The 72,089-nt window shown below is 47.4% G+C and overlaps 1 long non-coding RNA gene across 1 annotated transcript; it reads left to right on the top strand.

Moving 5' to 3' along the window:
• Positions 1-35,271: 35,271 nt before the first annotated feature.
• On the top strand, positions 35,272-41,099 carry LOC146775979 (uncharacterized). The gene is made up of 2 exons (XR_014972018.1): positions 35,272-35,715; positions 40,426-41,099. It is a non-coding gene; the product is annotated as an uncharacterized LOC146775979 (long non-coding RNA).
• The last annotated feature ends 30,990 nt before the right edge of the window (positions 41,100-72,089 follow it).

The raw sequence follows: 72,089 nt of genomic DNA, 5'->3' as shown, positions 1-72,089 counted from the left end.
GATCTCTTGGAGGGGGCGCAGTGCGTGCAACCTCTGCTTCCGAATCTCTGGTGTAATGTAGCACCTCTTCATTCCATCAGAGTAGGTGCTGTCAGGGCAGAGTGCATGATTCTGTAACCTAGACTGGTGCCATTCGGTGGTCTAGAGGAACCCTTGCTCACCTCCGAGAGGCGAGAACCGCCACTGTGGAGGACTGGATCCCCGCAGCCTGGCTCCCCCACTAAAGCTTCCAGCAGAACTCGGGACCAGTCCATGCGTATCTGTAGGCCCCCAACACCAGAATCCCCGTGCAACCCCTAGAAAGGTGAGAGATGCCACAGATGTAGCAAGGGTTGCAAGCAGTTGCACCCACATGACATATCTGTGATGTTACATGTGCAGAAGGGAGAACGGCGTACTCCAATTAATAATATGGAGACTTAGCAGGAGATAAGTAGGTAATAAGGGTCCATGCACGAGCAATAACATGCTGAGTGAATTCTTTTTGAGAACAACGGATGCATATGCTTTAAGGAATCAAAGATTTAGCTTGAATGCATGGTGTCAGCAACATGTACAAATGGGCTCTCTCTGATGAGGGCACAAAGTGTGAAGCATCATGTTTCAATTATATTCCATGTCTTCTTGTCTTTAAAGCAACTTTTAATTATCACTGCTCGATCTGTTGTATCAAACATCTTCAGTAAGGTCTGGCTTTTTAGTCAAAAGTGCACAGAAAAGTTACACTACGTGTCCCCGAGTGCAACTTTATATTGGATAAGAAATGTCAGAAATGGCTGAAAATATAACACATTATAAGACCACTTTAGGAAAGCAGTTTACCTGTCTTGGTACAACTGAATGTTGCTCTAAAGCCATCAGCTCAGATCACACTCCCTGACCTTCACATGTGTGCACCCGGCTCCCGAACCCGCAATTGAAACCATCTAGTTAATCGAATTCAGCAATGCGGCTTTTGTTTGTACTTTTTTTTTTAACTTATTCTTTTTTTTTGTCAAAGGTGTTTTTATTTTTCAATAAGGGAAAAGCAAAAGCAAAAAGAAAATACGCGGCAATCCCGCCACAATTCCCTCGCAGGGGAGATACACAAGAGGAGGGGGGCCGCTATGACGAGCAACAGTCCTGGTGTCCGTCCCAGCTGGGCAACAATCTAAAGGAGATGAAGAGGGACCAAGGCCAGGTCGTCAGCCTAGAGGCTACACAGGCGTTTGAAGGCCACCCATCCAAAGCACGCAACAGCATGCAAATTATCGGGGTCGGACCAGCCAAACCCATAATCGAAGGCTCTCCCCTCCTGCCATTAAGGACTGGCACGACATGCAAACCAAACTAAAAGGAAAACCAACAGAACTTCCCCCCCTTCCCAACCACCCCCCCACCCCCTCCAGTGGTTGCAGCACACATTCACACTACAGCAGGCGTCTAATGAAAGTCACACTTGGAACAGATGGAGGGCTCGGATCGACGGCGGGCACACAGCAGCCGGGAGCCCCCGAGAAAGGAAGCGCACCAATGGCCCCCAACGGAAGACAAAGTTTTTGAAGTCCCCCAGAAATATATCCGCCATACGTTCCATGCTCAACAACTTCCATAATCTCGCATGCCACAATGAGATCGCTGGGGCCTCCCTCTTTTTCCAGGCCGCCGCCAAAGTGACTTTAGCCGCTCCTATACAGAGCCAAAAGATCTTCTTGTCCGCTCGCGTCTGATGTGCTAAAAGCGGGTCCCGAAGGCCCAACAGCACATGCTCCAGAGAATTCTTGATCGGATACCCCAGGATGTCCTTAATATGGGACATAATCTCTTCCCAATAGGGGTGGATAATCGGGCAGTCCCACCAAATATGGCGGAAGTCCCCCAACAAACCACAGCCCCGCCAACATCTATCTGATGAGCTAGGGAAAATAAGATGGAGCTTAGCAGGGGGGAGGTACCAATCCTTATAGTTTTAATATGCGCCTCCCGAAGGTCCATCGAGTGATTAAATCTAGCCAGGTCCCGCCACAGGTGGGACCACTCCTCATCCGTGATGTCACGCCCCACAAGGCCCTCCCAGTGACCCATATACCGTGGCCTAGGCGAGACAGCTGTGGCCAAGAGATGGCTATAGATGAAAGAGATAGCCCCACGCATAGTGGAAGTGCGGGAAAGAAAGGCTTCAAAGGGGATAGGTGGCCGAGTCGCCGCTGCCCGAACCGCCGGAGACAGGGCCCAGTGTAGCAGTTGGCCATGACGAAACCTCTCCGTCTCGGCGATCCCATAGTCTCGTCCACAATTCGGGAAGGTCAGCGGGGCAGTGCCGTGGAACAAATGTGTGAGGGCTAGGCATCCTCCCTCCCGCCAAGCGTCAAAGGGGCCCTCCCGAAGCGCAGGCGGAAAAGCCGGATTGAAATGGATGGGAGTGAAGGGCGATGGAAAAGTAGTCCATCGGTCGTCCCCTGAGGCCGTATCCCAGACCTTAAGGGTGGTGCCATTGGGGGTGCTCAGGTAAGCATTCTTGGGCCTGTCCCCCTTGGGTTTCCACACCAGGTCCCAGATCGTGCGACCCGCCACACTCCTATCCATGTGAAGCCAGTGCTTCTCCGAGAGTGGCTGGGTCCACTCCACCAAGACCCTCAGTTGCGCTGCTTTATAGTAGAGATGCACGTCAGGAAGGCCCACCCCCCCTCCGCCCGCGGTCGCCGAAGAGTGGTAAAGGAAAAACGAGCCCTGCCCCCCTGCCACACGAAGCAAAGCATGAGAGTCTTCACACGTCGAAAAAAGTCCCCGTCGAGAACAATAGGGAGAGCCTGAAAGAGATATAGGAGCTTCGGTAGGAGCGTTATCTTAATCGCATGGATCCTGCCCAGCCAGGAGATAAACAGCGGCTTCCAGCGCTGCAAGTCAGCCTGGATATTTGCCAGAAGTGGGGGGAAGTTAGCCGCGTACAGTTTGCCTACCGTGGGGGTCAAGCGGACCCCTAGATACAATAGGGAGGAGTGGGACCACGATAGGGGCGAGAGCGGTCGAAGCCGGTCCACCTCCGCCGAAGAGAGCGTGAGATTGAGGATATAAGATTTGCCATAGTTGACCCGAAATCCCGCCACCCCCTCAAATTGCGCCAGGGCCGTCTGTACATGGGGTAGAGAATGCGCCGGATCCGCAAGGGAGAGGAGGACATCGTCCGCGAACAAAGAAATCTTATGTTGCTCCCCTGTGAAAGGCAGTCCCCGAATATCCAGGTGTTCCCGGTTTGCTATTGCTAAAGGTTCGATACTCAAGGCAAACAACAAAGGGGAAAGAGGGCAGCCCTGCCGCGTACCCCGCGAGTGCGGGAAAAAGGGGGACATGTACCCATTAACCGCAACTCTAGATCTGGGGCTGCCATAGTTGGCTTTAAGCATGGTCACAAACCTGTCTGAGAATCCAAAAGCTTGAAGAGTGCGGAACATAAACTGCCAGTCCACCCGGTCAAACGCCTTCTCGGCATCCAGCCCAATCAACACCGCCGGGATGTGAAAGCGGTTAGCTTTCTCGATAAGATGGACCACCCTCCTGGTGTTATCATGAGTCTGCCGCCCTTTGATGAAACCTGATTGGTCAGGGTGAATCAGAACCGGCATCAAGTCCTGTAAGCGCGACGCCAGGATAGAAGAGTAGAGTTTAGCATCTAAATTGAGCAGAGCTATCGGCCTAAAGGACGAACAGACAGAGGGATCCTTGCCGGGTTTGGGGATCACCGAGATGACCGCCTCCGCCATGGAGGCTGAGGACATCCCCGAGTTAGCCATATCGTTAAACAGGCCGACCAGGAACTCACAGATATCTCCCGCGAAGGTCTGATAGAAAAGGGCCGTGAACCCGTCCGCACCAGGGGCCTTGCTGGGCTTCAGGGATTTAATGGCACCCAGTACTTCCTCCCTCGTGATGGGGGCAGAGAGTAGCTCATTCCACTCGGGAGATACGCGGGGGAGTGGAAGAGCGCGCAGATAGTCCTCCTGAGCCGTAGGGTCCAGGACGTCCCCGAGTATAATGTCACATAGAAGTTCCCGAAGAGTTCCGCATTAGTCGCGTCGTTGTGCTGCAGCAAGCCAGCGGCGTCCCGCACGCCCCCTACGTACTCCCTCTCCCGCTTACGGCACAGTTGACGGGCCAAGTGCCTCCCCACCTTATTCCCCTGGGAGTAAGAAAGGTGGCGGAGCTTCAGGAGAGTAAACTCAGCTCTGTTGTTATAGTGGGCCCGCAGCTTGCCCCTAAGAGCAGTAAGGGAGCGCAACGTCTGTCTGGACGGGTTAGCCTTGTGCGCCTGCTCCGATATTAAAAGCTCCCTCTCCAGCGCCTCCCGTTCCTCCTGCCGCTGCCGGTTAAGTGCTGCATTAAGGGCCAAGCAACTACCACGGACCGACGCCTTAAAGGCGTCCCAGGTAGTGAAAATCGAGGTATCCCGCACCGGGTTGAGCTGGAAGAATTCCCGAATCGCCTTCCGGAGGGCCGTGCAAGAAGACTCATCCCGTACCAGTGACGCCGGGAAGAACCATCGTCGCGGCACAGTCCCCTCCGGTGCCCACTGAAGACCCAGTGCCAGTAAGCTATGATCGGAGATGGAGAGGGGAAAAATTGTTGCTTCCCTCAGGGACCCCTGGAGTGACTGGCTATAAAAGACATGGTCAAGGCGGGAGTAAGAGTTGTGCACGTGGGAAAAGAAGGTATAATCACGGGAGGCGGGGTGCAAAGAGCGCCACCCGTCCAATAACCCGAGCTCCTCCAACCGCTGACGTGCCTCCTCCGAGAAGAGGCCGGCCTCGGCTCTCCGCTGGTGAGAACAGTCCAGATCCCTGTCCCAGACCATATTGAAATCGCCCATGATGAAGAATCCGCCCTCCACAAAATCCTCCACTGAGCGCAACAATTCCAGGAGGAACCTATTTTGCCCAGCGTTGGGAGCATATAATACTAGGAACGTGCACGTCCTACCGAGAAGCACTCCTTTAACAATGAGCCATCTGCCCTCCTTATCGCCACCCACCCCCAGAGGTTGAAACTGAAGGGTCGAGCGAAACATCAGGGCTACTCCCCTGTGTTTCGACGCCGCCGAAGACCGATAGATAAGAGGGAATTGCCTATGCTTGAGGCGTGACTCGTCACACCTGGACAGGTGCGTCTCCTGAAGCCCCACCACATCCAGGTGATGGTCCAGGATGTATTTCCAGACTTTTTGGCGCTTCTGGGGAGAGTTCAGCCCCTTCACATTCCAAGTACCTAAGGTAACAGGCATCCTATCTTGCTCCCCTCACTCTTCTCCATCAGACCTCCCCCCTTACTCCCCAGCACCAGCACCCAACGTCCAGCGCAGGCAAACTGCTCTCCCCAAACCCGGACCAGCAGCACCTCCTGGGACCTTTGCCCTCGAATCCCAGCCCAGGGAGCCTCAAGGACAATTCCGAGGGTCTCGTACATCTCAGCCAACTCACCAACCAGTCGCCGCACCGCGCCTTGCCTTAACAAACAGGTCGCGGACCCCAGCCACTTCCGCCTCTCATTCCCCTGTCTGGGGCCAGGTCGCGTACAATCACTCATCCCAGGACCCCTCTCCATCCCCCACTCAGCACACAACTCCTGCACAGCTCGCACCCACCCCCCCAACCGCCGCCACTGGACCCTCCCATCCCCCACCCAAACCACCTCCCCCCCCACCCACCCTGGGGACCCCACCAACCAGGATCTCACCAGAGAAAAACGGAAACAAAAAAGAAAAAGAACCCCCAACATCTCCAAACCAGGGACCACTGCGGGTATCCCCCAAGTCCCTGATGCGGAGCCACCGCTCTCACTTGTCCAATGAACAGGTCCCGGTGTCTCCTCACAAAGTACATCAATACCCCGTGGTACCTGAAAGGAGGATGGCCCTCCGGCGACAAGCAAGTAGAGGTCTCCCGAGGGTCTAGGCAGCCGAAGACGAGTCCTGCAAGGCAGCCTCAGTCACATTGGCCACCGAAGCAACCGCTGCACCCCGCTCCTGTACGCTGGTCTCAGGGTCCGGCCGGCCCGGGCCGGGAGGGCGCCCCACTCACTGCCAGGAGGAGGAGCGTCGCCGTCGCCGCGTCGGCGAGTCCCCCACCCCCACCGGGGGGGACCCGTCGTCCAAACCAAGGAGATCTTTAGCAGCCTGTAGAGAGCGGACCTGAACCAGCCGGTTGGGCCACCTGAAAATAAGTCGGAATGGATGACCCCACGAGTAGGAGATATGCTGGTCCCGCAAGAAGGACGTCACGGGGCGGAAGTCACGGCGCTTCTGCAATGTCGACGCCGCCAGGTCCTGAAACAGCTGGGGGCGGTGGTCCCGGTACACCAGCGACGAAAGCCCTCTCGCCTTCCGAAGTATACGCTCTTTAAGTTGGTAGTCGTGAACGCACACTAGAACATCGGGGGGGGGAGCCCCCGATCCTGTCGGCAGCCCCACGCGGTGTACCCTGTCCATCCGGATCTCGTGGAGGTCGTCCTCTCCTAGGATCTGCAAGAACAGGCCCTCCACATAACCCCTCAGGTCCCCAGCCTCTCCATCCCATGGCACCGCGCGAATGCGGATGTTGTTGCGTCGGGACCGGTTTTCTAAGTCCTCCGCATGGGCTTGGAGGTCCAATTTCTGTTCCGTGAGGCGCAGGACATCCTGCTGGAGCTGATGGACATCGCCGGCGAGTCCCAAATCATGCTCTTCCAGGGTTGCCACCCTCTCTCCAACACTGTCCACATCGCGACGCACCTCCCGCAGGTCAGAGGCCAGCTGGGAGCGAAGGCTGGTGATATCATCCTTGATGGCGTTGAACAGTTCCAGCATAAACGCCTTGGTGACAGGCGCATCATCGTCAGGAGGCTTGGCAGAGGTACTAGCACCCGGCAGCGTCGTAGGGGTGGTACCCCACTGCTGACCCTCCCGTCCGGTCTTGCCCCCTCAGGTTTTGCCAGACATCGCGCTCCGATCGGGGATATCCACACGTCGCCCGGCTTCCCGGTACCACCACAGGTGCTGCTTCACTGCGAGACTCTGCTAGCGAGGTTAGCCGCTCTCCGGACAGGCCCCCACACCCCAGTCCGTACTAAGCGTGGGAGGGGGAGTAGGCGCCGGCAGGCGCTGATAAGGCTAGAGAGTCCAGCGAAGGGCCGCTCAATCGGCTGTAAGGCGATTCTGCACTCTCTCCCGCTGCCACAGGCCACAGGTCACTCACCCCATCTGGGACAGGGCCCAGCAGCGCGGGTATCGGGGCAATGTGTCCTCACAGTGTTCGCCAGCGGGGGTCCTCAGGGTGACCGCCCCCACAATGGGCCCCCAACGCTGCGCCCCGGGCCCACACAAGAATCGCCTGTGTCCGGGGGGAAGCCCCTCGAGCTGTGGCTCCCCGAGCTGTCCCAGTGGCCAAAGCAGGCCCCGCACGCTCTGCAAGTCCTCTGGCTCCCTAGCACCAACGCGTGCGGAGCACTCCCAAAGCTCCCACGCCCCAGGCCCCCATAGGCGCCGTCAAACCAGGCCCCCAGTGGCCGCAGTACTTCTACTGCTCCAGCCGCTCACCACCTTCCGTGAGTCCAGAGGGTCCGGACCCCACCCAAAGCTTCACCAGGGCTGGCCGGCAGGCCCGATCCTCGGCGCTGCAGTGCTGCCACCTGGGGACCTCGCTCCAAATTGTCCACCTCTGAGGCCGCCAGCAGGACGAGGCTCCCGAACGCTGGGCACTCACATTCCGTCGCCACCTCCGGCAGTCGACTCCGCCCCCGACGGGAGGCCGGGCTCCGCGACTCCAGCCTCGAGTTTCAGGCGAGGTCCCGGCTCCTTCACCAGCCGCGTCACAGGCCTCAGCCCGAGCGGGACATCTAGCGCCACGGGTGGGGCCGGCAGCGATGCAAAACTCCGTCCGCTGACACAGGAGACCCAGCGCTACCCCCTGCAGGTCTCAGGGGTCCCCGGGAGGCTGCAATATCAATGCTATGCAGTACTGGCGCCGGAGGGACCGAGGAGAGCGTCCTACTCCGTCGCTATCTTGACTCCCCCCCTTTAAACTTATTTTTATTATAGTACTGCATTATTTGACACAACAATTTGTACCTCATGCAGTTTACAATTCTCCTGATCTGCCCAACGGGTTTCCATCAAGACTGCATTTCGACATATGTGATGTATCTGGGTTTACTCACCCAGACCATGGATGTGTGCATCGTCATACAATGTTATCAGAATATGAATTGCTGAAAACATAACTATTGCTACAAAGAAAAACAACAATTTGCAGCAGTGTCAAGTGACGGTATTTCTTTTCAAAGTATTTTTACCATATCTTTAGTGCATTTATTTGGAGCTGGAGTCTGTCCACAATTCAAAGTGAAAGGGTGTTAGGTCTTTGCAACCCCTCCAGCATGTACCCCCAGTTTTCAATAGCTTGTTCTGCATTCTCGTCTGTGCACACTGTTTTTAGATGGCGTTCTTCCGCCACACCCCACTCTCGCATGTCCGATAACCATTTGTCCAATCTTGGGGGGAGAGTTTAAGTCCAATCTGTTGCAATACGCTGCTTTGCTAAAACTAGGCCTAGCAGTGCGAATTTGTATCTTGTACGCATTCTTTTCTTTGGGGTCGGGCTTACCCCCAACAGGCAATGCTTAATGGATGCTTCTATATTAATGGCTGTGACAGTGCGCAATATCTGGATTACCTGGTGCTAATACTGCTGCAGACGAATACCCAAGCAGGTCATATGTAAGAAAGTTGCTGGGTCTATACTACATCGGGGACGGTTGGAGTGGCGTTCCATATTAAGACTGGCAAGTCTCTGAGGAGTCAAGTAAGTGCGTTGCATATAGTGAAATTGAATATGTTTAAATCTGGCATTACTGGGCATCTCCCGCACATGCACAAATACTTTTCTCCATTCTCCTTCTGTAAGGGGCACCGGAAGGTCCTCTCACAATCAGCCTATTATTAATGAATCAACCATGCGGTCTTCTTTGAGGGCCTTGTAGCAACGGGAGATTAGGCCTTTAGTGGATCCTGGGTTCAGCATCAATGCCAGTGTATGTGACTCTATTGGCTCCTCTGGGAAAGAAGGCCATATTTTGTGAACTGTGCAAGATATTTTGGTATATTGAAGAAACTGACACTCAGGGATTTGATACCATTCTCTTGCTTCATCAAATGTCAAAAATGTTCCATTTGCATATAAGCCTCCAGCCGACGTGCAATCTCCCTCGCGCCATTTGGATATATCCATGACAGATTTGATTTAAGAGAATCCCTGCAACCATTTTATAGGGGACGAGTTTGGGTATGGTGCTCTGCGAATAACCAGAGTGACCGCACGCTCCCAGAACGCCGCCACCCGCCTGATTATATATGGACATGTATTAGGAACCTGCATGCCCATCATTAGGTACCACGGGAGGTCTGAGCCTCTATGTTTGTCTGCTTGGAGCGCTTTTTCTATATTGTGCCCCTCCATACACCACTGTGCGGCGTACTGTAATAGTAAATGTCCCAATGCCCCCATCTGCATGTCCAGTTTAAGCACATCTAATTTCACCCTGCTCCAGCCGTCAGCCCATACTAGCGATACCAGTAATTTATTTAATGTGGTAAACGTAGAGGTCGGGATATTTCAGAATGTATTTTGTAAGGCAAATAGACACTGAGGTAGCATGACCATTCTGGCAAGTGCAACTCGTACCATAATAGAAATGGGGAGTCTGTTCGAAAGGCGGATTGACTCTTTCAGATTTGCAATAACTGCACCAATATTTCGTGCATTTTGGTCTCGGGGACTATGTGTCACCTGCATGCCAAGGTATCTGAAATGGTTTGTTTCCCAGCTGAACTCTACCTTAGGAAGGCCTTACATTTCTTCCCGTGCTAAGGCGGCTAATGGAAAGATGACGGGTCTTCCGGCGGTTAATAAGGAGCCCTGATACTTTTTCAAACAAGTAAAGTACGTCTAGCAGGGCCGGTATAGCTTCTTCTGGAGAACAGATATACAGAAGCGCTTTGTCTGCGTACAGTGAGATCACGTGTGTTCGCCCGTCAACAGTGATACCCCACCCCTCCATATTTCGCCGCAATCTAATGGCCAGAGCTTCCATAGCCAAAGTAAATAGCAACGGGGAGAGAGGACACCCCTGCTGTGTGCCAACTTTTCCTCACTTTTTTCCTCAACTTTTTTCCTCAACTTGTTTCTTTTTCTCGTTCACCCTCACATTGGTGGGAGACCATGTACAAGTAGACAACATATACCACAGTTACAAATAGTGATTTTGGTCACTGTCTGGCAGAAGTAAAATTTGGATTCTCTGCTGTGACACACAAAGTTGTGTGTCTTCTTTAAAAGTATATGGTGAAGGTTGATATTCGTTCATACAATAAGACGGAACAGGTCTATTGTTGAGGTGAAGTTAATGAGTGGGGGGCGACCTGTTCTTTTTTACCCCCTAAGCTCCCAATTGTGGACCCCACTTGAGTATGACAGGGGCGTGGTCTGATAGGAATTGTGTGAGTATGTGGGTCTGCACAGCGGCTGTTATGGCCTCTCCTAAGAGAAGGAATCAATCTAGTCTTCTAGAAACGTGCCGAGCTGGCATGTAACACATGTATTCCTGCAAGCTCAGGTGGGTCTCCCGCCAGATATCTACACATAGCAAGCGGCGTATCACTTCTTAAAGAGCTGAGGTAATGTTAGGTTTGGTGTGCATTTTTGAGGGGTGCCTGTCAAAATTGCCATCAATTACAAAATTAAAGAACCCCCCCCCCCATATAAGAGGAATTCCAGCATGTGGAATGAGCAGTTTTTCCAGTTCTAAGAAATAATCTCCATCGTCTGCGTTTGGGGCATATGTGTTTACCAGACAGACCTGAATCCTATCTAGTGTGCCAGGAATTACTATATATCTACCCTCAATATCCACTGTATAATTGTGCATCTGGAAACAAACTTGTGGGGCCACCCATCCTAATACCCCCCTTGCATATGTGGAATATGTAGAGGCATATAGCTGTCCTCTCCATTTCTTGTGCAGCTTTTCAAGTGTAGTAGGTGGGTTTCCTGCAGCATCACCAATTGTGTCCCTTGTCTGTGCAGGTAGGAGTGTACTCTGTACCGCTTTGTAAATGAATAGAGACCCCTCACATTCCAAGTTATCATCTAAAATTGTCCCATATCTCTGTGCATCTAGACAAGGCTCTTCCCTATTATTTCTTTGTTCCATCACTTGCACTGCTTTCCTATAACTAGTACATTTACCACAACATTCAATTTTCCCACCCCCTTGCGTAAACACTATATCAACAATTCATGCATTCCCAATCCTATTAACCCCTTCCAACCCTCCCCATTTCCCAGTCCACAGACAGCCTCAAATCCATTAAAACTAACATGACATCAGTGTCATTATGCATGTAGGTCATGCTCTTAACCAAATCTGTTGTGGACAGATCAAATCTCATTTACAACTATAACACTGATTCACACTCAATCCAAGTTACTTATACTTAATACACAAAGTCATCCAAAACTATATATGGAGCAAGAGTGTAATGAAATGTGCCAATCCACACCACTGAACCACTCAGCTATCTCATCCCAACTCTTGGCCTCCATACATTCAACAACTCGCTCACTTGTCTCCTATCTATCCATTCACTCCACACACTCACTCTCAACACGTTACTGAAGGCTCAATGAATAAAAAAGAAAGAAATATAAACTAAGTGAATTAAAGTGCAGCTGAGTGAGAAAAATAATAGAATGATAGATTAGATAGGATGAGAAGAGAAGAGGAGACAAGATAAGGTAAGATAAGATGGGAGTGTGTGCAGCTCCACCCGTTTATCAATTTAGTCCAGCCAATCACTCACATCCACCAACATATATCTCACATCACCGCTAATGCTCGTCTTTCACATTTGGACTAAGTGCATGGCTCATATTCAGTTATCCCACACATAGTAGCTTCCCACTCCTGGTACTTCAGTTTGTCCCGCTTTGGGTCAGTTCAATGTTCATCTAGTTGTGTATCCTCTATCGCGTCTCCCATGCTGCTGTCTGAGTTGGACGCTGTAACCACCTCCACCAAGGCTCTTGCAGCCTCCCGTTCAGTTTGTTGTAGGTGAGGATCCACACTGGATTCACTCTGGCCCTTTCTGCCCATGTCTTCGTGCTCCAAGTCCCGGGATCCATCTTGGCGAACCACCACTCGATGGGTCGAGCTCGATGACTTTCTGGACCTCCTCCCTCTCCTTCCCCTTGTAGACTGATCTGGCTTCACCCCGCACCTACAACCAGTCCCAGGCATCCTCAGGTGAAGTGAAAAAATGCACCCGCTCATTATGTATCACTTTTAGTTTCGCGGGGGACAGGAGTGCATACTGTAGGCCCATTGCCCTGAGATTTTGCTTTACCCCACCAAAGGATGCCCTTTGCCGCTGAACTAGGCGTGTTTAGTCTGGGAAAATACAAATTACATTGTTCTCATAAGTAGGGTCACCCTCCAGTCGCGCTGCTCTTAGTATATAGTCCCTGTCTCTGTAATTGAGCACTTTGGCAATAAGGGTCTTTAGAGGTGCGCGTTTTTTCTATAAGAGCTCGATGCGCTCTTTTGATCACAAAAATAGTAGACAGTTGTGCTGCGGGACACGTGTCTTTGATTCATCATACTAGAATCTGTTCAGGGGCATTACCTTTGGCGCCTTTTGGAAATCCCACAAACCTAAGGTGCCTCTCTGTGATGGTCCTTTGGCATCTTCCCCTCTTTGTTACAGGGTTGTCGTTTTGGAAACTAAAGTCTGCTAGTGTTGTTTTTATGTGAAGACTTCATTTTCCAGTTAAGTCACGTTTTGTTCTGTGCCCAGGGATCTCTCTGCAACCATACGGAGGTCGACTCATAGTAAGCCTATGTCCAGGGACATGGCATCAATTTTTGTCTGGACCGCTGTGCTGGAGGACTCAATGGCCGCAAGGATTTGGGCCCTGAGGGGCCTGGCTGTGTGTTTACATGCTCTGAGGTGGGGGCCTCCCTTGGAGGATCAGGTTTTGAGGGCCCTCCCTGTGCAATGAACTGGTCCATCTTTGTTTGCTGTACTCCTCTTTGTGGCCTGTCTTTGCCCATATTTATTGCAGCTGAGGACCCTGGAGGCGGAGAAGCGCGGACAACACCCAACCACAGCAGGGGCCAGCTTTGGTCGTCGGAGGGGTCTTCCCAAGTATGGTATAAGTATAGTGTGCCAATCCGGGCCCTAGCTCCAGTGCCACGCTGCCATTAATGTCCGTGTACAAGTAGAAAATAGAATAACTGTGGCTGAAGGAGGTATACTTATTATTAGTATTGCCCATTCTGGGGCTAAAGAAACACCAGACCCCAAGCTCCGGCAGAGCAGGTGCCGCAGATCCAGCAACAACACGCAAGAGAGCCCGGTGTCCCTTATATACAGTTCAGCAGAGTACCACAAGGCTCCATAATCCTTGAGATCCGCTAGGAGTTTAGGAGGATCATATGTTCCCTATTACATTTCCAGCCACTCTCAACTTTAAGACTATGGTTACCGTAGCGGATTAGTGTTCATTTGGCAGAACACCTATTAAATGGACGTCTCTGCAGGGGAGTGGGCTTTTACACGTTAGCCTTCCGGTGGTTGTATAACGTGGGATGGGGGTCGGTTCCCCATGTAGCATTGTGACCCATTTACAACGTGATGCATCTAGGGAGATGCGTCACGTTGTAAAGCCCTGTGTCACTTTATATGTGCGTCAGGTATAATGTATGCAGGGTGGGCGTTCCCATGCAAAAAAGTCTCGTAGAAGTGATGCAATGAAATCTCCAAGATTTCACTGCACCACTTCTAGGACGCCACTGACCAAAATGCCTGCTTGGAGCAGGCGTAAGGAGTGATGCAGCACAATGAGGATAGACCTCCCCATGCATTGCTGGAGTTGCATCGTGCTTGTGACACGACTCCAGCAATGCGTGACTTTTGCACCAACAGATGCATCAAAATTTCTGACACATCTGTCAATCCTTACGCCATGGTGCACTGTATTGTAAATACGGCGCATCCATGGTGGCGCAAGAGTTTCGAAGGGTGGCGCAGGGAAAGTGGCGCATCTCTACAGATGCGCCACTTTTTTGTAAATCTGCCCCAGGGTGTTCTCTCAACCCCAAGCTCAATCCCTACATTTCCACCTATGTCATGCCACCATGAAGACCTTTTCAACCTGAGGTTCAACCTGTTGCGTATGTTGCACAACATGAAGTGGGTGACCTCTGAACCCTAAGCTCAACCCCTACATTTACTCCAGTGTGTCAGAATAACATGAAGAGTCTATCTCCTCAAGCTGAAGCTGAACCTCTTCACAGCGCGGTGTGTTGCACAACTTGAAGCAGGCGTCCACAAAACCCCCAGCTCATCACTTTCATTTACACCAATTTGTCAGCTCAACATGAAAGGTGCACCCTCTCAAGCTCTTCACAGTGGGGTATCTCACACCAGGTAAAGCGGGTGTCCTCTCGACAGCACCCTCAACCCCTTCAGTCACAGCAGTCTATCAGCACAGCAAGAGTATCTGCTCACCCAGAACCCAAACCCTCTACAGCAGGAGAAATTGTACATACAGCATCATCAAGCCCCATCCTCCAACCATTTCAGGCCCCCTTCACTCGCACCAGGCAGCTTTGTACCATTCTCTACCTAAGGGAGAAGAAAACACACAAAAGGGAAAGTCACAGCACACACTATAAAGTGTGTTACCTACTGGTGCGACGTGTGGAATGGCTGAGCGTCCACTGACCCAGAGTGACTCACCTCTATACTATTGAATCGTTCCTTTAAAGTATTTTCAGGCTCTGCTGGGGTGTAGATGCTAATCAGTGGAGACTAAGAGGGCGGGACTAACCCGAGGATGGAATCAGTGGGCAGAGTCAGAGGTGTGACCAGAATGCACAAAACATATCAATTTTTAGTATTTGTTTAGCATTTCACTGCTCAGTTACAGCTTATTATGTTATTTAATTCAACCAATGGATACACATGCAACATTAATCTGACAATTTTAACTAATAAACTATTTGTAGCTCAAACGGATCAAAAGTTACTAAAAAATGTGACATTTGTTGCTGTGAAGTGGAGGGCTCTTTGCAAAAGTTGACTGATCACTTTTCTCACTGCTGCATTTGTATGTTACACTGGTACTAATGAGGCAAAATCTTTCCTGAGACTGCCCCACAAAACTGGCCAAGACAGAAAAATAAAATGATAATAACATTGTGTAATTATCATTTTAATTTTCCTTTTTTGCCTTGTTGAAAGGCAGTGGGGCGACGCTCCTCGTCCTTAGCAGAGGAGCCGCCACACAATACATTGAGACAATCAATTAGACATGTGTAAATCACTATTAGGAAAGGTTACATAAGACTAAGGGCTACATGGTTGGGAGTTCTCTTTCATGATCAGAATTGATTTCTTTCCAAATTAACACTTTTTGCAACATTAGGATAATCTAAGACTGGGGGAAAAAAAACAACGTTCTAATTTATACCTTGCAGTTTGCGTGCGACTCTAAGATGACAGTTAATAGCTCACTGTGCTATGTTAGGATTTTGACTTATAGACTGCAAGAAACAAAAGGATCTCTCTTACAAAAGCAGTAACCCACAGACCTATTTACAATATGTGCACTTTGTGATTGGCATGGTAGATGTTCTTTGCAGCAGGCACATCAACCCTCTGCGCTACCTTTCTATGAGCCAAAACTTCCACTAGACAAAACTTAGATCTTTCTCTAGGAAGAACATTAATCACTGGAGTTATTTTTACATTTTTATTGTTGCTGGCGCCCCCACCCAAAGTCAGCGCCCAGTGCAGTCACAATGGTCGCACTGCCCTAAAGCCGGCCCTTCTCAAGGGTCCTGTCACCTCAGTGACGGAGTCACAGTCACTCTAGGGTGTGCTGGTTCATAGGCCTTCCCGCAAGAATGGAGGTGAACTTCAGTATGGATTTGTGGTGGACAGGCCTTCAAGGTTATCCCATACTTGCCCCCACTAGGGTCCACCTCCTGGTGCTAATATACCAGGGCTTCTAAGGTGTTGCGGGGCATTCTAAGGTCTAGCATGGGAATGTGCTCCCTCAGGAGAGTGGTCTGGGGGACTGGTCTTGAAGGCTGAACCCAGTTCCCAAATGGGCAGCTCTGACCATAGTGCCACATACTCTCCCCCACTGAACACCATACTGCCCCACTAAGAGAAACTTGCACTGCCTTCAACTACCACCCAATTGTGCCCCGCTATAAACACTTGGATGCGACTCAATTCAAATTACGCATTAGACGAGAGTAAAATGCTGCGTATAACAAAAAGTAACAACATCCTGGAAATAGCAAAGACCCTCAGTGTAAGGTTTTGCCTGAAAAGCTAAGGACATAACTACAGGGCCCTGAAGGGACCCATTTCAATGTCCAGTCCAGTGCTTATATTGTGACAAAACGTAAGCACTATGGTTGAAAAACACCACATCCGTGAACACAAAGCCGCGGTACACATTTTGTTTTCCGATCCGCCCATCAATTAGGTGCTTCACTGGCAAACTCTGTGAAGTGGCGCAAATGTGATTGGGAGGAAAGAAAACAAATCTGGACATTTTGCAACCACTCTTTCTTGCGTTATTTAGTTATTTATTTTCCATATTTTGAACCTTGTATTCTCTAGGCTGCTCTTTGGAATAGAAAAATATAAGAAAAGAAGACATTTCCAGCACAAGTGTTTTTCTCATTTTTTGGATCCATTTCACAAGGGAACAAATAAAAGAAAGGAGAACAGAGAGGATGAAAACCGTTTCTTGAAGTCACGGTTTTCAGAAAGTGAGGAGGAGCAAGGCAGAAAGAGAGGGAATAAGAGGAGGAAAGAGAGGAGGGGGCAGCTGAAGGGACACTGTCCTGGTCTTTTCTGGGCAAAGAAGGAAAAGACAGAGTCCTTTTCCTTCTCTGCCCGTCTGGCCGTCACCTAACAGTCACAAACGCCGAGCCATATCTGTAGGCCTTGGCTATATGTTATGCATCGCGCTGTATATGTGGCGCGCGGCCTAACGGGTGCGCGGCAGGGACACAGAGACCACACGCCAGGATGGTGTCGGCGCGAATGCCGAGAGGGCACGCCCATTTATTATATATACGCGTACGCCACCGTCGTGGCGTACGCACAACACAAACCTAATGCGCGCTCTAGCGTGAAACGCTAGAGCGCTAACTGTAACATCCCTATCCAACTTAGATGACGAAACCAGGACTCGAGCACCAACAGTCACTCACTTACTTGGCAGGCAAAGTCTCTGAGACGGCTGCTTGGCAGGGGGTTTCCCCTGAGTCCGTACCTGGTGGTCGCTCGGGTATTAGATTCCGCGGGGAGACCACTATTTGCTCCGCTGACTCCGGAGTTAGGGCATTCGGCCCCGGGGGCTGACTCGTGCCTGACCTGGGGTTCCCTTGCCGGGACCAGGATGTTGTCCATCTCATCTTCTGTGGAATCACTGTAATGTTCGGTGGCTTCTGGGATCTGCTTGAACCATGAGATGTTGCGCGTAGCTGCCTCCGCTCCTCGTCTGTCTGTTATCATTGTCCCATGTCTTTGCTCCACTCTCCAGCTCCCGGGCTCATACCGAGGTTTGAATTTCCCGCCGGGTCTCCGGTTCGTATGAGGACATGATCTCCCGACTACCACGTGACCGGCTTACTTGTTGATTCCGGTGCGTCCTCCGTTGTAGGGCTTGCTCTTCCTCAAATGGTGGCGGGGCCCACCCTGGGGCCGTGGGGAGACTATTCTGACGACTTCCTTTGAGCATGAGGGTCCACGGGGCTTGTTTGGTGGAACAGTGAGGGGTGCTCCGATATTCGCCAAGGAACCGTTGGATCTCTCGCTCTGGGTCCTGGTGTTCAGTGCTCGCTATCCGCAGGACTTTATTTAATGTCCGCATAAAGCGTTCGACCTCTCCGTTGGCTTGAGGCCATTGCGGGGTGATCCGCCGGTGTCGGATGCCCTGGCGCATGAGGAATGCTCGGAAATCATGGCCCTGAAACGGAGGTCCATTGTTGCTTTTCAGTTCTGAGGGGCACCCAAACATACTGAACATCTTCTCGAGTGCGGGCTCCACGAATACGAATGCTGTGGATGGCAGTGCTTCTACCAGGGGATATTTGGAGAAGTTGTCTATGACTACTAGGGTCACTCGCCCATCAGGGAGACTCCCGAAGTCTACACTGACTTTGTCCCAGGGATATCTTCCCGGTTCTTCCGTCGCAATGGGAGCTGGCGGTTCGGCTCGTCATTTGGCACGCCGGGCAGGCCCTCACCACGGCATCCACTGCGTTATCCATCCCGGGGAACCACACCTTCTCTCTCATCCGGGCTTTCATCTTCTCGGTCCCCTGATGCCCTTTATGGGCGAGGAGTGTGGCGTGGTTGCGCAGTGTTGCCGGTATGACGATTCTGGCCCCTCTCAGAATGACTCCTTCTCTGGTGGTGCTTAGCTCGTTCCGCACCCTCCAGATTTGTTGCATGTCTCTCCTCTCATCCTCTGTCCACGTATTGGCTGATTGTAAGAAGTTTGTCCATGACCCCTTTTGAAGAGCTTCTCGTGTCCTTGTCATTACGGTGTCTTGTTCAGCTGCCCGCATGATTTCCTGAATTGTCAGCACTTGGGGGCATGTCAGTGCCGCTAGGAAGTCGAGGTGTGCTTCGGCGTCGTCCTCTTCCCTCCCTGCACGGTTGTGTTCCTCTTTGTCGGGGTATCTAGACAGGAAGTCGGCTGGGTTTTTGGCAACCGGGCGGTAAGTTATGTCCATGTGATATTGTTGTAGTCCGATGGCCCATCGCTCGATTCGTGGTGGGGGGTGCGGTGCTGTCCCTTTGAAAAGAGGCACTAGCGGCTGGTGGTCCGTCACGACGGTGAACGGGTGTCCACATATGGATAGGTGGAAGTGTCTGCAACCCCACTTTATGGCCAGTGCTTCCCTCTCAATCTGGGAGTATCTTTGCTCGGTGGCTGTGAGCGCTTTACTTGCATAGGCCAGTGTCGCCCATCGCCCTGGTTCTTGTTCCTGGGTGAGAACAGCTCCGAGCCCTACTGGGCTGGCATCAACTAGCAGCTCAGTCTTTTTGGCTGGGTCGAAGTAGACGAGCGTGGTTTGGTCGAGGAGCACAGTTTTGATGGCTTGAAAGGCTTGGTCCTCGCGCGATCCCCACTGCCACGGGACGTCGCTCTTTGTGAGGTGCCTGAGCGGTTTGGCAATCGTTGCCAAGTTCGGGATAAATCGCCCACAGTAGGTAGCCATCCCTAGGAAGCTGCGCACCTCAGAAACGGAGGCTGGTGCGGGGGCGTTCTTGATGGACTGGGATTTCCTTGGATCTACCTGAATGCCATCGTTTGTGAATGTATAGCCGAAAAATTCAATGCGCTGCTGGAAAAGTTGGCATTTATCCTTGTGGAGTGTGACCCCATACTCCTTGAGTCAGGTCAGCGTGGCTCGGACTCGCCTGTAGTGCTCGTCCACTGTTGTTGAATGGATCAGTATGTCATCACTGACATTCATGACTCCGGGCAGGCCTTGTAAGATGTCACGGATGGTGTTCTGGAATATCTCTGCCGCGGATGAGATACCAAAGTTGAGTCTCCGATATCTTCGCAAACCCAGATGCGTACTGAAGGTAGTGATGTACCTGCTCTCTTTTGCTAGTGTCAGCTGGTGATAGCCCGCATTTAAGTCCAATTTAGAAAACCACCGGGCCCCGTTGAGGTCAGCAATGATGTCGTCCATGGTGGGCGTAATGTGCCTCTCCCTCTTGATGGCTTTATTGGGCAGTCTCATGTCAATACACACCCGGATCTTGCCAGGTTGGCGGAGTTTTTCGGCGATTACCATGGGGGACACCCATGGGGTTGGACCAGTGACTGTCTCTATGACTCCTTGTTCTTCCAGGTTTTTGAGCTCCTCTTCCACTAGTGGACGTAGATGGAAGGGAATCCGCCTGTGTTTCAGCGCTGTGGGTGCAACAGAATGATCAATGTGGAGTTTGACTGGTGGGCGTTTGATGTTCCCAAGACCGTTGAACAGCTCTGGAAATTGGTCCAACAGGTTGGCCGTTTGGGTGTCCTGTACTTTCCGGAGAAACGCTAGTAGCCCCAGGTCTTCAGCGGCATGTCCGCTTAGGAGCGTGTTCACTTCTTGGTTGATGATAGGTATGTCGATAGTCACCTCCGCCTCTCCTGTGCTCACTGGCACTTTCATCTTCCCCACGAGGGGCAGGGGTACGTCACTCCCGTAGGCATAGATTCGGGCTTTCGATGTTTTGAGTTCCGGCTTTGGCCTGAGGCGGTTGTACTGCTGTATTCCCATGACGGTGACTGACGCGCCTGTATCGATTACCGCGTCCACTCTTGACCCTGCCACCATGATGTCACACCGAGGTTTTGGCCTCCTTGTGCTCTTGAGGGCTCTGGTGAATGAGACAAGGTAGGTTTCCCCTTCGTCATCTGACTCTGAGTCGTCTCTATGCAGAGCTTGTGTCTGCCTGTGTCCAGCATCGGCGTGGGATGACAGGAACAGCTGAGATAGCTGTCTCACCATAGTTCTTGCCGGCTTTTTCCCTCTATGGTCTCTTTTCGTGGAGCGCTTCCTGCAGACCGAGGCAAAGTGGTTCTGGATTCCACAGTGCGTGCACGCCTTTCCCTTCGCTGGGCAGGTCCTTCCTGGATGTTCCTCGTACCCACAGTATCCGCATTGTGCTTGCGGTGACCGCCTGACTGATTGTCGAGGTGCTTTCTCGTGCGTCCGCACTGCTTCTGCCCGTTCCACCTTTATGGGTATACCTGGCCTTGTGCTGTGAGTGAGAGCCTGTTCCATTTCTTCAGCACGTGCGTCGGACAGATCATGGGATCGTGCAAGTACCAGTATGTCGGCCAGTGGAATGTTCGGTTGTCGGAGGATGAGGCTCCGCAGTTTCTTGCTCCGAATGCCGCATATTAACTGCGCCCTGATCTCCTCCTTTGCTCTGTCACCGGCGAGATGTGTGTCCGCTAACACCCTCAGCCTGGCGTGGAAGGCATCCACCGATTCCCCCTCTTTCTGCCTTGCTTGTCGCAGTTTAAAATGCTCGAAATCTGGATTTGTCTGGGGGTCAAAATGTGCGTTGAGGGCTGCGACCGCTGCATCATAGTTGTCAGCATTCCCTGTGTTAGGAAGATGTTTGAAACACATGTAGACCTCTTCCCCCGCATAGTGAAGCAGGAGCGATCGTTTCACTGTGCCATCCGTTTCACGGGACCCAGCGAAGTAGTTGTTGAGGCGACCAATCCATGTCTGCCAGAGTGGGGCGGCTGTGGCGGGGTCAGCAGTCTCGCTGAACGGCGGCAGGACGCCGGTTGGCGGGTGAAACGGGACGGCAGGTGCCGGGCGGGCATCATCACCCATGGTGCTATGGGGGTGAGGTGGAGCTGTGAGTCAGGTAGTGATGGCCGAGGATCGTGAGCCGGGCCACGTGGGGCACATGCAGGCTTGGCAGGGAAGAGCAGGAAACCAAAGTCTATTGGCCACACCGGTTGAAGGCAGACACACGGTCACAGAAACGGGTATTTTCATCCGTTGAGTAGAGGCCTTGTGGTTGGTGCATACGTGGGCTCACCGTGGGGCAGGACAGCTCGCGAAGACTCCGTCGTGGGAGACGGCAGGCACCACTGGACTGGAGGCTGTGTTCGGGGCCGTTAGGTCGTTTTCGCGGGTCTGCCGCGATCGGGCCGACTCAGTGCAACAGCTGCAGCTTCACGCGGTGGGTCAGACCGCCATCGTCGCCATTGTTACGCATCGCGCTGTATATGTGGCGCGCGGCCTAACGGGTGCGCGGCAGGGACACAGAGACCACACGCCAGGATGGTGTCGGCGCGAATGCCGAGAGGGCACGCCCATTTATTATATATACGCGTACGCCACCGTCGTGGCGTACGCACAACACAAACCTAATGCGCGCTCTAGCGCGAAACGCTAGAGCGCTAACTGTAACAGCTATACATCATGCTGTCCTGGAATGCATGCTGAATATAAAGAAAAGTAGGGGAACGGTATCTTTGGACTTAAAGAAGTAGGGGCACGCCGTGCCCTGCCGATCCCGCCCACTGATGCTAATACGTTACTCCACACCTTATTTTTTTTCTGCATCTTTTTATATAGCACAAACTCGACCCGAAGGTATTGGAGCGCTCTACATGAGCACTGTATTTACATTACATATTCAGGCATGGGGAGATTATTTACATTACATATTCAGGCATGGGGAAATTAAGTGATTTGCCCAGAATCACAGGATGTGGACGCGACCTCGCGGCTCGAACCCTGGTTTCCTGCACCAAGGTCGGCAGCGCAGCCGACGGACCACATCCCCTCCTTATGTATTTAGGTCTCGTCTGAGCCAGCGCTTTAGCGCTGCTCTGGCGAGTCTTATAGTAAGCGAGTTTTGGAAGTGCAAACAGTGGCTTTTCAGGCCTCCAAATACAGTGCATGTGCGCCGGGCGCGCGCACCATTTGGCAGCCTAAAAAGCACTGCCTGATCACTTTCACGGCCGCTTTTATGTCCTCAGTGAGCCGCGTGGCCACTGAGGACATCAAAGTGCACACCATTTGCCACCCCCTTCTTGCTTGTTATTGTCTAGCTAGGTGTCGTCCTTGTTTCCTTTGATCCCTATCTTTCCCTTTCTCAATCTCACCCTCTCCCTGCCTTTTACAACTGCGACCCGCACCACTGTGCCCGCCCCCACTCCCCCCTCCTACTCCCTCCTCGTTAGCTTCAATACACAAAATAAAGTTACCGATAGCAACTGTGAATAATGGGGGTGTTATTCAGCTCGTGGTTCTAAGTGACGTCATAGACAGCGCAAGCTTTACTCTCGGCCATTTGATGCCACTCACAGCCTGTCCATGAATAACCTCCTGATATTCACAGTTCTCCAAGTGACGTAACCAGACCTCCTGCCACCCGCGGCGCCCCCGAGTTTGCAGTCTGGTGCAGGTAAGAGCAGGTGGGGGCGACTTGTTCCAGGGCAGGGGTCTACGGGCGACTTGTTCTGGGGGTACGGTGGTAGTTCACAGAAACGACTTGCTCACCTCCTCTGCCCCCAAAAAGAGTGCCCCCCCTCCCAGCTACTGCTACGCCACTGAGTTCTCCTGCTATAATCCTATATGTGACCGTCCTCCCTGGCGCCTAGTGTATTCCGCCACCATCTTGCACATTATCTTTTCCATTCCCCCTTCATAGCTTTTCATGCCTTTGCCGTTAGTCCCTCCTTCTCCCCAACATTCCCTCCGCTTCCTTCCCACCTTTCTTCTTTTCACCCTTGTTCTTTACCATCTTCATTTTCTACTTTCACTTTCGTCGTTCTTGTTCCTCCTCACGCCTGTCCTTCCCTTCTCCTCACTTTTTTTCTTTCCCACTCACAAAGTGTCGTACTTTAATCTCTGTTACCGCGTAGGGGACAGGGCCCCACCCCTGTCTATCCTAGTATTAGCAAACCGCAAATGGTTAATGCGGTATGTACGAGTGCTTTATATATCGTTCTAGCTATGAATGCACTGTGTACACGTTATTCTGCTTCACTACGCGGGTTCCATTTTGGAAGCGGTGGCCATCTTGTCATTGCCCTCACATAGGCTATAATGAAGCAACTACGGGCTTTGCAATGCATGTGCCTTTCCTTGACTCTTCTGTGACCTGGGCAGCTGGCTCCGCTGCCCCGGGTCAAACTGGTCTCACGAGCTCCCCTTCCTCCGGCCACCTGTGATTAGCATCAGGACTCAACGCACCATAAAGTCCTTTCATCACACTCAAGCCTCTGGCTAATCACTTTCGCACCTGACTGTTCCTGCTTTATGACTTGTTTCTATCAACAGGAGCTGCCCGAGTTTATTGGGGCCTATCGATATCTAATGTGGGATCTGAGCCTTACTGTGTAAATAATTGCGGGCTGGCCGAACCGGAATGTGGGATGGTCATCATGACTCTGCTCTTTCGTTTGAACTGTACACTTATTTATTGCCGTATCATAAACCTAGGAATGTATGCCTGAGGCAGGGAAAACTGTATTTAAGATGAAGTCCGTTTCTATGATTTTCAGCAGTCTCCTGAGAACATACACGCTGTTGTACTTCTAGGATATCTGTAATTGGTCTGCAGCCAATAAATGAATCTTTGACTTCACCCAGAAGACTCTGTGTTTCTGTAGGTCTGGAACAGGGTGAACCCAGAAGTCATAGGGTGTGTGCCCCTGCACCGCTGGGCTTAAAATACCCAGTACTTCAGTTTGGCGCCCAATGTGGGGCGATTTCAGCGGTACCAGTCCAAGCCAGAGGTTCGTGAGGAGCTTTGTGTGGAAATTCCGGAGGAAGGCCGCCACTTCATCGACCCCTGCATGTCGACGTGGTCCGAAAGTCTTTTCTGCGAGGTTCTCCGCGTCCCGACGGCTACGAAGGACTGCTGCCCTGATTAATCGACCTGTTTTGGACCCTTGACGAGTTTTGATAGAGCGAAACAATCGAGAGAGTCTTCTGGTGACGCCATTGATCATCAATATTCAGTTAAGTATAAGTGGAGCGTCTCCCATTTGTTTGGTATCCCTCGGGATCGTTTTGATTTGGAAATTTGGAGTTTGCAAACGCCAAAGCCAGAGGACTCGTGTATTCACGAGACTATCGTAATCGATAATCCTTTGACGTTTGGATATAGACTAGTGAGCGAAGATGCCTGGTTCTAGAATATTTGGTAGAATATTTTGTTTGGGTTGTGGAAGAGATTTCCAGCTGGAGGAATCATGTCCGGTTCCTCCGGTTGGAACTCCAACTTATGAGCTCTATGTCAAGCATGGCGTAGGCCCTATTGCATATAACGAAGTATGGATCCACTACACCAGAAAAGACGGTGTTTTAAAATGGCCCCAAAATGGTAGTTTTGATACCGATATTTTAGATAATTTGGAGATTAAATTGTTTAAAAAGAAAGCCCGGCCGGCGATGTTTGATTCTTTCCGCTTATGGCGAAAGGAAGCCCAACAGAAGGAAATTAAGCTAGCGAAAAAGAATAAAAGAGAGAAAGGTATGACAGTAATGCAAGCAGCTGTACAATTCAAAGACAATGAGGAGGAGCAGATGAGTGAGCAATTGCACAGACAGCGTAAGTTAGGGATCGACAAATGTTACCCAGCTTTACCGCACTCTAAGCAGAATGAGTTAGAAGAAAAGGAGAAAGATCCCCTGATGTCGCATTTGTTGAGTTCGCCACCCCCGTATGCTCAAAATGCCACGGCGCCTCCCCAGCTTGTGAATATGCCACCTCCAGTTAATATACTGCAAGCCTTGCCGCTACCGCCAGCCGCTCCGCAGCCGGCTCCTATCCCTATAGCGCAGCCCTCGCAAGGGCCGCCAGTTGTGTTTCCAACTGCCCCCGCGCTTCCTGCGACTTTGCCTAGCATATTGACTGCCTCCCCTGATACTCTTCCTTGCACCACTCCAGTACCTGTTTCTGCATCCTCTTTTCTCCCCTCTGTTTATCCCCCTGTTTTCGCCTCAGCTTCTCCTTCAGCGCGACAGCGCTTAGCTAATGTGGTTACTACATTAATGTCTCCTCTCTTTGAGTCATCCGGTGCGACTCCTGGTTTACAGCGTAAGCAATTGCGCAGTCAATTGCCTAACCCCGATGAGAAAAAGGTAATAGATCGCATGGCTCGTAGATGGATTGTTTTCCCTTCACTGTATGATGTGGAATCAGTTGTCAACGTTTTCCATCAATGGGATGCCCCAAAACAGAGGTATGTCTTTGAGAAAATGTGCGAAATTCTCTGTGAGGAATTGGAGGATAGTGGTAAAGACCCGAGCCCGCAGGAGTTGTGTAGAGTGAGGTTTGATTTTGGAACTGGTACCATTGTAGATCGCGATGTAGATAAAGCAGTTGCGGTTGTATTATCCTTCAGGAATGATGATTGTCAACAGTCGTTGTTTGAACCTGATGTCCCTGTGGGGAAAAGGGTAAAAGCACGCCAATATCCGATGCGTGAGGTTCCCCCAGTTTGGAGACCTGCTGATCCAAATGCTAATCCACCTGTCGTAGCACATTTTCAGCGTATTTGGGTACATGTTCCATGGAAAAGATCTGAGGTGTTAGCACTGAAGCAGACATTGCCCGATCCCCGTAAAAACCCTACCGGTTATTATAAGGAGTTGTCACAAACTGCAGAATCCTGTGTAATGAATCTGGCTGATATAGATATGCTGTTTGGGAATGTGGTTCCACAGCCTTTGTGGGGATCCATTCGTAATACGGATCATGCTGCAGAACTAGGGGACACATGGGCTAACATCATCGCTGCTGACGCTAGACAGATTGGTGGCGCGAAACCAGAGCCTTTAATAGCAGAACTGCCTGGTAGAATCATCACATATATGAAGACAATAATGCCCGCGATGCGCGTAAATTGGGACAAGCTATCTGCATGCAAGCAGAAGAAAGATGAGACAGTGTCAGACTTCTTTACCAGGTTTGAAGAAACGTTTATTGACCACAGTGGGCAAGATATGAGTACTGAGGGTGGCCAACGGTTATTTGTGGATAAATTTGTGCAGAACTTACTTCCTGACCTGTGTAAAAAGTTAAAAGATTCAGAAAGTTCTTGGGCTGTTTCTTCTTCAGCGCAAATACTGGCTACTGCACAGTATTATGAAAACAGAGATAAAGACGAGAAAGATAGAACAGAAAAGAAAACGAAAGAATTAAAAACGAAGGTCCTTTTACAGCAGGCTTACCCGCCACGTGGAGGTCAGAATAATTATAGGCAACCCCAAGGTGTCTATCACCAACCCCAACAATTTCAGAACAATCAGCAAATGAATGGGTATTATCAACCACGTGTCCCTGTAGGTCCCAACCAATGCTCATACTGCAAAGAGGAAGGTCATTTTAAATATAGTTGCCCTAAATTAATGCAGCGGAACGGTAATGCGTATGGCGCAAGAGGTAGGGGTGGTCAGCAAGCTCCTAGAGGCAGAGGGCGTGGAAATGCTCCCCAGAACGCGCGTCCTCTTCCGCCTCAAAATACCATCAATAGTTTTGATCAGCAAGCCAATGCGACTGGTAATACAGCTCAGTATTACAATAATGATTATTATGCAGAGGACGGCGATGCAGAAAATAATGATTACTAGGACAGCCGTAGACAGAGAGAGGGAGTTGTTTCAGTGCCAGTGGATCAGAGCGGACCGTATGTTGAGGTGACTACAGCAAATGTAACGGAGCCCTTTCTGCTAGACACTGGTGCTGCAAAGAGTTCAATCATGCATTCAAAACTCCCTGGCGCACCTTTGTCTGGCGATATAAATGTTTCAGTAGGTTTTTCTGGCGCCCCAGTTTGGAACCCGATTTCTAGTCCCATGTCACTTTCTATTGGACCTTGCGAGCTGAAAGCACCCCTGATTCTAACAACAGGTTGTGGTGAAAATTTGCTAGGGTTAGATTTGTTAAAAAGGTTGCATGCTACCCTGTATTGTTCACCGTCAGGAGTACAACTCACATTAGGCAGAAAAGTGATTTCCCCGATGTACTTATCTAAAAATACAATGCCGCCTGAATTGTCATCCCTTCCAAATGTTCTTTGGGCTACTGGTCCCAATTATGTGGGCCTCTTGGAGATACCGCCATACGTGGTAACTTTAAAGGCTAATGTCAGACTGCCACGTATTCCGCAGTACAAGATCTCTAATGAAGGTCAGAAAGCATTGTTAGAAATTGTCAGTGACTTGAATAATAAGGGTGTAATTGAAGAGACAAGAGGCAACGTTTGCAATAGTCCGATTTTACCTGTCTTAAAACGAACGGACCCTTCACAGCCACCTGTTTACAGATTTGTGATTGATCTTAGAGAGGTTAATAAGATTGTTGTGCCACAGTTCCCAGTTGTCCCTGATATAACTGCTTTGTTAACGATGATTCCAGCCTCTGCTGCATGGTTTTCAGTGATCGATTTAAAGAATGCTTTCTTTAGCATCCCAATTGCAGAGGAGAGCAGAGACATTTTTGGCTTTAGTCTGGGAGGCCGAAGCTTCCGCTTCAAACGCGCTCCCCAGGGCTACTGTGAGAGTCCATCCATATACAGCCAAGCTTTGAAAGCGCAGCTTGATGCACTTGTTTTACCTAGTGGCGCTATTCTGATTCAGTACGTTGACGATTTACTAATCGCCGCGGATACTGAAAAGATCTGCAAAGAAGCCACATTGTCATTGTTGCGTCATTTATCTGCTTTCCATCACAAAGTGTCTCTCTCAAAGCTGCAATATTGTCGACAAGAAGTGACCTACTTAGGTCATCTCTTATCGAAGGAGGGAAGGAAACTGACCCCAGAAAGAATTCAAGCCATTGCGCAGTTGAGTGTGCCAAGAACGCAGAGAGAAGTGCGTGCTTTCTTGGGCATTACCTCATACTGTAGGCACTGGATCCCTAATTTTTCCCTGTTGGCAAAACCTTTGTTAGCATTAACATGCAAAGACACACCGAATCCTATCCCATGGTCTGAAGAGTGCCAGAAAAGTTTTGTGGAATTGCGCGATGCATTATGCTCAGCTCCTGTGTTGGGCACCCCTGACTACAGTAAGCCTTTTACATTGTATGTTCACGAGAAAGATGGTTGTGCATTATCAGTGTTAACACAGCCTTTTGGCGACAGACCGCGCCCATGCGCATATTTTTCATCAACCTTGGACCCTGTAGCAAGGGCATTGCCAAGCTGTCTGAGAGCGACAGCTGCTGCAGCTATGTCTATCCGACAATCTGCTGGTTTGGTAATGGACAACACATTGATCGTTATGGTTCCACATGCTGTAGACACATTATTAAATAGGACCAAGACACAACACTTGACTAGTGCGCGATTATCAGGCTATGAGCTCACACTGTTAGCAAATCACATACACATAAAGAGATGCAACACGCTGAATCCAGCTACGTTATTGCCAAATCCAGTAGACCTAGATGAGATTGAGCAACATGACTGTCTGTTCAGAACAGAAGAAGAGACGAAAGGGAGAGTAGATCTAAAAGATACTCCCCTGGCTGAGTGTGATGGTACTTTATGGGTGGATGGTTCGTGTTTCAAGCTCCCTAATGGTGACACGACTGCTGCATATGCTATCACGACTTTACACACGGTTGTGGAAACTGCACGAGTGCCACATAATTCGGCCCAAGCAGCAGAATTAATCGCCCTCACAAGAGCATGCGTGTTGTCTGAAGGAATGAGAGTGAATATATACACCGATAGCCAGTACGCCTTTGGCGTGGCTCATAGTTTTGGGCGATTGTGGAAAGAGCGTGGGTTCCTGACGTCCCATGGAGCTAAAATTCAGAATGGCAAGTTGGTGAATGATCTCCTTGAGTCACTGACCCTACCGTTGCAAGTTGCGATAATGAAATGCAGTGCGCACAGGAAAATCACAGATGATGTTGGACGTGGGAATGCGTTTGCTGATGAGATCGCGAAAGAAACAGCACAGAATGTAAAGACTAGAATGTATGTTGCAGGCCCCGCAAGATGGGTTGATGATGTTGGGATGTGTGAAAACACAATAGAGAGTGTGAAGTCGCTTCAAGCTGAAGCTACAGAGAAAGAATTAAGCAAGTGGAGAGAAAGTATGGGTAAGTTGGATGAGAATGGTTGTTGGATTGATCTGACAGAGCATAGGCGATGGTTGTTGCCTGATGCATATGTGCTTCCAGTAGTTACAATGGCACATGGGATGGCACATATCAGTACGAAAGGAATTTGTAAGTTGTTGGCTCCAGTATGGCAGAATGCTGGAATTCCCAAGTGTGCAGAGAATGTGGTCAAGAATTGTATGGTATGCTTGAAGTACAACCCTGGTAGGGGAACCCCAACTCCAGCTGGTCATTTTGCACCCCCATCATATCCATTTGAAGTTTTGCAGCTGGACTTTATCCACATGGAAAGGTGCAACAACCTGAAATATGTGTTGGTGGTTGTTTGTGCTTTCTCCAAATGGGTAGAGGCCTATCCTCTAAAGGATAACACTGCCCTATCCACAGCCAAAGCCCTTGTGAAAGAATTTTTCCCTAGGTTTGGAATGCCAAGAATGGTGTGGAGTGATAATGGAAGTGAGTTCGTGGGTAAAGTGATGAAGAATGTGTGTGAAGGGCTAGGTATAAAGCAGAAGTTTCACGCTGCAAATCACCCCCAATCAGCTGGATTAGTAGAACGCTATAACGGCGCTCTAAAGCTCAAGCTGGCCAAAATCCAGGCGAGCACCGGTCTTAAATGGCCTGATGCTCTGCCTTTAGCACTCCTGTCCATCAGAATGACCGTACACTCACGAATGGGACTTAGTCCCTATGAAGTGGTCTTTGGCCGCCCGGCCAATTTATGGGGTGTGCCAAGGCCTACGAAATTCAGTGAGATCGAGCATCCAGTACTACTCGATTACTTGTATGATTTGACTGTTAAACTGCGTGTTTTACATCAACAGGTGCATGATACTCTTCCCCAAGCTTCTGAAACTCCTGGACACCCTATCGACCCTGGCACATGGGTGCTGATTAGAAACTTCCAGCGCAAGAGCAACGACGAGCCTCGCTGGATCGGCCCTCACCTTGTACTTTTATCAACACGATCAGCGGTGCAAGTGAAGGGGAAGAAACACTGGATCCATGGCACCCACTGCAAAGTAGTTCCATTGCCCCTGCCATATGACCAGTGGGTCCAGGAGGGTATCGCCGACTCTGAGACAGACACTATACCTCGTTTTGTACCATTCAGTGATGCACGCATAAAAGGCACAGTTTCAGACCAAGAGAGTGACAATATTCTGCAAGAGGCTGTGCCACTGTCAAATCGATTGGACACCACAGAGCCTGAACTTTTGTTTCAGGATCAAACAGCACCTGGCCGTCTCCGCTATAATTTGAGACCAAGACCTATGGACAAATAAAGATTTCCTTACTATTTCCTTTTTGACATTTTAGCTCTCCCATCTGAAGGACTTTCTTGATTTTTGTTTTTCGAACCACCATCCGGGTTCCGCCGCAGGGTCGCGGTGCCAAGACTTTGGGGTACAGGCCGAAGACGTTAGGTCAACGGTTCTGGTTGGTCTAGGGCGTTTCCCTGGACTGACAGGCGTACTCCTTAGCAGAAGAAACTCATCCGCCGCGAGCGGCCCGATTAGAGGATGGAGTTTTTTAAGATGGAGAGACCCGTTGAGGAAATGAACTTTAAAGCAAAGATATGTAAAATTATGAGAAGCAAATGTTTTGTATTTTTGTGCCTATTTATACTGTGTAGTATGATAATGTTTACTGTGGGATTTGTGTTTTTCTCCTCCCAGGAGCCCATTGCACCCACTGTACAGCCTATACCTCTTTCTACTGCCTCCTCACACTCTTTTCACCCTTTGCCTGAACACGAACAGACCAGACGATCAGAGTTTGTAAATAACTCGTTCATTCAGCTCTTGCACCAACACCAACTAGCAATGAATACAACCAATTGCTGGGTCTGTGGGTTAATGCCACATACCATTAACAAGGGTATTCCCTATTTGGTGCTGCCATTTAGTTACAATGGATCGTCATGGGCATTCCAGACCATGTTTCTCTATGCTCTAGATACGTACTCCCCGCGACAACCGCGTTCCATCAGACCTAGTACAAATAATAAAGCCTTAGTGAGAGGAGTTGCCGATATGAGCAGAGATATCGATGCATACTCGTCCATACCCAAGGAAGAATTGAGACCTTATGTAGGATGGAACGCAACGGGGTATAGTATTAGTCTGGGTGAAAGACAGCGAAAAATCTCATCCCCAATCTGGGTCGTACCCCACATGGGTCGGTTCTGCTTACAGGGTAATGGTCAGAATCCTAGAGCTCAACTCGGGAGAAGTGACTGTACTGAAACGTACACTTTCCCGTCACAGTTTTCTCCTGCGTTTTTGGCTGCCAAGGGTACATATTTCATCTGCAATGACCGAGCATATACATGGTTGCCCCCTGATTTCTCGGGCACATGTTATATTGCAAACTTGCTACCGCCAACATTTACTGCTGCCTCTGACTATCACAAGACCAGAGTTGTGAGGGGCGTGATTAGTAAGGAGGATACTGCCAGTCAGGAAGCAGGAGACTTCTTCTTGGGTTTCCTGCCGTTTTGGGGACCTATGGTAAATAGTAGGAACCTGAGACAACTGACTCGTGTGGTTGAATCCACTGTCAATGTAACGGCTGGTGCCCTTGGTAATCTGACCGCTGAGCTCCAAGCGGATCGTCTTATGACTTTGCAGAACCGCATGGTTCTAGACGTTATTCTTGCAGACCGCGGTGGGGTATGTAAGGTTATCCAATCTAGTTGTTGCATTTTCATACCAGATAACGCTCCAACAGTCTATCAAGCCATCTCCAAACTCCATAAAATATCTGAATCCATACACGTGGATAAGGGAGACTGGTCACTGGTGGAGTGGTTCTGGGAACTGATATCTGCCTGGGGTTGGAAAGTTCTGATGGTCATTGGAATGATCTTAGCCATTCTTTTCCTGTTCTGTCTGTGCATACAGTGTGCTCCTGCGATATGTGGCCTCTGTGCTACCTTATGTGTAAGGAAACCTGTATCGAGGGACGAGCTAAGTAAGAGGATGATGCTACAGCAACATCTCCATGACTTTGTGAACATTGACCTAGACTGGGATTAAGATGAGTATAGTGATTGCCTATGTAAGGGCAAAAGGAGGGTCTGTCGTACTTTAATCTCTGTTACCGCGTAGGGGACAGGGCCCCACCCCTGTCTATCCTGGTATTAGCAAACCGCAAATGGTTAATGCGGTATGTACGAGTGCTTAATATATCGTTCTAGCTATGAATGCACTGTGTACACGTTATTCTGCTTCACTACGCGGGTTCCATTTTGGAAGCGGTGGCCATCTTGTCATTGCCCTCACATAGGCTATAATGAAGCAACTACGGGCTTTGCAATGCATGTGCCTTTCCTTGACTCTTCTGTGACCTGGGCAGCTGGCTCCGCTGCCCCGGGTCAAACTGGTCTCACGAGCTCCCCTTCCTCCGGCCACCTGTGATTAGCATCAGGACTCAACGCACCATAAAGTCCTTTCATCACACTCAAGCCTCTGGCTAATCACTTTCGCACCTGACTGTTCCTGCTTTATGACTTGTTTCTATCAACAGGAGCTGCCCGAGTTTATTGGGGCCTATCGATATCTAATGTGGGATCTGAGCCTTACTGCGTAAATAATTGCGGGCTGGCCGAACCGGAATGTGGGATGGTCATCATGACTCTGCTCTTTCGTTTGAACTGTACACTTATTTATTGCCGTATCATAAACCTAGTATGCCTGAGGCAGGGAAAACTGTATTTAAGATGAAGTCCGTTTCTATGATTTTCAGCAGTCTCCTGAGAACATACACGCTGTTGTACTTCTAGGATATCTGTAATTGGTCTGCAGCCAATAAATGAATCTTTGACTTCACCCAGAAGACTCTGTGTTTCTGTAGGTCTGGAACAGGGTGAACCCAGAAGTCATAGGGAGTGTGCCCCTGCACCGCTGGGCTTAAAATACCCAGTACTTCAAAAGTCCGTAGAGCCTTTCCTTCTTACGCCCCTGCTGCTTCCTTTCCTCTCCCTCGTGTCTCCTCCTGTCTTTCCTCTCCGTGCAGCGTTCACCCCTTCCTCGCCTTTCATTTATTCCTTCCTGTTCCTCCAGTTCCCCCTCCCATTTCTCATCCTTCTGCCATTTTCTTTATCTCCCCTTTCTCTCTTCCCCCTCCATTCCTCCTCTTCCCAATCGTCTGTTCTCCACCTCTTCTCCTTTTCTTTGTCCCCGTGTCTATTTTCCTTTATTACTCCCTCCCCTCTCTTCTCTTGCTCCTTGTCCCGCCATCGCTCCCCGTTATATCCCCCTCCTTCCTTATCTCTCTCCTTCCTTTTCTCCCCTTCAATATTCATCCTTCCCTCCATTTCCTTCATTCCTCTCGCCTTTCCTCCTTTATTCTCCCCGTGTTCTTCCTTCTTTACTTTTCCTCCACCCCATGTTATCCACATTTCCATGCGGGTGTTTGGGGGGGTGGGGGACACACTGTTAGACATATGCCTTTCGATCCTTGGCGCGTCATCCTTGCCTCCCTCCCCCCTCCCCCCTCCCCTCTGGTTACCTCTTCCGGTTTCACATCCTAGTGTGACTCTTTTGAAAGTCCGGCCCTGATAAGGGAGGCGCCCAAGTCCCCAGTTCCTTCCAGCCCTTGGAAGGGCCGCTTATAGTAACCCCAATAAACACGTGGGTGCTCTAAAGATTTGTGTGTGAGATTTGTCACATCTGAGGAGGCCCAGGCTTTTAGTGTGGGCCTCTAAGTCAGTCATTTAATAGCAAGCATTAGCAGAGCCAAGGGTTCTGGCTTCAATGTGCTAAAGTATGTAAACATCCTTTCCATACGACTGTGTTGGCACCTTAAAGTCAGACTTATTGGATTTGCCAATGCACGTTTATCAGTGTATGGCGCTCTCCTGCTGGAAAAGAGCTAATCCAAACTCAAATATTACAAAAGTGAGAAATCAAATTTAAAAAAAAATCCTTTATACAATGCATGCATGGCAAAGAATTTAATGTGTGTCGATTTAGTGCACTTCTGAGATGTGCAATATTCCAACGTGCATTGAATGCAAGCACTCCATAGGAGGCTGGAAAACACCAAACAACCACTCAGAGAGGAGAGAGACATCCTTGGTCCTCTGGGCGGAGCCATAGTGCACTGTTTGTATGTTTGAAAGAAGTGGCACTAATAGGACTGGCAGACAGCTGTGCTGACAAGCCAAACCAACAAGCATTTGCAATGCATTAGGTCTCGCATTTACGCGAGTTTGAGCTATTGACATTGCAAATAACAATGCCTACTGGCATTGTCATTTACAATGCCAATAGCTCAAACTCGCGTAAATGCGAGACCTAATGCATTGCAAATGCTTGTTTTCCCTTTGTGGGTGATTCAAAACTAATTACACTTGAGTACAGAACGCTTGCAAAAGTACTGCTTTCACGTGACAGCCCAGCTCGTGCTCAATTTCGTGACCTGCGTGCCCCTGTAAGTTCTTAACAGAGAGGTGTGCTTTAATGACAGTTGCTCGGCTCGGTGCGCTGCTACTTCTGCCTGCTAGAGCCGAGGCTACCTCTCCGGGGGTGGGAGGGGCTGCTCGTGGGCCTGTCTGAGCTGTCCAATAGGTGAGACCTCCGAAGTCTCCCGAAGTCAGGGGATACACGATCCCAAGGGGATACCTGATATTACACAACACTGGCTGACACATCCTCAGCCTTTTGAGTAAACACAGCCACTACGAGTGAGGAACTGATGGAATATCATGGGCGCCTATGGTTAGCGGTATAGTTCCTGAAATGCCAGGATCCCGCGGGAGTTTGGAGGGCAGCGAAGGCCTTCCGGGTTGCGGCGCGTGAAGAGGTGTACAGAGCCGGGACCACATCCCCGAAGCCCCTTTGTCTTTGAACTTCCTTGCGGAAGCGGCTCCTTAACTTTATTCACTACGAGGATTACTTTTCACGAAAATATGTGGAGTACGCTTGCCACCATATCACCGCCACCAATACAGCCTCCGGATTGGTTTTCAACCTACAGTTCAGGTACCGCTGGAGCAGGCAGGTGTTTCCAACGCATGGAGCGTGACTTTGGTTTTATTTTGCTTGTTGTTCAGCCTATTGTTTACACCTTAAAAGACTTACTACCCATTTTGCCTCCCAGAGCATGCATCAACTATTGGCATTATTAACGCAAGGAGTGCCTACGTCAGTGAGATTGGAACGGATGTACCTTCTTTCCAGCAATTGTTCTACCATTGCCATCCAGCACATGCCTTGACAATTACTAACATGCATGGACTGCGCCACATTGACAAAATAATTTTCATTGAAAGCATAACAGAGGTTATCTAGCGCACGCAAGAGATGTTTTCTAAGTTTGTGCCAACATATGCATAATCGTTTATTTATAGATGTGCACACCAAGAGCGCTTTGTTGAGGATATTCATTATCGTGATGTTATAACTGTTATCAACACTGGTGGGCAGGCTGATAGCCCTTTGAGAGATCTCTTTGCTCAAGGTCATTGTTTATGTGTATATACCTACCCATAAGGTCTGCATGTTTGTGAATGTGTGATGCTTAACCTGTGTATCTGTGTTACATTATAACATGCTCTATCCTGGGTCTCTTTGGGAGTCAGCTGCTTCCCTACACCTCAACCCATTCACCATGTACCTGTAGATGATACGGTGTGTGCATCCATTCACTATCAGGTAGAAATACTGAGTTGGTACTGGGGGAAGGGTCTACACTGGGAATGCTGCTTGCCCTTACCATTACTGACATTGCCTCTCCCTTCTTTATTGTGCATCAGCTCTCCATACAGAGGGACATCCCTACCAAATACTCAGGACCCCCCTCCCCATGCCCTAGCTTTTCTTCCTTGTCTGGTTTATATATAAGTAGGAAGTAAGGGACTGTGGAGTGGGTTCACATCATCTCTGAGAGGTAACCCTGCGGGCTTACTAGTAAGGTTTGCGATGGTCTGACATTCTGCAATTGCATCTAATTCGTATGCTGTCAACACCCAGCTTGATATGAATATCTCTTTGTTTGTTCATAGCATTTTGTTTGCTTAAACTCTCGATAGGAAACAATCTTTGAAGACCACTCATCATCTCAAATACAATCGGAACAAAACCGAATTCCTACCACAATCGTATTCTACCGTTTAGAAACGATTCCATTCTACCAACTTTTTAAATGATATTCCAGCGATAATTGGAAGCATTTATTAATTTGGATCTATTTGAGATGTCAAACTTGAATTTTAGAAACACATACCACCATGGCTATGAATGGGGGCGGGGTCACTCTTCTGGTTGGAGCCCAGGTTCACGCCATATATATTTCAAGACTTGGTAACAATCCGTCTTCAAGATGGCTGTGCTAGCAAGCCAAACCTAATGAATATTTTTGAAACACAAAAAGAACGTTCACATGGTTCTGCCCACAAAGCATTTGAGGGCAAAGACCTGCAATGCCTGTATAAATTCATGTAAGCCATTTTCAACCATGAGCATCACATACATGCAATCATCTGTGTGTAAATCTTATCCCGAGTGAATGTATTGATTCCAAACCGAAGTCTCAACCTGCAGTGGAGCAGCACTGGGAGTCAGAGGTGATGGACATCAGTCCTCTCCTCTTAGCAATGTGGTCATGCATCAGATGAGCAAACTATTTTCGGTGTTACTAAATGGCACTAGGATGCACTTTAAAAAACAGACTGGCATGTGATTTAAAATATAACAGTAAACAAATGTATATAATCTTGTGAAGAAATACAATCAGATTTTGGGAGCTGAATCAGCTGTGTCCTGTTTGAGACATGACACTATCATGTATGAAATGACAGAGAGGAAACTTCTTAATCTTAGTTAACTGGTTAAAAAATAACGTCCTTGGTTAAGCAAAATATATTAAAAGTAGCTTCTCGCATATGTTCCTTAAAACATATAATTTAAGGAAAGTAATTACTACAGACATTTATTGGTCATGTTCTGCCTTCACTAAATGAAAAGCTGCAGAGGACACTACCACCACTAACTTCTATTAATAGAAATACAACCTTCAAGCCGTAAAGGAGAAAGAAGAAATGACAAGGTTTTTGGATGTATTTGTAGATCCAAGTATGTTAGTTCCCTTTTTGCCCCTTTTGTTTAAGGTGGAATCCATATTCCATGTTGAATATGCAGTTTGAGGGAAAATAAATCGTATTAGATTGTAGTTTTAGATCACTTAGCGAGAGAGAGCCATTTTGTCAGACATCCATATTTGGGGAATGAAAATGTCCAGGCCAAGAAATGTTTGTCCAAAAGGGTCACCTGGTATCCTCCGATGTATCTGTAGAATTCTTGTAAGACCAAGAAGGAGTCTAAGATTGAATGCCCGGTATCAGGCGTATACATAAATATTGTAATCTATTTGGTAGTCCTGCAGGTCTAATTGAGAAATTGTGAAGACATTCCCATTGTAAGTCACGGGCCACCATTAGGAGGCCCTTCTATATACATCTTTCAGTAATGTTCCAAGCAACCTCAAGTGTTGCTCCAGCAATAGAAAATGATACCTGTTTGTTGAAACTGCTCCATGCGTTGCCCCTTAAGAATAGGAACAATAAGATCTTTCCTCCAATAGCTGGGTGAATTCTAAAACTGAATTGGATTTTTTTATATGCTTAGGTGAGAAAGGGAAGCAACCCTATCACTATATCTTGCACAACCCAAAAAGTATTTTTAGGATGAAAAAGTAGTAGGACCACCTACTCCTGACCGGTAATATTAGGTACAAAGCCCTCGGCAAAAATACACATGGCAGGTGAGATGGGCATTCACAGATTGAGGGTAGTAATGGTGGATAATGCATACAAATGGTTCACGCAATTACACCAAGTGCTTTGATTTGCATGAGTCGGGCTTGAAAAATCCACTCACCCGCTCGCATTTGTGAGTCAGATTCAATAAGGACAAACTATTTTTAGGTCCTACTCGCCTTTTCTGGTGAGTAGGAAGACAAACTGTCACTGTCACTTGACCTCTGCCAATGAAAGCAGAGCAACTGTGACAAGATAGCCAGATTTAAAGGCATATTTATTTCTTACAAAGTGAATGAGCAATAAAAATGCTTTTAAATCTTTTTAACTTGTCACATTTACTCAGCTTTCAGAGTCAGAGGTCGAGTGCATTTCAGTTCGGTTGAGTAGACGTTTCAGGTTACTAGACCTGCAGGTCTAGTGCACGCTTTATGATTTTTTGAGCCCTGATGACCAAGTGTGACCAGGTGGCACATGGAAGAAGTGTGTAGTAAAAATACAGCACCCCGCTGCGTGGGACAACACCTGGTGGCCCTCCCGCTCTCGGAAACCCTTCCACCCCCACTGACCACACCTGCAACCTCGGCATCATACTATTCTCCTCACTCACCATGAACCGACAGATCAACGCTGGATCCTCCACCTGCTTCAACACCCATCGCATACTTCGCAATACCTTCAAATGGATCCCCCCCCCCCCAACTCCAGGAAGACAGTCCCCACACATTCATCACCAGCAGGCTGGACTACGGAAATGCTCTCTACGCCGAAATCAACAAATCCCTCCTTCACAAACCAGACCTTCCAGAACGCTGCAGCCAGACTCGTCCTCAGCATTCCATGACACAACCCCATCACCCAGCACCTCCGCAACCTCCATTGGCTCCCCATCAAAAAGTTACCTTCAAGCTGCTCACACACGTCCACAAAGCCCTCCACAACACCAGACCCCAATACCTCGACAAAAGAATCTCCTTGCACGCACCAAAGAGAAACCTCCGCTCCGCTGAACTAGCCCATGCCAAAAGGACCCGCATCCACAGAGGCAGAAAGGGGGGCAGAGCCTTTTCCTACATCGGCGCTAAGAACTGGATCAAACTCCCCATCCATGTCAGACGAAGCCCTGTACTGCAAGCCATCAGAAAATACCTCAAGACCTGGCTCTTTGGATGACCGTGGAGCTGCCTGATACCAACCCCCCCGTACCATGAGACCCTTACGGGTGAGTAGTGTGCTCTATAAATCCCTGATTGAATGATTAAATAACCAACAGCAGATCATGATATTCAGTTCTGGGGTATTAACTCTGACCAACACAATCTCCAATAGTGAAATTCAAGAACTTTTAGTGCTTGTAAAATATAGCCTTAAGATGGAACAATTATCTGATTTTCTAATTGTGATCACTCTAATATCTACTGACTTCTGTTGACTACCCACTTCATATGTCTCTAATACTTACTGGTGAATGGATTCTATTATCCATGCTTCAGAGTTACTCCTAGTTCATGGGATAACCCTATCTCTCCTTTTTCCTGTCCATTTCTCATTTCTTGGGCACAGTGGGCAGTTATGTGGTAAAGCTGTCTTGGCTGTTAAGATGTATGATACCTCTTGCACAAATGTTCTGTCCAATATCACCTCATGTCCCTAATTTCTTGACCTTATCTTTATTAACTGTTCTCTCATTAAGACTTAATTTCGTCCTAATAATACTCATGCAGATTGTGCTATGTAACATTTCTTGGTTTTTCTCTACCTAAATTTCACTGGTAGTCAGTGTGAGCTCCCAAGTAAGTAATTTTGGTTGGTTTCTTACTGTGTGTTTCATACTTTATTGCATGAAAAATGACTTAATGACAGTTGTTTATATTATATCTAAAATATGTTTAAAGTTCAAGTTATTTTCTTGAGCACATCATTGTTATTGTTGCAGGTTCTTACCTGAACAGGAGCATCAGCCTTGTGGAGACAATATGGAAACAAAATCCCTTCTTCCTCAACGTACCTACCAGTTAGTATACAGTTGCACAACTAGAGGCATGATCAAAGGAGTGGAGATGGGCCCTTGTGAGTTTGGTGCATTGGTCCACTGTCAAGTTGTCGACCTGAAGTGATACAAAATTATGGAAATACCTTTGAACATTAGATTCCACTCTGACAGCTGCTCTTGTTCCCTACCATTCTCCAACCCAATCCCAGTGTTCCCTAAATAACTGTGAGTCAACTTGAGTGATCTTGAACCAGCAAAAGGTTGTTGCGATATTAGCGTATATGATTGGAGTAGGTATTCACCTGTGAGATGATTGGACAATGCAAGGACCCTTGTCAACGTTGATTATAAGCAGAATGGTTTCAATTCTGATGTAAAAAAACAAAGTGTTCTATACATTACATCCTAGTATGTGTATGTAATTGCTGTCTTAATGACCAAAGTTTTTAGTATACAAGAATATGGTGCATTGTGCCGTATTTTACACCTGGTATGGTTCTGGAAAGTTGGTGCATAAACGAGATCTTAGTGTTCCTTCACAATATTATCTTGACATCTCATAAGTTTTTTGTTTAACTTGATGGGTCATATGTATAATAAAATGTTGCATTCGCAAACGGTGCACGTCAGTAATTTCGTCCATCTGCGAAAGAAGTATTATCTACAGTGATTACTGATTTACCAAATCACTATTTGGTAATATTAAGGAATCGCAAAATCTTTGGCGATTCCTTACCTACATAGCATTTTGCAATTACTAAGTAGCAATTAGGTCAAAACTGCTATTTGTTAATCTTAATATCAAGTTTGCTCTACAGGGATCAGATTCCTTCAAAAACAGAAATATGCACACAATGATCAGAGATGTGAATTTCCTGTATCCCCACGCCCAGGACATATTGGTTTTGGTCAAGGGTAACAAGTCTTCATGTGTTTTTTGTCCTTGGGATAAGTAGGCCCAGCCCCCTGAACCACAAACCCTTTGGCTGCCATTTTGCAGTACCACGTTATGGATCAGGGAAGGGCACTGTCTGCAGTTAAGGTAATATTTTTGTCCATATGTTAATGCTGTTCAAACTTGTATTTATGGTTCATTAATTGAAAGCCTTCATTCTTAGGGTGAGCGCTCTAAGTAAATGTTGTTAGCTCTGACACATTTTTATACTGGCAGTGGTTCCAGTATAAAAATTTGTAAGCACACGTTTTCAAAGTTTAGCAATATGAGGCTATTTATAATGCTCCCAGATTTGATGAAAATATTTGCAGAAGCTTGAAAGCAAGATTGATGATTCTTTGCTTTTAAAATAAAAGCAAGAAATAAATATTTTGCTAAACTACTGTAACATTTTAGGTACCATTATTTAGAAACATGTGTTGATGCATGCTAGTATTTCCTAAAAATATTCATAGTGGAAAATCAGTGTAACCAGTTTCAATAAGATTATGGGTAACAAAAATAAACAACCATTGGCAAAGCCAGTAAGTCTGAAATTGGTAGTCAGCTTTTTAGTTTTGTCAACGTATGACTCATTTTTTGGCATGTTTTTGGGAAAACCTTATTGGTGTGGGAGCTGCCGGGCCCGCACCATTATAATGAACATTGGCAAAAGCAAAAATTGTTTCTGGTCCCAAAAAGCACACACTTCCTCGGTAGTTACTGGCATTGAACAAAACTTTGTGTTCCGATATGCTCCTTGTGAAATAGCAGAATGCTCTCACTCACAGTGAAGCCAGCTGATACAGAGAGAGACAGATTTTTTTTTTTTTTTTTTTTTTTTATAAACGCAAAATGTCATGGTCAACGCCAGATCAAATTAGGGGCCAATTTATTAAAGAAAGTCTCAAAATTGCACCCATGGTATATATCCTAGGGGTGGGCGGAATTTGCGTAGTCGCGCTATGCAAAGCTCCGCGAAACGGTAAAAAATCTCCGCGAACACGCAGAAATTCAGCGAACATGCGGAATTGCTTGTTCGCGATGCTTTTTTCCTGTTCGCAATCGCTGTTTGCGTGCTCAGGGGGAAATATCTTGCGAACACGCATTTTGAGAACGCGAACAAGCAAAAAATTCCGCGAAGCCGCGGAACGCAGAATTCTGGGCAATTCCGCATTCTCCGCGGAACGGGAAATTACCCAAATTCCGCTAATTCCACAAGCGGAACGGAATTTACTGCCCAGGCCTTATATATCCTTGCATTAACCGCAGCTATGCGGCTTTTGTGAATTCCCAAGAATTTACAGAAGTATGACAAGAAATAGTACTCCTAGAAAATATTTGTGAACTGCATTTTAGCATGAGCAAATATGCATGTGCAGCTTTGCTCATGCAAAAATCTGAGTGTTTGCAAGTTTACTTTTCCTCCAACCACTTTGTTCCCAACTCTGGAAGAAGGTTTATGTCTGCCATTGTCAGGAGAAAATTTCTAACATTTCTCAGAATGGGAAAAGATTAGAGAAGAGTTGTTGAAAACCCTTAAAACATGCAAGTCAGTAGGTTTACACAGACTCAAAATGGCATTCTAACCCTGGAACTATTTCTTACCACTACCTGTGGAAACGTGGCAACATAAGGAAATTGCAAGTATTCAAACACTACTATGGTATGATCTCTAGCATAATCAGAGAGGCTGTATCAGAGCTCTTATATAATGATTGCTGCCATAATTTGCTGCCACACTATATGGCACCAAAGGGACAAGTGGATTTTGTTACAGGACTAGTAGATTTAGGAAGCAACCTGCCCCATGGACAAGTAGATATTTTATTAAATTCCACACTCCTGAATGATTCAAAGAGCACTGAATCCCTTGTTTTTCGCCCATATGAAAACCAATATATGACCTATAACGAATAATGTGTACAAGAAATAGTACCCCACTAAGGACCACCCATGCCTCAAAAGAAGTCTAATGGTAAAAAAACAACATTAAGGAGCAATATACCCTCTTAACCATCCTCAAAGGAACACAACAGTGGGGAGCAGCATAGTAAACCACCTTAAGTGTATACACATGAGAGGGGGCCATGGCCAAGGTGGCGGCCGTGTCGAACGATTTGTAACGAGCTCCATGGCGGGCCTGCACACCTAATATCCTTGTTTATCCTGCCTTCTGGACCCGAGATACTAGGAAAAAAACACCTGCAGATAGTCGATGGACTGCAGTGGCTCGTTGGAGTCTTAAGAGAACCCTCCGTCGGCTCCCTTTCAGACAGCAGCAGCAACTAGGCCCACACAGCTGGGCGATCATGGCGAGGGCCTGCAACTGATTGGAGCGGTGGAACGCCCTTCCCGTAGAGGCCCATGAGCAGGGCGTGACCGCGTCAAGGGTCAGCCAGCGGTGGGGCGCCCGGTGAGCAGGGCATGCCCCTGTGGAGAACGGACACGAGGTGGGAGCCCAGAGCAGCTGCTGATGGGGCGAGGCCCAGAGAGATCTGTTTGCACAGACGGAGGACCTGAGCACCGACTGGGAAGCAGAGGGCCCTGTGAATGCCACCCCCTAGCTAGCGGCCGTAGAGTCCTATGCGGGACATAATTGAAGGATTGGCAGTGCTGTGGGACCTGGTGAGCAGTGCCCTGTGTGACCCACGCCGGGGTGCTTGCTGAGACGGGAACTCTGTCTGAGGCCGGGGATGCCCGCGTGCTGCGGCCTGTGGGCCAGGCAAACCCCCTCGTAGCCTGAGGGCAGAGGCAGCGTTGCAGATCTGATCTGGAGGGACCTGGCGCAGAGGTGAGCTGTGTGGGCCCCATGGCGACTGGCTCCATCGGCGCGAGGAATAGGGCACTAGTGGCGTGATGGGGCTTCCCCTGGCGCGGCTCTGTGGACTGTGTTGGCTTGAACGGCAGGGGCCACAGCATTGCCTGGTCATGCTGGGGGGTCACTTCTAGGGCGGCGCTTAAGAACCTGGCGGGCCGACTGATACGAGGACAGAGTGGTGGCCCGGCCCCCCTCCCAATCCCCCACTACACACATCAGTTGTGAGCGGGGAGGTGGCAGTCCCCCGGGGCACGGCTCTCCTCGGGCTCCCCTCCGCTTCAACCCTGAGAAGTCACCACAGACAGCACACTGGGAAGTCAGCGGACGCGGCGAGGGTGGGCCATTGTCCTTTGGCCCCCGAAGTTACGGGCTACTTCTGCTGTGGTTGGACGCTGGGGACTCTTCCCTCCCCCCCGGAAGGCTATGGTGACATAGCCGGAACACACCCCTTTGCTGAGTCTGACTGCAAAACTCCCCCAGGCCTGTCACTAGACAGCCGGGACGGCGAGATGCATTCAGCCCAGGTATAGCAATCCTTGAGCCACCAAAGGCAGAAGGGCCGTTCCTGTAGATGTAACCTACGTTTTGTGAGCTTCCCGGCGGGAACCGAAGGTACTAAGCCTGAACTTTATTTGGAAAACTGGATAAAAACCGCGCTGACCACAAGGCCCCTCTCTCCCTGTTTCGTGATAGAGAGGGCGTACCAGGTTCTGGGCTCATCCCGCCCTGCACCCTCATTGCCAAAATCGTTAACTATACGGACCTCGACCACATCCTCCGTGAGGCCAGGCGCAGGAAGATCCAACTTTTAAGAACCACACTATCCGCATATTCCCTGACTACACGTGCATGGTGCAGCAGCAAAGGATGTCCTTCGGGCGTGAAGTCGAAGCTTAGGGCACTGAATCTGCAGTACATGTTGCTATACCCCGCCACACTTAGTCATACACGGAGATAAAGCCCATCACTTTAATACCCCGGAGGCAGTCTAAGACTGGTTCGAGGTGAGGGGGAGGTGACCAGATACCGGCCCGAGGGGGCACCAGCGGCCACCCACCTGAGCCCTGGAAGGAGCGCAAGTCAAATAGATGCGGCAAATCCACTTCACAGTCCACCCAACAAGTGGTGGTGCCATAGGATGGCTCCCTGGACTTGGAGCACAACGGCTCAGACAGTGATGGTGGTCACACATCCTGAGTGAATCAGGCCCTGAGGCAGGTAGAGTGCAAGGAAGCCAGATCGCTGGTGGAAGTGGTGACGTCAGCCAGCTCGGAAGCGAGCATTGGTGATATAGTGGAAGACACCCCACCAACACTTGAACTTAGAGACTGGAACTGCGGCTTCTAATTCCCAAGCTTGAACTTTGTGATAGCTCTAAGGCGGTCTGGAGAGTGGGTCGGAAAAAGAGGAAAAAAGACCAAACAAAACACCTTAAGCGGTTACTTAATGTTCACCTGTAACCCCTCTGGCGGTCTTGAGATGCCTTATGGCACCTAGGTGGAATGGCCCGAACGCTCTGATAGGCGGGCCCCCCCCCAACTGCTCTACTCTACCTTTTTCCCGACTCTTTCATATTTCACATCTCCGCTCTTCACTTTCAACACCCCACTTAGACATTCCATCATTTATTCCTCTCCTTTTCCCCTCTCTTGCTGTCCCCTGTCTTACTCTTGGGTCACATCTAGCCTCTTCCCTACCATGTAGATGTGGACCTGAAGTAAAGTGTACTATTGGGACGTGAGGGAGTGAGTAACGCAGCGAGGTGGGCACGGGTGCACTGGCGGCCCCCATTGGGGGGTGGTCGCGATGCTCTGTCATCCCTGAGCAGGGAACGTTGCAGAGTGAGTGTGGTATGACCAGGAGTGGAGGTGAGTGTATGGCAAAAGTGGTAGTGGATTAGGATAGTATAAGCATTTTTGTGTTAACTTTTTATATTGACAGTTTAGTGGGTTGCACACCCAACAGGTTTGTTCTTGAGTTTTTTAGCAGGTGTCTAATCTTAGGCCAGGATTGGGGAAGCACGGTTGGTTTATCATGTGTTTACCCAGCAGGTGGGTGCAGGAACAGTTCAGTTATGTTATATGTTGGTCGATGACGGCACTGGTGGGGAGGGCATGGCAGCCTTATTCCAAATCCGCAAAGTAGAGATAGCTGGTTTTAACATTGTTACCTGGAATGTACAGGGGCTTAATACATTCGTAACAGGGATGTGGAATTCCTATAGCCCGACGCCCGGGACATATTGTTTGGGGTCAAGGGCAACAAGTTTTCATGTGTATTTTGTCCTTGGGACAAGTAGGCCCAACCCCGTACATCACAAACCTTTTGACTGCCAGTTCACAGTAGCACATTATGGATAAGGGAAAGGCATTGCCTGAAGTTAAGGAAATATTTGTGTCCATGTGTGAACGCTGTTCAAACTTGTATTTATGGTTCATTAATGCAAAACCTTTATTATTAGGGCGAGCGATAACGTGTTGTAAGTAAGCTCAGACTGTACTACTGACAGTTGTTCCAGTATAAAAATGTGTACACACATTTTCAATGTGTAGCAATATGAGGCTATGTAGACTGCTCCCAGAATGCTCTGATTAGATGCAAATATATGCAGAAGCTTGAAATCAAGATTAATGATTATTTGCTTTAAAAAGAAAATGTTCACAAAAAAATGCTAAAACGTATCGCTAAACTACTGTAACATTTTACTGTTTTTGCAGCATCAATTAGTAAAATGTGTTGATGTATGCTTGTATTTCCCAAAAATATTTTGAACGGAGAATTAGTGTAACCAGTTTTATAAGATTGTGGGGGAACAAATAAACAAGCATTGGTAAAGCCAATAGGTCTGAAATTGTTGGTCATTCTTTTGGTTTTATCAATGCGTGACTTGTTTTGGCATGTTTTTTGTAAAACCTTATTGGTGTGGGAGCTGCCGGGCCCTCATTATTATAACAAACATTGGCAAAAGCAAAAATTGTTTTGGTCTCAAAAAGCACACATTGCCACAGTGGTTCCTGGCACTGAACAAAACAACTGTGTTGATTATGCTCCTTGTGAAAGAACAGAATGCTGTCACTCACAGTGAAGCTTGCCGATAGAGAGAGACAGAATTTTAATAAACACAAAAGGTCAAGGTTAATGCCAGACCTAATTAGGGGTCCAATTATTAAATAGAGTCTCAAAAGAGCACTCCTGTCCTTGCATTAAGGCAGATATACGACTTTCGTGAATTCACAAGACTTTACAGAAGTAGGCCAAGAAATAGTAGTCCTAGAAAATATTTGTGAACTGCATTTTAGCATGGGCAAATATGCAGGTGTAGATTTACTCATGCGAAAATCTGAGTGTTCGCAAGTTTTCTTTCCCTCCAACCAATTTTCTCCCAACCCTGGAAGATGTTTCAGGTTTGTCATTGTCAGGAGGAAATTTGCAACCTCTCAGCATGGGAAAAGATTAGAGAAGAGTGGGTGAAAACCATTAAAACATGCAAGTTAATAGGTTTGCACAGACTCAAATGGGAATTCCAACTCTGGAACTGTTGCTTATTATTACCTTCAGCGCCAGTATGTAAATCTGCGGAAACGTGGCAACATAAGGGAATTGCTAGTATTCAAACCCTACTATGAAAGGAGCCCTTGCATAATCAGAGGGGCTATTTCGGAGCTCTTATGAAATGAGATTGCTGCCATAATTTGTCACCGCATTACATGGCACAAAAGGGACAAGTAGATTTTGTTACAGGACAACTAGATTTATGAAGCAACTTGCCCTATAGACAAGTAGATATTTTATTAAATTCCACACCCCTGCGTAAAAAGATACAGGCCACACTCTTCTCTTCGTAGATGGGGGACTTACATAGACATACTGCAGGAAACACATTTGACTGACCCGGAAGCCCAGAAACCACAAAAAATGGAGAGGCCAGATGTTCTCTTCAACGTACTCCAATTACGCCTGTCGGGTAGCAATTTGGATAGCCCCACAGACCCTCTTCCATGTTCTAGGCTTCACAGCGGATATAGATGGGTGGCACATACTGGTACACAGGGTGTTAGATGGCTGGGAACTCTGCCTACTGAATATCTACGCTCCAAGCATAGATGATGGTGCTTTTTACACAGGTCTAGAAGAACTGCTGGTATCAGGCAGGCATGCTCTTCCTGTGGGCTGGTGACATTAATTGCATGCTAGATGGCTCACTCGGTCGACATCCACAAAGATTACACACAAATCCCAACATGACGGCAGTCCTCCAGAGGGTAATGCAACGACAGGGATGCATGGATTGGTGGAGGATAGTACACTCAACGAAATGTGAATACACATGCTGCAATCCAACACTTTCAGTATACAGCCGTCTAGACTGCTTACTAGTGACGCTGCTGAGGCTGCCTTGGATATACGAATACTAGGCAGATTCCTATCGGACAACGCTGCTGTGGTATTACGCTGGGGGGCTAGGGGTGGTAGACCGGAGGTTCCACATTGGAGACTCCATCCCAGAACTCTGAAGGATGATTTGTTTTGAGCTGAGCTCGACGAATCAATCAGTAGTTACCTCGACACTAACTGGCTGTCTACGGACACCAGAGGGTTGGAATGAGATGCACTAGTGGTGTGTGGAGAATGCTTGTCAAAGGTGGGTGGTATGAGACAGCAGTTGGAGAAAGACCTCATGGAAGCAGAGAATACTTTACAAAGTGCAGGCTCAGGTTTAGGATCAGAAGACGAGGTGATGCTGGGCACCCTTTAGCGGGTAGGAGAAATATGGGACAGATAAGACTGTCTGGTGAAACCGAAATACCGACAACTTCTACATAGAGAAGGAGACATGTCCGGGAAGCTGTTGGCGTGGCTACTCAAGAGAGCACGCCCATCATACTGGCACTAAGCCAAACAGATGGAACCCTTATACACACACACAGTCCGTAATAAACTCAAGGCTCTGCTCACATCTGACTGAGGTCTACAAAAAAGGCCAAACAGCGGAAGAAGAATGCGTGGAGCGGTTTCTGGATGGATATCCCTGCCTTGTCTCACCGACGAACAGAGTGAGATTCCGGGGGGGGGGGGGGGGGCAGGGAATATGCCTTGGAGACCTCCAGGAATCGAAGACCTCCAGGAAGCAGTGCAAGGTATGGCAGGCAGCAACGCCCCCATGCCGGACAGTCTCCCAGTAGAATATTATCAGACATTTGCGGGAATAGTACTCCCGAATCTACTGGAGGTGTTACACGAGGCAAAGTGCACGGGGATACTCCCGCAGTCCACCTCTCAATACGTCTACAGAGGGACATGGAACACTGGGGCCTGGTAGTGGGAGGACGCACACATATCTCTTTATGTGGATGACGCACTGCTATATATGCACCACCCTCCAGAGGCCACCCAATCCCTCCTGACAGTGCTGCCTGACTTTAGGATAGTGTCAGGACAGACAATTAAAACAACAAAAATCGTTTGCATTTCTGCTGGCAGGATTGGCAGGGAGAGACATGGTAGACATCCCTCCTTTGGCATTCACATTGGAAAGTTGTCATTTCCACTCCCTGGGGGTACTGGCCGCCCACACGGCTAAAGCCCAATATGCCCTGAAAATGATGCTACTTTCCCGCTGCCTATATACATTGTAAAACTCACTCTGATGTATCCCAAATGACACCTTCACCCCCTTGAACAGTCTCCTGGTCTTACTCGTTTGGGCTGGTAAAAGTAGTAGGGTAAAACTTGATATATTAAAACTAGAAATGGATCAGGGCGGACTGGGGCTCCCGTATTTGTGCCTATAATATATTGCAGGACTGCTCCAATATGTGGCGCAATGGTGCGCGGATGGCCCAAATACTGAAAAAAGACTGCTTTCACAATGGTGCCCAGAGGCACACCTGCCTCAGTAGCTTATGATGAGCTCGAGGACTCCCCAAAATTGACCATTTGTGATCAAACAGGTTGCATGGGCCTGGGAATGAGCGATCACCATAGTATTACGAAAAGCCCCTTATGCCCATGCCCTTTCTTTAAATTGGCTAACAGGCTTCGTCAAATACAAGCAATGACGGACTTGTGTGGATGGTATGAGGGTGGCTACACATCCTCAGGGGATCTCTATTTGAATAAGACCTTCATCTCCTTCGAGGCCGCGAAAGATGTTTACCGGATTCCCGATGGCCATTTCCTGCAATATGCCAAGGTAACACATACAGTTTGTGAAATTGGGTTACTTTCCCGAATGAAGCGGAAGAATCTAGCCCATTGTGCACAATCATAGACCCAGGCTTCTTTAAGGGACTGATCTCTCTACTATACAAAGCCCTGAAAACTGATCTCAGTACTGACCTGGCTAAGACCAGGGACAGATGGGCATAGTATTTGCCTGTGCCGCTGACAGAGGGAGAATGGAGGTGAGCATCTGCACAGGTCCAGAAGGTATCCAGTAATGCATGATTTAAGCCCACTCAATTTAACTACTTCCACCGTACGGACCTGACCCCCCTCCACGCCTATGAGAATCGACTCATCGCATGCACCAAACTACCCCAGCTGCGGTACCTCCCCCGCTCACTTTGTACATATGAGCTGGGAGTGCTATCTACTCCACTCATTTTGGAGCACAGTTCTATACATACTTCAGAAAACCGCAAAATTTACAGTTAAGACCTCAATAAAGCCTTGTTTGTTGGGCGTACTGCCAACCCCCAAAGCCACAACTTCTATGCAGCATAATTTTACTATTTTGGGTCTGGTGCGGGCGAAATCTGCCTAGCCATCCACTGGAAGCGGGCCACAGCACCTCTCCCGGAGAAGTGGAGGACAGACCTATGCGACTGGGGTGTTGCGGAGGAATGGCGATTACGTACTGTCCGCACTGATGAGTATGCAGACAGAGACCTAGAAACTGGGGAATCATGCTGGGGAGGATGCAGATGTAATGTAATGTAATGTAAAAAGAACTTGTAAAGCGCTGCTAATGAGGTTCTGGACTTTTAAGAGTCCAGAGGTGTCAGGGAAACAACACCCAAAGACCCCTGAGTTCCTCCTGTCTCGGTGCACAAATAAACAGAGACACGGGCTTCTCGATGGTGGCGTCAAAGACCAAGGTTTATTTACTGCAGGGACACAGAAGTCATAGGAACCACACAGAGGCAGAATCTACGAGACTGTTCAAATTGCATTAAGTGGGTTGTTCTTTAAATACACGCAAAATGTCTTTAGGCAACATTACACGGATATTTCTCATGCCCAACCCGGTATCCCAAACAAACAGTAAATAGACATCAAACAATAATTAGTCGTAGGATTTCGGTATTCGATCAGATTCCCCTGACAGTTTTCCATTCTTTGTCCGAACCTCCCCATCATAAAAATCGTAACCTCCCCATTGTAAAAGCCCAGAAGGAGAGGAGCAGAGCCAGGTGCAAAGGATTGAAAAGTAGGATAAGAGGTGTTTATGGATCATAAACGGGCATGGCTACCGTCTTCGGCCTTTCAGTCAGGACAACGGACACGAGAACCAGTATAGCAGGACTGGCCTCAGGTAGGGGAGGCAGCTTGATTCTGCCTAGTCATGTAGCGTCAGCCTCTCTCGGGGCTAGAGCTTACGTGTCCTTAACAAGGTGACTCTGCCGGGGTCATCGCCCGTTCATTGACTATGTGAGGGCAAGAAACAAAATGGATGCCATGACTTTACAACAGAATGCCCTATTTCTCAGTGAATTCATGCTAGTTGCGTAGCGAAAACACTGTTATGCATATAATGGATCATTTGCGGTTCATTGGTACCAAAATCGTGTCAGTACTACGATACTGAATTCACGGGTTTGGATCGCTACAGAACCTCAGACCGTCCTTTTGCCCTTACATAGGCAATAACTCACTCTATGTCAGAATCCATTTCTATGTTCATCAGGTCACTGATATGTTGTTGAAGCATTACTCTATCCCGTGGCGTATCTCTAAAAACAGGTGGTCTTCTTACGCATGTAGAAATGCAGAGGTTACATAAGGCAGGACCACACTGAACAATGAGACAGCACGAAAATAAAAATACTAACGCAACACCAGTGACTATCAGAACCTTCCATCCCCACGCAGACAACAGGCTCCAGAACCATCCCATTAATGACCAGTCACCTTCCTCTACATGAATAGAGTCAGAAATCTTATGTAACTTAGAGATGGCCTTGTACACCGTTGGCGCATTATCTGGGATAAAAACACAGCAACTCGATTGGATCATCTTACACACTCCACCTCGATCTGCAAGTAACACATCAAGAACCATACGGTTCTGTAACGTCATGAGGCGATCCGCTTGAAGCTCAGCTGTCAGGTTACTAAGGGCACCCGCAGTTTCGGTGATAGTGGATTCAACTACCCGTGTTAGTTGACGTAAGTTTCTACTGTTGGCCATAGGCCCCCAGAACGGAAGGAAACCTTTGGAGAAGTCTCCTGCTTCTTGGCCAGCAGTATCTTCCTTACTGAAAACACCTCTCACAACTCTAGTTTTGTGATAGTCCGGTGCAGCAGTGTATGTCGGTGGTAACAGTTGAGCGATATAACATGAGCCTGAGAAGTCAGCAGGCAACCATGTGTATGCTCTGTCTTGGCAAACAAAATAGGTACCCTTAGCAGCTAAGAATGCAGGGGAAGACTGTGACGGGAAAACATATGTTTCGATACAGTCACTCTTCCCTAGTCGAGCTTTCGGATTCCTCCCATTTCCTTGCAAACTGACCTGACCTTGGTGGGGTACGACCCAGATCGGAGTCGAGCTTTTACGTTTGTTCTCACCCAGAGTAATGCCATATTCTGTAACATTCCAACCCATGTAAACTCGCAATTCATCCTTGGGAATGAACGGGGTATTATTGACATCTCTGACCATGTCAGTGATTCCTTTTACCAAGGCTCTATTAGCAGAGTTATACCGAGTGGAACGCGGAGGTCGTGGAGAATAGGTCTCTAGGGCATAAGCGAACATGGTCTGAAATGCCCAGAATGATCCATTATAACTAAAGGGCAGGACCAGATAAGGGATGCCCTTGTCCATGGTATGTGGTATCAAGCCATACACCCAGCAGTTTGTTGTGTTAACCACTAGTTGATGTTGGTGCAAGAGCTGAATGAAAGTGTTATTTATAAACTCAGAGCGTCGAGCTTGCTCGTGGGCGGGAAAAGGATGGAAAGAATGAAGAGAAACAACAGTCGGAGAAACAGGAACATGGGGAGATACTGTAGATGTAACAGGTGTAAAGATCAACTGAATACCAAAAATAATTCCGCCTACCAAAGTTATCAAAACAATTAGAAGTGTCAGAGTACATTGCATTAGAAAACATTTGCTATATAATATGTCATATAGCTTTGTCTTGTGCACATTTATGACATTAACCCGTCGCAGTTCAGGAAGCTCCATCTTCTACAACCGTTCGCAACGGATGGTTTGTACCTGTTAAAAACTTGCCTCTGTTTACCCTGGGAGTTCCCAAGATAGACAGAAGAAACCGACCTTATGTCTGATTCCCTGCAAATTCAAACAAGGCACACGTTACGACCCTACGGTAACCCAGACGGCAAGGTGAGAGAAACAATAAAAACAAAAAGATAAAAATTTGAGCAAACTTCCTGACTGAATGGAATGCAATAAGATAAAAAACAGTTATAAAACAGAAAAGGTAAATATGCAATGTTATTAGTTCATAACATGAGAACGTAGATTATATCTGTACTTTCCGGGTCTTGTCTGATCTTGAAATAGCTGGTCTACAGGTGCGGAAATGTTCGACTCCACAGGTGGCAAATGTTCACTTTGTACAATACTCGGTCCAGGATTCAAAGGAGCGGTTCCTGCTGAGGTGTCAAAGTTCTGTGTTTCAGTTCGTGGATGGTCCGTTATATACTCTGCATCACTGAAAGGGATGTGCCTAGGAACAGGTTCTGTCTCGGATACACCAAATCCCTGTCTAACCCAATTGTCATAGGGGAGTGGGAGAGGGACACGCTTCGTATGGCTAGCGTGCACCCAATTTTTCCTTCCAGCTAGGCGTACAGCAGTTCTTGTTGTGAGGAGTACCTGGAACGGACCCACGAATCTTGGCTGGAGGTTCCGAGTTCGTTCGAAATTCCGAACTACAACTTGGTCGCCTGGTTTCAACGTGTGGCCTGGACTCTCTGACAGTTTAGGCAAGGATTCGAATACCTGTTGATGAATAAGGCTTAATTTAGCAGTCAGATCATAAAGATAATCAATCAACATTGGGTATTCAATCTGTTTGAATTCCTTTGGCCTAGGGACTCCCCAAACATTAGCAGGACGACCGAACACAATCTCATATGGGCTAAGCCCTACTCGAGAGTGTACAGTCGCTCTGGTGGACAGTAGAGCTAAAGGCAGTGCGTCTGGCCAAGAGAGACCAGTGGAAGCTTGAATTTTAGCAAGTTTCAGCTTCAGGGTGCCATTGTACCCTTCAACCAAACCCGCTGACTGTGGGTGATTCGCACTGTGGAATTTCTGGGTAATACCCAGACCCGCACACACACTCTTCATAACTTTCCCTACAAACTCACTTCCATTGTCCGACCAAACAATCCGTGGCATACCATACCTGGGGAAGTATTCTTTGAGGAGGATTTTGGCAGTGGACATAGCAGTGTTATCCTTCAACGGATATGCCTCAATCCATCTTGAAAAGGCACAGACTACCACTAGGACGTATTTAAGATTGTTACACCTATCCACGTGGATATAATCCAACTGAATCACTTCAAAGGGACAAGAAGGGGGAGCAAAATGACCAGTTGGGGTTGGGGTTCCCTTGCCAGGATTATGCATCAGGCATATCATGCAATTTTTCACCCCTCTTTCCGCACACTTAGTAATTCCATCGTTCTTCCATACTGGAGCTAACATTTTACAGATCCCTTTCGAACTGATGTGCGCCGCTCCATGCGCCATCGTGACTACCGCAAGTACATACGCATCAGGTAACATCCAACGTTGCTGCTCAGACAAATCAACCCAACATCCACTTGAATCCATTTTACCCGTTTTCTCCTTCCATTCATTCTTCTCATTTTCAGTTGCTTCATTCTGGATTGCCTTCACACTTTCAATCGTATTCTCACACATCCCTGATTCAGCAATCCATCTTGCAGACGTTGCAACATACATTCGGCTCGTCATGTTCTTGGCCGTCTCTTTGGCGACCTCATCAGCAAACGCATTCCCACGGCCAACATCATCCGTAATAGATCACTGACTAACTGTCCATGTTGGATCTTAGTCCCATGGGACGTGAGAAAACCTCTTTCTCTCCAGAGACGTCCAAAGCTATGTGATACGCCGAAGGCGTATTGGCTATCAGTAAACACATTCACTCTCTTTCCCTCAGCTAAAACACACGCTCTTGTTAGTGCAATTAATTCTGCAGCTTGGGCAGAATTCTGACTTACTCTTGCAGTCTCAACAATCGTACTCAAAGTCGTAACTGCATACGCGGCCGTCACATCACCATTCTGTAATTTAAAACATGACCGATCGACATATAAGGTGCCGTCTGGATCTAGTAACGGAGTATCTTTCAAATCAATCCTACCTTTTGTCTCTTCCTCAGTTCTGAAACAACAGTCATGGGGCTCTGAATCACTCGACTCCTGAGTAGTCGGCAACAGCGTTGCTGGATTCAATATGTTGCATCGCTTGATCTGAATGTGACTTGCCAAAAGTGTCAGCTCATAGCCTGATAGTCTAGCACTGGTGAGGTGCTGAGTTTTCGTTCGATTCATGAGTGTATCCACAGCATGTGGAACCATGACTACTAACATGTTGTTCATGACAAGTCCAGCAGACTGTCGAATAGACACTGCAGCTGCTGCTGTAGCTCTCAAACAACTTGGCAATGCTCTGGCTACCGGATCTAATGTGGATGAGAAATATGCACAAGGCCGCTGTTTGTCACCAAATTGCTGCGTTAAAACACTCAACGCACAACCTTCTCTTTCATGGACATATAGTGTAAACGGCTTACTGTAGTCAGGAGTACCCAACACAGGAGCTGAACACAGCGCATCACGTAAGTCAGAGAAGCTCTGCTGACATTCATCAGACCATGGCAAAGGGCTCGGAACACCTTTTCCAGTCAGGGCTACCAATGGTTTTGCCATGAGAGAAAAATTTGGGATCCATTGCCTGCAGTATGACGTAATACCCAAAAACGCACGCACTTCTCTCTGTGTGCTTGGTACAGTCATCTGTGAGATTGCTTTGATTCTCTCTGGGGTCAACCTTCTTCCCTCCTTTGACAAAAGATGACCTAAGTAGGTCACTTCTTGGCAACAATATTGCAGTTTAGAAGGTGACACCTTGTGATGCAAGTCTGACAAATGACGTAATAGAGAAATTGTAGCTGCTTTGCAAGTTTCCTTGTCATCAGCAGCCAGTAAAAGATCGTCTACGTATTGGATCAGAGCAACACCAGGAGGAAGTACAAGAGCATCTAATTGACTCTTCAATTCTTGACTGTAAATTGAAGGGCTCTCACAATAACCTTGTGGAGCGCGCTTGAATCTGAAACTGCGACCTCCTAAGGAGAAACCAAAAATGTCTCTACTTTCCTCGGCTATGGGAATGCTGAAAAAGGCATTTTTCAAGTCGATAACTGTAAACCATGAGGCTGAGGCAGGAATCAACGTCAATAATGCAGTGATTTCTGGGACCACAGGAAACTGTGGAATCACTATTTTATTAACTTCTCTGAGGTCAATCACAAATCTGTAGATTGGAGGTTTGGAAGGGTCAGTACGTTTCAAAATCGGCAGAACAGGACTATTGCAGACATTTCCTCTAGTTTCCTCAATCACATCTTTCTGTATTAAGTCTTTCACAATCAGTAAGAGTGCACGTTCACCTTCATTCGAAATCCGATACTGTGGGATTCGTGGGAATTTAACATTCGCTTTCAGACTTACCACATAAGGGGGAATTTCCAAGAGGCCTACATCGTTAGGACCAGTCGCCCAAAGAGTATCAGGGAGAGAACGCAGCTCCGGTGGGAGCTTAGCCATCGACATATACATTGGAGAGATGACTCTTTTGCCTAATGTGAGCTGTACTCCCGAAGGAGAACAGTACAGTGTCGCATGCAGGCGTTTCAACAGATCTAAACCAAGCAGATTCTCATTACAACCGGTTGTTAGAATAAGGGGTGCTTCTAGTTCGCATGGCCCAACAGATATTGGCAAAGGACTAGAAACAGGATTGTGAACAGGGGCGCCTGAGAAACCTACTGAAGTGTTCGTTAAGCCAGACAAAGGTGCGCCAGGGAGTTTCGCATGCATAATTGAACTTTTTGCCGCACCAGTATCCAACAGAAACGGTTCGACCACGCCTGAGGTAACTACTGCGACATAAGGTCCACTCTGATCAACTGGAACTGATACTACTCCCTCTCTTTGCCTGTGGCTGTCCTAGTACTCGCTTCTCTGAATCTCCTCATGATGATCATAATAATCTTCAACATGATACTGCGGAGATCTACCTGCTTGCGTAGATTGTGCATTTCGCTGATCGAAATAATTCGATTGGCGATCGGCCTGTGGTGTCATAGTACCACGTCCTCTACCTCTAGGAGTTTGCATAGATCCAACAGTACCTCTCTGAGCTGGGACACCACTAGTCTGTGCGTGCAGTACCGGACACTCATTCTTATAATGACCCTCCTTTTTACAATAGGCACACTGATTCCATGCTAACTGTTGTCGAGAAAAACCATAATTAAATCTTTGGGACGTCCCTTGCTGGAATTGTGGCTGTTGCTCAAACTGGGGTCGCTGCTGTGAATCTGACTGATTCGAACGAGGCGGATACGCCTGTTGCAAAAGAACTTTAGTCTTTAAATCTTTTGTTTTCTTTTCTGACTTTTCCTTCTCTTCTTTCTCTCTATTCTCGTAATACTGAGCAGTTGCAAGTATCTGTGCTGTTGTCGACACCGCCCATGCACTTTCAGAATCCTTTAACTTGTTACTAAGTTCAGGTAGTAAATTAAACACGAACTTGTCGACAAACAATCTCTGGACTCCTTCAGTACTCACATCTTGCCCACTGTGGTCTACGAAGGTCTCTTCAAATCTAGTGAAAAAGTCAGAGACGCTTTCGTCCTTCTTTTGTTTGCATGCCGATAGTTTATCCCAATTGACTCGTAACGCTGGCATCAGCGTTTTCATCAGATTAATTATTCTGCCAGGTAGGGCAGCAATCAGAGGTTCAGGTTTAGCACCGCCAACTTGTTGCGCATCTGCTGCTACAATAACTGGCCAATCACCTCCTAAGGCGACTGGGTGGTTCTCTTGTCTAATCTTGGCCCATATAGGCTGTGGCACTACATTACCAAATAACATTTCAATGTCCGCCAAATTCATGATGCACGCTTGAACTGTCTGCGTTAACTCTTTGTAATAACCAGCAGGATTTTTACGTGGGTCTGGTAACGCTTGTTTTACTGCTAATACTTCGGCCCGTTTCCAAGGGATGTGTATCCACACTCTCTGGAAATGTGCCGAGGCAGCTACAATATTATTAGCCCCATCAGCTTGAACTGCATCACGCCATATTGGCGGAACTTCCCTCATCGGATATTGACCTCGTTTTTTCCTAGTAGTAATCGGTGAACCGTCAGGGTCTCTTGTCGCTCGAAGAGGGGAATCATCCCTATGAGCTAAAATCAGTTCTATCGCTCCCCTTACTCCTGAACCTATCACCATTCCTGCGGCGAACTTCTGTTGAATATTTATTAGATCAGAGGGGACGTAATCTAAGTCATCATCTTCCCATTCTTCACGCACAAGAGAACACATCACGTCAAAAACATAACGTTGAGTAGGTTCATTCCATTGCATAAAAGTATCTAACACTCTTTGTGCACTGCCACCAAGATGTACTTATAAGCCCCGACAAAATGTAGGGGGGCCGCATTGATCCAAATAGACACAAGTTGTCTGAGATCACTAAAGGTGTTTGTGGTGGACCTGCTGTGGCGAAGCCTTTCATCTGCTGGCGGATGTCACATTTAAGGACAAAGTAATTAAACTGTAGCATTAATCCCTACAAATCTGCTGAACCCAGACCCATCTAACTTGTAGGAATACTTGAGTGGAAAGCCTTTCGGAGGTGCTGAGCTGTTGCGGCATGGCATTGACAGCTATCCTAGTTGTTCCATCTATTTTCGTCCGAATGAGAGATTGCAGCAAAGGCAGTAGTTTGCACCGTTGCCGTGGCGGCTTCATCTGCCATTGAATTCCCTTCAACGTGAACGCCAACATGCTGATGACTCAATGTATGAATTACATGAGCTCGTGGCAGGCCTTCTTTCAGGTTCGCCACTTGTTCCCAAAGCATATTGTGCTTGATTGTACAACCCTTTGTATCTCGAAACCCATTTTGCCCGCAGTAGTGAAGATATTGATTATAAGACTGGACACAGTAAAATGAATCACACACTATAAGTGTGGGGAAATCATGATCCGTATTTTGTAGTGCCAGTGTCGGGGCTTGCACTGTGCAGTCCCCTAGGGACTGTGTGTGTGTTATTATGGGAAGAAACTTTCCATCTCGCATGCACCCTCTTACAATTGCGCATTCCAAGGAATATTGCTGTTTCGATCCCCCTGCAGGTTGTGCAGATCCATTGGTATAAATGATACGTTCATATCGATCTAGAGGCATTCTTTCATTCAGCAGAGGATATTCTTGTCGTACTGCAGGAATGCTTGTGTTTACAGTGTAGTGTCAAATCTGTAGTCTACATCTGTTTCAGTGAGAGAGTTAACCCATTGGATCCATCTTGGATGTAGAGCCTTAGCATTCGGGATACTTGCTTTAGTGACCGCGTCTAAAGTTGGTACTTGGGTAACAACAATTATGCATTTTACCTGAGCCAGGGCTCTCTGTCTCATTACAGCAGTCTGCACAGCTGTGAGAATTTTCTCAGTGGATGTAAAACACATTTCAGTGTTTGTGTATAGATGTGAATTTTATGCAATAGGTACCATATCGCCTTAGTTGAAAGTGATGTAGGTATACCCAGTTGGTCCAGTGACTACAGGGATCACCAGGTCAGTTGTGTTGACACGTGTGTAAATGCCTTGAAGCTAGCATATCAACCTGTCCAGAACAAAAGATATCAGTATGTTCCTGTGCTGCAATGAAAAGTCCGGTCTAATTAAGTCGTAGAATGGTTTTACCCTTTGTGCGTAATTGAAAATGTACGTTTTGCCAAACTTTAAAAATCCCAAAATGGATTGTAGTCTCTTCAGAGGACACTGCCTCCTCATCAATACTTTGAAGTAACTCTGTTACTCTGGCTGAAAACAGCACAGGGCTATTCTTATACCCTTGTGGCTAACGACAAAATTGACGCCGATACCCTAACGCTGAAAATGTAGTCCAATATCTACTTCCAGGTGCTATATTCTGGCAGAAGAACCATTTGAGATGTCTAGTGGTGTTTTGTATTTCTTCAGCACAATGTTATTCAGCAGTGCAGCACTGTTTACAGTCTGCACTGCAAATGTGCGCGTGGATGCATTCAAGTGTCTGTAATCTAAGACTAAACGATATGAACTGTCTGGTTTCATTACAGGTAACAAAGGACTATTCATAGATGAGGTACAAGTCTCTATTACGCCCTGGTACTCAAGTTGATCTAAAATCTCTCTGATTTGTTGCTTTGCTTCATGTTTAATTGGATATTGTCTCTGTGGTTGAGGTATTGTTTTTAATGGGATCTTGTGATGAGGAGACTCATCATCCCACCCAACATGATTGCGTTGTAGAGCAGGCGCTAAAGCTGATGTCCGCTCCTGCGCGTATACATTTTTAAATTATTCTACTATGAGGTCGGAGAAAGCTGGTAAAATTACTTCTTACCCCATTGGGCAATCTATTACAAACTCAGATGGACAATCCTTTTCAGCCAAAAGAATGTTGTAACCATGTGCCGGGTCCTCCCAAAAGAGCCCCTTCACTTCTTTTTGTATGTCCCCTTCTATCTGAATAGATATTCTGTGTAAACGATGTGGGACCCTCACTCTCCTATCAGGTGTTTCCACCATGATCTACTCACTCAATGCTACTACTTTCAGAAACTCCATCATGTTCTGGCGAGCTATTGTGACTTCTGCTGTGCTGTCCAGCATCATCGCGGCCCGTTCAGAAGCATAGTCCTCAGCAGCCTGGGCATCTCTGATCTTTATCGCTGCAACTTTTAAAAAAAAATGTTTTTAATCATATTTTTATTGATCAACCAGTCAGCATAAACAACAAACAGCAGGGAGAATTGCATATATCCCATATAAAATAAAGACTGAATAATAAGGCAAATCGTTAATCACACATGAAAAACAAAAACAAAGGACAATTAGTTCTCCAATACCATCAATCCTAGTTCATGTATCTATACATTAGAATAGAAGTCCCCATATAGATTTTAATTTAATCAAAGCTTGAATACCCCTTACGTTTGCCAAAGCATATTCCATTGTGTATATTTCCTTTATCAACATCCACCAATCACTTATAAGTGGAGGGCTTGGACTGATCCAAACTCGAGCAATCACCAATCTAGCTATTACCAGCAAAATCAAAAGTAACTGGTTGTCTATAATTAAGATTTTCAGGACCCAACATAATATCTCTAACGGTAGGGGAAAAATCTACCCCAGCTTTTGAGAACACATCTGGCCCACCTGTTGCCAAAACTTATCAAGTTTAGAACACGTTACAAACATATGTGTAATATTTGCTGCATAAAGATCACATCTGAGGCATTTTATTCGCGTACTATCAGATCCTATAACAGCCCTCTTTACTATTTTCTCGGGTGTATAATAAAGGATACAAACAGTACGAAGCTGTTGCATTTGTATCGCTGCAACTTTTTTATCCTTAAATTAGGGTTTTGTAGAATTTTGTTTATCCTCTTGTTTGATGATGTAGTCTGAAATGCGATGTGTCTCCCTTTTCAGCTTTGTTTGCTCTTCTGATCTTTGCTTTGACCGTTCTCCTCTCTCCGAGCGTTTCTCAAATTGATCCCGAAAGAGAGAAACGTGAATCATTATCCTAATAGCTGTCAGGTTTTCTTATGTTATCACTGTTTCTTAGACTATATCTCTTTTCAGTGTGCTCCTGTTGAGGAGTCCCACTCTGTGATTGTTGTTTATTTTGTGAATTATTATTTTGTTTTATTATCCTATTTCTTTTCAGAAGAATCGGGTGCCTGCTTAGTTATCTTTTTCTGAATTATTCTTAACAACTGGTTTTCCAGGTCTAGCTCCCAGATTATCCCTTGCCAATGAAGCGGATGTTTCTGCGACAATCTTAGGTATAGGTAACTCCCTCTCATGTTGTATCGGGGAGAGTTCCCTTAGGCATTGGCGTATAGCCTTCGCAGCTTCCATCCCCGTTTATGTTGCTTAACATAATTGCAGAATCTTGGGAAAAATTGCCTATTAATTTCATTCCTAAGTCCAGGGCAGGTTTTGCCCTGTACTCATTCTGTATTTGTTTCAATACATCTGATATTACCACTATTGATGGGGTACCATGAGTTCTGGTGTAGACGCCAGCAAAGACTCTACCCCAAGTGGCACAATCTTCTATTGGGGGAGCCATCCCCATCGGTAAGCAACTTGTTAGAATTCTGTGTTTTTCCTGTGGGCCCGTATGGGGAAAAAAATGCTTCAAGCTGTGCTATATTTTGTGCTGTCCAGAAAGGTACTTGTTCCTGACTGGTGGGAATTCTTCCCATTACAGCATTCAGTGTTTGAGGGTTGATACCCATGGTAGCCAATTGAGGTTGTGCAGCCTGAGCAGCCCTCACAGGTTGAACTGTAATTGTTCGCATTATGTATTGTGGAAGATTTCTGTAAATTTGCACTAAATCTTTGTATAGTATGCGCATTTCTGCTGCTCCTAATCTATGAATGCCAGGGTGAGCTGTCCAGAAAGGTACTTGTTCCCGGCTGGTGGGAATTCTTCCCATCACGGCATTCAGTGTTTGAGGGTTGATACCCATGGTAGCCAATTGAGGCTGTGCATCCTGAGCAGCCCTCACAGGTTGAACTGTAAGTGTTCGCATTATGTATTGTGGAAGATTTATGTAAATTTTCAATAAATCTTTGTATAGTATGCTCATTTCTGCTTCTCCTAATCTATGAATGCCAGGGTGTGGTGTATACGAAGCTAAGACCGGCCAGGTTGCTCCTTCTTTGCTGAGCGGACCAAGTCTCACGTTTTCTACAGTGTGGGGGTGGGTGCCTTCAAACCAATTTGTGTGCTCTTGGTAAATTAAAAGGACTTCTATTTCCAAGTATGAAAAGTATTCATCTGGTGTGTCATCTTCAATGTAAGTGTGAAATATTTTTGTGCTTGCGTCTGCAGCAGGGAATGTCACCCAAGAACAAAAACCTCTGTTCTGAATACTTTGTGTCCCTCTACCACGAAGGTAACATCTCCACCCGTTGCCGGGAGGCCATATTGTAATAGTTTCATATTAACTGCCTGTCTGCAATTTTCTGAAATATTTAGTCCTATTAACTGTTCTCCAGTGTCATCGTCTTGTTCTATCATTGTCACAGTAGTATGGTTAAAATAAAATTCTATAGAGATATGGTATGTACAATGTGGGAACCTTCTAATCCTCCAAGCTTGAGTTAACCTACAGCCAACACACAGGATATGCCCACTCAGTTGAGGCGGATTTGTTTCCCATCCCGCTACGGACGTCTCTGGTTAAAATGTGAGTAGGGGTCTCTCTGAAAGCACGACTGAACTACTCAGATTTGACCGTTAAATAAGTGCCTAACCAACGTTGGTGGTGCCATGTCATGTAGTTCCTACTAATACTTAGGATCTGCACATTGTTTGGACACATAAACTAAGAGCTTAGTGTCTAGACTGATTCCGGACACCCCCACAGGATATGATGGACTATGGACCAGCTAGTTCACAGTGCCCCTGCAAGCCACCCCTAACTTACCAAGAAGTGAACGTTAAGTGTGGGTGGTGAGCTCTGCTCTGCCTGTAGAGTTTGCAGAGTTTTGCAAACTCCGCGCTCCACTGGGAATGCCGAGTTCGGGAAAAAACTCTGATTCCACGGTGTGTCAGAGTTTGCCCCTGCCACCCATCCCTTTGAGTAAGTAATGCTGTGTGCAGCAGTTGCTGCAGTATTGCAATGTTCTTTTGCTGACAGGGTCCAAGCAGGGGCCGCCCTCCGTCACGTCACTGCAGTGCGTGCAAGGGGGGTCTCTGCAGCAGGCGCTCTGACACCATGAGCTCTAACTATGGACTCCAGCCGATAGTAGGTAGAAGGGGGGGAAGGAGGAATGGACGCGTGGGAGATCGAACTCCATTGGAATGATTACGTGTCATGTGACACCTCATTATGCAGCTCGGAGCTGACCTGCTGTGGGGGGACTACTTTCTTGTGTTTCCGAGTCCGACCTGTTCCAACAGCTCTCAGCCCCCCACTCCCTGACCATGCTCCCTGGCCCCCGTTACTGCTCCGGAGGAGTAAGTCTGGGTGCTGGGAAGATGTGAGCCCTGCAAAGGACAGAGTGGTGGGGCAGGGCGGGGTGTGGCGCATGTACGACAGAGATGTATTTGGGATGGGAGGTGAGTGGAGTGGGGTACTGGTTGCAGAACAGAATAGGATTTAAAAGGGAGGGAGGTTTCGTGATTGTTGAAGGGAAAAGGACAGCAGGCAGTGTGAGCTCTCCATCCTTTGAGGTCAACTCACTGGAGGCAGGCAGGACAGTGAAACACGAGGGTGAAGGACACAGGGTCAGCCATGTTGGGAGGTCAGGATACATAGGTCAGGGGGGCACTGTAGATACTTTTTCCTAGGACGGCCCTGATTTTCATCGCTTCCCTCTTCCTGCAGCATGTACCCAGGCACGATGAAAAGGAACTACTTCCCTTTTTGTAACAGAATACTACAGGGTTGCAACATGACACGGCAGCACAGTGATGTATTACGGAAGAGCGGACCTCCACGGAATTCCACAGAGTTTTTGTGCAACTCCGCAGAATTCCGCATAGTGCAACTTCGCAAACTCTACCCATTCTCAGCAAACAGTTTCTGGCAACCACTGCACATGAAACCCCTGATTCCCCAGGAATTGTGAAAACAGTACAGAACCTTTCGCTCAGTCAGTTGTGCTTACTTGTTCTCAGAGAAATATACAGAGAATACACAGTGGGGGATTTTTAATAGTATTTATTGAACCAACTTTATTCTTTCATAAAATACGTGTGCTACAATTATTAGGAGACCGAAGCAAATAAAGGAGATTACAAGCACCAAAAGAGTAAACAGTAGATGCATTTCTACCATGGTGCTGAAGCAATGGATATATGCAGGCATATATGCAAAGTGGTAATCTAATGTACTCCTACGATGCAAACCCTTCTCTAAGTGTACCTAAAGTGTGTGTAGGTGAAGAGCTAAGAATCCGCCCCCCCCCTAGGGACGATCCAACCCCATTACCTGATGGGAGAGAGTGAAGGACCCCGTTGTGGTTTCGAGTTGGACATGCCTAACGGAATGTCAGACCGCTCAATGATGCTTTCTCAGCAGGCAGAGACCTTCGGTGTCAGCAGAAGTGCCTCTTCTACTAATCTGTCCGGATGCCTGTTATTTATAATAAAAAGCAGCCTACGTGATGTGCACGCTAGATTAGTGATGTTATGGATATGTAGATAGTTCTATCGCCCCATGGATGAAAATAGGGCGACTTTTGTACCTAGTGCATAGAGAGGCCTAATACATGATGATCAGGGCATCGTCACAATGTTGTGCGAAGCTGGATGTATAAGCAAAGTAGTTTCAGAGGAACAAATCCAACATTGTCGTGCTTGCACATGTGTGCAAAAGGTCGGAGCTGAAACGTTATTTCCTCGGACAGTGTAAGGCATAAGCCGCCTTGCTACATGGGCCTAACTCTGGAATATAACGTCCCCTTTTTGATTTTCCCTGAAATATCCACTGGCACACTCCGGAAAAGTGTTACCCTCATGCCATGAACCTTCGTTGACATCTCTCTGTGAATGTTTAGTGCATGTAAACGTATGGGGTATTGTAGTAGGACTCCATATTGTTTGTGTGTGTGTATGCATGCTGTTAACCAGTGGGATCATTCTAGATTGGTTCAACAAAAGGAAGGAGAGTAAAAGGTGGGCAATTTTTAACGAGGTCTTACACATAGGCCCTAAGTAACTGTGTCAACAAGAGATGTGTAGTTCCTGCAGGACAGGGAGTCGACAGGGAATAAAATATTCCAATTCAGACTTCAACCTAGTGAAAATGCGTGCACAAGGGAAGGGAATCCCTTCAGGGTGGAACTAAAACCCTCACACACCCAGCAAGCTAGGTGTCATGCTTCATCATCTGGGTTCTGCTCCTCGTCGGGTCGGCGGTGCAATACCCGACGGGCACCCATACAGGGGCTCTTTGTCGGAGATCTTTTGTTCCCTGCCGTATGGTGCATGCGTGTGAGGGCCCGGGAGTGTAGATGTAAGTGATTAAAAAGGTTGGTTAATCTGAAATTGAAGTTTATTGGCTCAGTCAACCACCTAATTAAAAAGGGGAGTGAGTGGCGTAAAAGCTATATATGCTCACAACGGATGAGTGGCTAGCTACGCTCGACTCTTATGGTCAACATGTTTCGCGCGCATTGAGTCAGGAGGATCTCGTGGCGCTTCGTCAGGACCTATAATGAAGTGAAGTGTGCTCGAAAAAACTATCTACAGTGTGGTGAGAAAAACAAGGGTGAGAACAAATATGTTGGTCAACCCTTAATAGGCGCCCCTACCTTATGTATTGATTTAAGAGGGGGTCACCTAGGAAAAAGAAACATTAAAAAAATATATATGAGAACCCAAAGCCACCCTTGGATTTGTAGGCATTATAACACAAAAGTTTAGTTGAACACCACTCGTGTAGTAAAGTGGTGATCAAATTCATATAATCCAGTTTATCAATTACACTGGATTCCTACCAGTTATCTGATCAGTTAATCATTACATGACATGAGACAAGGTAGGGCAAGGTAAAAAACGGTTAGAACAAGTAGCACAGTCAGGTTCTGTTTGAAAGCACCGCCCTTATTAACAGGAAGGAAATCATGGTTACGTAAGGACTCACCAATTTATGTTAAAAAGAGCTCCTCATCAGGTGCATGGCGCGTCCACAGGGGGAGAAACACATTCGTTCCCTAAAGTATAATGGTGTTATGGGAAAAGGTAGAGGCATAGAGAGATATCATACACATGAAGTCATAGGAGAGAGATCTCCATCCTAAGTATCACGAGAACATATTGATATGGGCGTGTGACACCTCTCGTGTGCACTGGTACTCTGATATTAAATGTGGTTGCCCAAGTGCAGTTAACCGGGGGTGGGACTGAGATGTGCAGGTCCCGGATGGTTTAAAAAGTCTATGTTCAAAAGTAATGAATCGCAGTGAACGTAACTAATTTAGTGTGAGCTTAAATTAGGAATTAGCATTTCTTCGTTGCTGAGCCCAATGTAATTGGGCGTGTCGAAGTGCTCACATGCAAGTTCTACAAACGTGTACCGGTGGTTGGCAGTGATCCAAAAAGCTGCGTATGTATTACAAGTGTCTAGAGGGCCCAAGGTCGACTCAGGTATAAGGATCCACCCTCCAAATCGCGCGCCGGTATGTACTTACTACACAGATATCCCCTGGAGGTTATTCAACCTGCCCGCGTCGCCGAACCCGGAAGCTGGATAGTGGGTCGGTTACGCATTCATTTATTCAGGTCAGGATTGGATGTGGGCCTGACACGTGATTGCAAGCGGACCAATCACGGTCTTGGTGACAGATCTTGGTGGCCAATTGTTTGGGTTGGTATGACGTTGATGCGTCTTAAGCAATCACTGGGAGATGAAGGTATGTACATAATGAAGGGTTTAGGGAGGTCTTATCTGGTGGGCGCCATGTTGTCACGGGCAAAATGTGGAACGTACCATGTGTTGGAAACGTTATGTTAACCCGTGTAGTGGATACGTCTATAACAAAAACCAGTAAAATTGAAATACATAATACTGGGATCAAGACGTCGCTCTTCATGGTCGCCACATTGTGACCGACAAATAATGGTCCATAATACTTTATGGAATTGAAATAAGTGTCCCTCTTGTAAAAGACGACGGTCATGTGTGTTTGCTGTGAATGACTAACGTATCTCACATCCCACAGTAATTGTTATTAGTAAGTGGTTCATCCCCCACGTGATGAGTTGGAGTAGCAAACTCGGGGGCCATGATGTAATGGTGTTGGTCAACAAAACCAAGACGGTTAATAATTTAATGAAATCATGGACAGAAATGACAATGTATACAAAGAATATATACAGTAAAAGGGTCACTGAAAATTATAACCCTGGTATGTCGTACAAAAGTGGGTCAAAGTCAAAGACCAAGTAACAGTAGGTACCTAGGGTAGTGTGAGTATTATCCTGCCCCCTCAGCTAAATCGGAAGACCCGTATGCTATCGGTTAGATATCATTGACCAGGGTATATCATCGTTGAGGCCCAGTCTATCCAACGAAAGGCGATGTACCCAGCGTTGTTCGAGCCTGAGTAGGGCATGTTGAGACATAACAGGTTGGCTCTCAAGGACAATCCAACGTAGATCAGTCGGGCTGTGTTTGCATGCAAGATAATGACTGTAGAGTTTAGTGGTGGTTTTGCCACATCTAATGTTGCTCTAATGTTCAGTGATGCGTGTTTTCACAGCTCGTGTCGTCATCCCTATATAGTGGAGGCCACAAGGGCAAGTTAGTAAATAGACACAGTTTGTGGAATTACAATTAGTGTGTCTTTTGAGGGTCCATTCGAAAGAATCAGTAAGGCGAATAGATTTGGCCACAATTGTTTGCCCGCAGCAGGAGCACCCTCCACAAGTGTAATGCCCCTGTACAGGGGGAAGGTTCCAGAGGGTGTTGTGTATTGGATTTGTTTGTTTTTTCGGTCTCGTGTGTATCAGGGTGTCCTTCAAATTGTTAGTCCTTTTGAAAGCGAAACGTGGAGGGGGAATCATGAGTGTGCCTGCGGATAGTATTCCCCAGTGTTTCTTTATCACTTTCTTAAGGTTGTTGGACTCTGGTGTGAAGGATGTGACACATGTGATGATCTCTCTGGTGTCTTTTGGTCTTACTTCCAGAAGTGCCTCACGGTTGTTATTTCTTGCTCGTTTCATTGAGTTGTAAACCACTCGGGGAGGGTAGCCCCTTTGAGTCAAGTTCCCTGATAAGATGTTGGCCTCAATTTTGTAGTCTTTGATAGAACTACAATTTCTCCTAAGTCGAAGGAATTGGCCGAACGGCAAATTGTCGCGCAGGGCCTTGGGGTGATGACTGTTATAGAGGAGTAAACTGTTCTTATCAGTGGGTTTTCTGTAGAGAGTGGTGCTTAACCCTGTGGGTGTCAAACTGATGTTTAAATCCAGGAAGGGGATATCTGAGTCAGAGATATGACTAGTGAATTTTAAAAACTGATTTTTGGTGTTGATCCATTCACAGAATTCGTGACAGGTTGTTAAATCACCTTTCCATAGAATCATGACATCATCGATGTATCTTTTCCACAGGGTTAGGTTATGTCCAAAGGGGTTGTCCTCGTTCATTATTACTGTCTCTTCAAAAGCTGCCATATATAGGCAGGCCACACTGGGGGCAAAGGTACTCCCCATCGATGTACCTTGGGACTGATGGTAGAGGTTGTCTTTAAATGCAAAATAGTTCTCAGTGAGAGCTAATGTTGCCAGATCCATGATGAATGTTATGGGAGTGGGAGAAGTCCATTCCTTTTTCCGTAGGGCCGCCTCTATCACCGTCAGAGTAGCTTGTTGCGGGATGTTAGTGTAGAGGGCCTCTACATCAAGGGTCACTAGGAAGTCAACATTCTCGGTGTTCTGTATTCCCTCAATAATATTCAAAATGTCAGTAGTGTCCCTGACATAAGAAGGTGTCTCTTTTACCAAGGGTTGTAGGAAGCAATCACAGAATTTAGAAAGAGGTTCCAAGAGGGAACCTATTCCGGAGACAATTGGTCTGCCGGGAACAGGGGTAACGCCTTTATGTACCTTAGGTAATGTATAGAAATATGGTACGACAGGTTTGGTGGTGCTAAGGAAGTCTGCTTCTTTTCTCGTGATCCAGCCATTGGCTTCAGCCTCCAAGATCTTACTAGTTATTGTTGAACTTAATCTGGGCGTGGGATCGGTGTCAATAGGTGTATAATATTTCCTATCGCCAAGTTGGCGAAGACATTCTGTTTCGTAATCGCTAGTGGACTGGATAACTGTCGCACCTCCCTTATCTGCCTGTTTGATGGTGATAGACGTATCAGTTGCTAGCATTCTGGCCGCATCTCTTTCTTTGGCAGTAAAGTTGTTGTACACAGTGGTTCTACTCTGTATTTTGTCCAGGTCTTTAAGTACAGCCTTCTCGAAGGTAAGGACCTCCGAGGGAATCATGCTGTTTGTCGGGGTAAAGGTGGAAGGTTTATGCAGGCCAGTGTCACTAGGTTCAGAAGCTAATTCGTCCTGAAAAAATGCTTTTAGGCGTATTTTCCGAAAGAAATTCTGGACCTCGCAGATCAATTCGAATTTATCTACTCTAGGAGTAGGTACGAAGCCCAGACCTTTCTTTAGTACAACATCCTCTGTGTTACTGAGGGGTCTATGGGAAAGGTTGATAACTAATCCCTCTGGCCCCTCCTTTAGCTCCGAGTTTCCATTTGTGGTTGCGGTTGCGGTTGATCTTGCCACTGGACATGGGTGGTAGTTTGTTGTTGTCCTCGCCTTCGCCCTCTTCCTCTGCCCCAGCCTCTGCCTAAAAAAGGTTTCGGGTTGTTACCAGGATAGAATTGTGGCGGGTACTGAGGAAACATGGGATATTGCCAAAACGGAGGTTGGGGGGGGACAGGAAACATAGGACCCCCTTGGTTCTGGTATGACCGTGTGTTGGTCTTTCTCTGATTTTTATTGTTCCAACTCCCTGTACTGGATCCACTAGACGAACCTCTTCTGCTGTGATTAGATTCTTCATCACTTGAATAGTCTGTCTTGTTGGACGTGTAGTCTGCTTTTAGGTAAGGAAATACTCCCTCTTTGTCAAATCTGGTGATGTCTTTCTGTAGTTTCGTTATTTTTTGTTTTAGCAAAAACTCCCTACTTTCAGCAATCTCCTGATTAATCTCTGCTAGTTTAGTTTTAAAAATAGCAGATTGTGTGACAGGTTTCATCGTGCTTTCAAGATCTTGAATGCGTGTAAGGATGCAATCGGCCAACCTCTTGGCTGTCCCTATGATAAGTACTAGTAAGTCCCTGGTGCATTTCCACGACACCAGGGACCACTCTTTCTTGAATAGTGGGTCATCCAGGAATAGACGGGGTACTAAATTGACGATGAGACCATTAGGGGCGATGTTAGCCCTAAGGTACTCAGTCATCATAGCCCCATGTATGGTTATTTTTAACCATTTTTTTTTCAAAGCTGTTAAATTCGTCCAGTCGTCCGACTGGGAACCTGAAGCTATGCTGTTGTCGGTAACCAAAAGTGATGGTGTTCTTAAAATGTCAGATACGGCGTCTTCACCATAGCTGATGCCTAGTTCCCCTTCCATAATTACTTGGAGGGGCAGATGGTCCTCTTAGAGCCAGATGGCACTATAGGTAACCTTGAGAACAAACTCCTGCGGGGGACTCCCGCGCTAGATACGTTCAACAAAAGGAAGGAGAGTAAAAGGTGGGCAATTTTTAACGAGGTC

This window comes from Triturus cristatus, chromosome 12 (genome assembly GCF_964204655.1).
Source record: "Triturus cristatus chromosome 12, aTriCri1.1, whole genome shotgun sequence".
NCBI lineage: Eukaryota > Metazoa > Chordata > Amphibia > Caudata > Salamandridae > Triturus > Triturus cristatus.
The sequence above is the reverse complement of the archived record's forward strand: the minus strand, read 5'-3'. Positions and strand labels throughout refer to the sequence as shown.